Source organism: Pinus tabuliformis, chromosome 2_1, assembly GCF_031772625.1.
Source record: "Pinus tabuliformis cultivar Carrire ecotype Pingquan chromosome 2_1, CPIR1, whole genome shotgun sequence".
Lineage (NCBI taxonomy): Eukaryota > Viridiplantae > Streptophyta > Pinopsida > Pinales > Pinaceae > Pinus > Pinus tabuliformis.
Window position 1 is genome coordinate 579192355 of NC_142299.1, and position 72089 is coordinate 579264443.

General features: G+C 35.2%; 1 protein-coding gene across 1 annotated transcript; it reads left to right on the forward strand.

The window, feature by feature from the left end:
• The first annotated feature begins 36242 nt into the window (after positions 1-36242).
• LOC149201771 (GDSL esterase/lipase At5g03810-like) lies at positions 36243-38970 on the forward strand. The gene is made up of 5 exons (XM_089399817.1): positions 36243-36529; positions 36811-36941; positions 37167-37400; positions 38280-38535; positions 38642-38970. Exons 1-5 carry the CDS (start codon positions 36262-36264, stop codon positions 38833-38835), a joined length of 1083 nt encoding a protein of 360 aa, XP_089255943.1. The 5' UTR covers positions 36243-36261; the 3' UTR covers positions 38836-38970.
• Positions 38971-72089: the final 33119 nt, after the last annotated feature.

Here is a 72089-nt window from a genome sequence, read left to right on the forward strand (position 1 = left end):
ATTTTTATCTTCAATTGGTTTCTCATCATCAGTGAAGAAAGTATTTTTAGCAAGGGCACTATTATACTTGTCTTCTTTTCTCCACTGGACCCCTAGGGGAAGTGTTTTCACCCTACTAATTAGCTCAGGATTAATGGTAATGGATAATCCCCTCACCACAGTGGTAGCACTAGCTCTTGCCTAAGGGTTTAGCTCCATGAGAAAATCATAAGTGATATCATCATCATATAGTTTTAGAAGCTCAAAGAAACCTAACCACTCATGCCTCTGGAAAATGCCTACTACAGGGGGATGAAGGTTAAGTCTCTTAGTATCTATAGGCTCTCTCCTATTGAATCCCCCTCACATCTTCTTCTTTATTTTCAACTAGGTGTAGGAGTGTTTCTTCCTATGATAAATCCAATATGAATTCAAAGGGAACAGAGGGGTGGAACCTCTAGCTGATGACAATTATGTGTATCCCTTGTATTTTATAGCCAAAAAAAATATTTTAATCCACTTTTGGAGTCTTTTCCTCCAACGTTGATGAAGGTGATCTATTGACCAGGTAACATGCTGTCTCCACCACCTCTACTCAGAATTCCTGTCCTAACCTGGCACCACTAAGCATGCTTCTTGTCCTTTCCATCAATGTCTTGTTCATTCTTTCCTCAACTCCATTTTCTGAGGTGTATATGGAGTAGTCTTCTACCGTGCTATACCACACTTATAGAATTCTTCAAATTCCTTACTACAAAACTCTCCACCATTATCTATCCTCAACACCTTTATCTTCTTCCCTATCTAGTTTTCCACCAGAGCCTTAAATTCTTTAAACCTGTTAAAGACTTTAGATTTATTCTTAAGGAAATATATGCATGTATTCCTTGAGAAGTCATCTATAAATGATACATAGTACATAGACTTACCTAGTGATGGAACTTTCATAGGTCCAAACATATTATTGTGCACAAGATCTAATATCTGTTTCGCCCTGTTACCACCAAAGGGGAAACTCACCCGATTCTACTTCCCATATACGTAATTTTCATAGAAATCAAAATCCAAAGAGATACTACTCATACCTTCTACCATACCTTTACCATGAAGTATTCGAAGGCCCTTCTCTCCAATATGTCCAAACCTTTGATGCCACAAGATAGTCTTCTCTCTAGAGACCACTAGATTTTCTGCTCCACTATCAGGAACCATAGAATTGTTGCACCCATTAACAACAGTGCTACTTTACAGCTTGTATGGAGTTCCAATCCGAACTCCCCACATCAATACCAGTGCTCCCCAAACCATCTTGCAGGTATCCTTCTCGAACACTGCTTTTACACCTGCATCATCCATCTTGCTTACAAAAATCAGATTGCTAGCCAATGCAGGAATATGCAGAACACCCTGAAGTGTTCTAACCCTTCCACCTTGCAACTTCAACTTTACATTTCCAAAACCAACGATTCCAGCCTTCCTATCATCCCCCAAGAAGACATCATCACCATCATATTTCTCATATTCACAGAACCACTCTCTATGGGGAGTGAAGTGAAAGGATGTGCCTAAGTCAATCAACCATGCCTCATGATCTACATGTGTAATTGAAAAAGCCAAGTACACATTCCAACCTTTATATGAGGTGGTTTTCGCCTCTGTAGAAGGAGCATCATCAGATCCCTCTCCTTTATCAGGAGCTTTAGATTTACAATCCCTTTGTAGTGCCCTTCCTTTCCGCATTTCCAGCACACCACCTTTATAGGTTTTCCTTGAGATTTCGATCTCCCTCTAGATTTAGATCTCCCACTTGATGACTTATTTTTGTTTATGTTCTGGGACTGTCCTCATACAGACAAGGCATCACCATTTTGGCTCTCCATATTCTTCCATCTCATCTCCTCCATTAGCAGGGAAGATACTATTTCATCAAACTGCAAGGCAGCTGCATTGCTACCTATTGCAATAACCAGACTATCCCATGAATCTGGTAGAGAACAAAACAAATTAATGCACTTATCTTCATCTGAAATTTTAATATCAATAGATAACAACTGACTTACCACAGTATTAAATACATTTAGATGCTCTATCACCGAATCTCCATCTTTCATCCTCAGGTTATACAGCAGGAATAGTTTATTCACTAGAGACATACATTAGTACAAAGTCACTAACTTGTCCCACAATGCCTTAGCCATAACTTCCCCTGATACATTCAACAATACTGAATCTGAGACACACAATCGTATTGTTCTCTTTACCTTCCGATCCAACTTCTTCCATTCTTCATCAGACACTCCCATTGGTTTAGTACTTGGATCTACCATGATCCACTAATCTTTATCCACCAATACATCCTCCATCTTGAGTATCCACAACTCAAAACTCTGACCATTAAATTTCTCGATCTCTATATTTACACTTCTCGCCATCTTCTTTCACCACCAAAATTGATCTCGCAGATCTCCCACTGAACAAGGTCTACCACAGGCCCGAGCGAAACCCCTCAGCAACAAAAGTGTCCCATTGAAGCCAAAACAACTCTAATACCAAATGTAGGTTTTAACCCCGTACAAAAATTACCTGCATACGAATTCTAAAACATAGAAAATAAAAAATGTGAGAGCATAACACATAAAACACATATACACATAGATTTTCCCCTAGATCCCAAAACTGGGACTACCAACCTGATTTTTCAACATGTTCCTTTCAATGTTACAATACATATTTATACATGATGAAGAATCCAATACCATGGATCGAAAACTGTCATGTCCAAAACCATGGACCAAAAACCATTGCGTCCAAAACCATGTGTGAAAATCATGCCCAAAACCATAAGTAGGTCTACCCAACCTAACACAGGGTTCAAAACCAAAATTTTCTGGGGTGCTTCCCCAGACCCCATAATGTGGGGTTACCTACACCCCTCAAACCCCTTGTGACTCCTCCCGCTACGCAATCGGTACAATGAAGGGGGGGGGGATCCGCCCCCCTTCTAACTCCCCGGTTAACTATGTGGGCTAGTAGTGGAAAGAATATAACACAACCCAACAATCTCTTGGTTGTCTACTCCAATTTCCTACACTCAAATCAACTCAAAAATTCTCCATTTCCTGAATTTAACACACATTAGGGCACATGACATAGTAACACACCTTTACTCCTCACACTAAGCATAATATAACAAAATTTGTAGATAAATGTGAGAAAAAGATAATTTAATAAGTTGGAGGATGGCATTGTGACCCATATAATATACCTATTGATGAGCCCCATCGTCACCCCCTACTGATATTGTTTCTCATCCACTGAGAAACCTAGTCATCTATGTCCATGTCCTTCATGGCCCTGGTGGCCTCTCTGACATCCCAATCTTCTGTAGATGGTGTGTCTTCCTGAGGATAGAAGCCTACATTTTTTCTATGTCTTCCCACTGCTTCATTTCCTCCTCTTCCTTCCTTCTCTCCTATAAACCCAACAAAAAAGGTGGACTAAGCTTAAGTCTAATCTAGTTGATATTCAATCTTTTCATGTCCTTTTTGTATATAGGTGTTCTATCCAATGCATTCCTCAATCTCCGAGGAGAGTGATACTCCCTAATCTGGATACTCTGTGGTAGGGTATTCCATCTTCTCTAACATTCTTTTTGGCTCTTTGTGCCCAACAGCCTGAGAGTATCCTCAAAGTGGGAGATCAACTGCATTTGGGTGGAAAGGTATCTAGGTGCAAGCTTAGCATAATTGGAAATGATGTTGTGATTACTGATTATAGCCATGGAACTTATTTGCTATTCCTTGATGTAGAGGGATTCTTTTTCTTATTTTACCAATACTCTCTTCACATCCTTAGACCTGGCCTCCTCATGACTCATCCAAGATGCAAGGGTCATCAACTACAAGTCTCCCAACTTTTCATTGGGATCCAAAACATTCCTATCAGTTGAGATGAGGTTGTGCAGGTAGAATTAAGCTAATTTGGTTTTCGCTTCAATGCAACACTTGTCGCACATCTTAATGAATTACCTTTAGTCCTGGAATGGCATTTACTCATGTTGTGCTAATGTCTTAATCTGGAACTACATTCAATGGTCTTTGAGGAAAAATGCATAGGATTTGGATGGCAGTCTACATTCAAGTGCCTCCATGAAGAGACTTGCCATTGTGGCGAATTAGGTATCCTTCTCTTGCAATTTCTTCCTCGACCATGTGTTTTCTATCTACATTTGTGTTCTCATTGTGTACTCTATATCCATTAACTCACTCAAATCCTTGCCCATTTCTACAGTATTTTCTTCCATAAGGCCAACATCTTCCACTTTCTTAGATTTGTAAATTTGCATCCATCTATGTATCCTTCCTCTTTCTGCTTCAAGTTGAAAGAAGAGAGGGACTGAAATTTCTGTGGGTTCACTCTGCCTCCTTCAATGAACTTATAATAGGAGCTCAAATTGGGTTGTGGACTAGGCTCCTGTAGCTCTGGAAAATCTCCCTCAAATGTTCTTGGAGAAGTGGCGCCCTCCTGTAACTATTTTGTTTCCTATTTGCCTTCTTTCTACCCCTTCTCCTCTTCCTATATCATTTCCTGCTCTTCTTGTAGCATTGTCTATGTTTCTTATAACAGGCTCTATGTTTCTTGTAGCAGACCTTTCGCTTTTTGTTGGAGTGTGATAGGTGCCTTGGGTTGCTTAGTGGAGGTTGACCTAATACAAGCTTTCTTACTTAGGTTATGGGAGTCTTTGATATGGCTCCAAGATATGTGACTTTCTCAATATTCCTTTCAATGGGTTCTAGCTCCTCTATTTTACTTCGTGATTCCTCAATTAGAATAGGGATCCTTGTGGGAGTTTGAGGCTTCTCTGTTTAATCCTAGTGATTTTCCTTGTTTTGAAGTAGAGGGGTGTTTTCCTCTGCATTTTCTTCTTAGGTTTGATTAGTGTGCTCAAGGAAGCTAGGATAATAGCTTCCTACTTTTCAAGGTGTTCAGGAGACAAAATTTTGTGCTCTAGTGATACCTCCTCTTCTCTAGGTGCAATGGTTTTCTGAGGGCTTGGTTCTTCTTGCTACTCCTCCTCTTCTTCTTCATTTTTTTCTTCCTCCACCTCCTCCATTTTTTGTGGTTCTTCCTCTATCTTCTCTACCTATGCCTCTTCCTCCTCTTATGCTTCTACCTCTTCCTCTTCTACTTCTTCCTTTGCTTCTTCTTCTGCTTCTACTTCCATCTCTACCTCTTCTACTTCTACATCTTCCTCTTCTTATGCTTCTTCATGTACTTCCTCTTATTCTTCTGCTTCTTCTCCTTCAGCACTAGAGGTTGGGGTCTCACCAAGTGCAAGGAATTGAGTGTCAAGGAAGGCTTCTCTGTCCATATCTCTCATTGTGGAAAAGAGGACAAGAACTCTTAATTTATTCAAAACATATTCCACTATTAGTTTGATGAGGTCATAGTGTCCTAAGTGTTTTTTCTTTCCCTCTTTCACCCTCTAGCTCATGTCCATGATGAAATGTAGGAGGAAATAAGAAACACTAAGTCTTTGGTCTATGGGCAATCTTTCTCAAAATATTAGTTCATGGAGCAGTCTCAATTGGTATTCATAGACTACAATTAGTTTTCCTTCACAAGAGATGAACTTAATGGTATTGTAGGTAACCTCATCCTAGGGATAGGGGAGGCTCTTGCCTCTAACTCCATTTTTATCTTCAATTGGTTTCTCATCATCAGTGAAGAAATTATTTTTAGCAAGGGCACTGTTATACTTGTCTTTTTTTCTCCACTGGACCCCTAGGGGAAGTGTTTTCACCCTACTAATTAGCTCAAGATTGATGGTAATGGATAATCCCCTCACCACAGTGGTAGCACTAGCTCTTTCCTGAGGGTTTAGGTCCATGACAAAATCATAATTGATATCATCATCATATCATTTTAGAAGCTCAAAGAAACCTAACCACTCTTGCCTCTGGAAAATGCCTACTACAGGGGGATGAAGGTGAAGTCTATTAGTATCTGTAGGCTCTCTCCTACTAAATCCCCCTCCCATCTTCTTCTTTCTTTTCAACTAGGTGTAGGAGTGTTTCTTCCTATGATAAGTCAAATATGATTTCAAAGGGAACAGAGGGGTGGAACCTCTAGTTGATGACAATTATGTGTATCCCTTGTATTTTATAGCCAAAAAAACTATTTTAATCCACAAGATTTCTATAATTAGTAAGAGAGTTAAAGTTTCATCAACAAGTAAATCATGGACAGAAGAATGAGAGGGGCCTCCTACTTTTCACCATAAGTCCTAGTATAATGATAACTAAAGACCAAATTGACTCTAGGCACTATTCTTGCACCCTTCGAGGCTTCTTGTAGCAATTTTTGTGCTTCATGTATGTTCCTGCACTTCCTGTAGCTGCTTTCTAGAGCTACATCATATAGGAATGAAAAAGTAGGGCTCGAATTTGTCGATAGCTTTCCAAGCTCATTCCTACCTTAACTAATTTTGAAATGAGCGAAGATGCACAAAAGTTTTAGCTTTGGTAAGTTATATGGTATTTGTGGTTAGGTCTTAGAGCCTTGTGATGACTGCCAGTAGTATAAGTTTTCCCCATTTACACCATTGGCCCACCTCGAGTGATCATTCCCTTGTCCCTCATAATCAACACCAATTTCGTCTTAACTAATTTTGATTGATGTGACAATCCTACATTGCATCATAACTGATAGATCACTTTTCATTCACTAGTTGAGTGGGCCAAGTTAATTGGTCACCTCCAACTTATAAAAACACCTTACCTCGACATTCATACATTTTTCATTATTTTACACCTAGGGAGGAGCTTAGAGGTTACCATAACTATGCCTACCTTGTTCTCAATTGATGCATGCTAGAGTGTTGGCCCTCTATGATGTTTCTCAGGGAGTTATCTTGTTGTCTTCTTGCTCCTATGTATATTTGCCTTGCTCTGTGTATTTGACTATTGGTCATGTTCATGTGTGTAAGTGCTTTGCTGATATCCCAAGTGTTGTTGTTGTTGTTGTAGATTCCTTCATGGAATGGAAGGGTGCTTCATACTGATGGTATCATCCCCTATCCTTGATGGGCAGAAAAACTAGGCTTCAGGCTTATTGTAATAGTGGCATAGTTTGCTATAGGAAATCCTATAGAAGCCCTCTTTTCTTCTTATATAGCGGCTTTCACTTCAGGGGACTGATGAGAAAGAGTGTAGGGGTTGGAGGATGATGTTAGAGCCATGGTGGAATAGTGAAGGGTTGTAGAAATGGAGGAAATGTCCTCGTTTTTTTTTTGGATTTTTTTTTTTGAATGAGACAGAGCTTAGGGTTAGTTTTGAGGGATAGTGATTTTTTGTGAATTAATGATGCATGGAGGATGGTTAAGTGGTTGGATCAAATTGGAGAGATGTTAATTAACCTAGGACAAGCCATGCATGATGATTTCCCCAATCGAATCCATTTCCTATATAATTTCAAGACATCATGTAGTGCTACAGGATCTTCCTATAGTAACAATCCAAACAGAGCCTGTAAATGGGCTTCTAAACCCTTAGGATGGGTGGGAATGGTGAGGACATGGTTTGAATCGGTGGTTTGGAGTGGATGGAGGAAAAAATCAATGGAAATTGAGCATGTTGTCCCTGGAGCTCTGCAATTTGCCATTGTCCTCAAAACCTTTAAAATGATAAAAATTATTAATGGACGGGATATAGATCCCTGTCATGGCATTCTTCTTTTTTTTTTACTCTCTCCTTTTTTTTTTTTTTGGAGGGACACACATGCTGCCTAAAGAGAGGTTTTCAACCTACCTGCCTAACCTGGGTGCCTCAAGGGAGGTTTTCACCCAGGGATCTTTTAATTTTTACTTTTTTCTTTTTTCATTCTTAGGTTGCCTCAAGGAGGTTTTACAACCCAAGATTTGGCCTCATATACCTCATGGAGGTTTTCATCTAGGCCTCTTATTATTTTTTCCTTTTTTTTTTTCCTTTTTTTTTGAAACAAAAGACAGTATCTAGAAATGTTGTGACTTGGAAGCTAGGACACTTCCAATCAAATTCATCTCTTTGTTGATGGTGCTGATGAGCTCTTCCTTTGACAAAGGCTTTCTATAAACCTTCAATCTCTAGTCATTGATAAGCAATGGAATCCCTCCTCATCAATACTCCTGATTTGAGCAACTCTATTTTCATGGAATTTCTCTATCAGGTATCGGCCTAACCACCTTATGATCAATTTTCCTATGAAGTCCTTGAACCTAGAGTCATATAGCTTTACTTCTGAATTTAACCCTTCCTTTCCAATCATACGTGCATTAGTTACCCTGTATATCGAGGAGCTCCCGTGCCAATCACTGTAATTCCTCTCATCAAACCATCTGTAGCACTCATACCTGCAACTCTAAGCTTATGATTTCCTAATAATTGTTGTACCTCGCAAGTAACCTGAATTTCCTGTAGCCCAATCCTCTTCTTGAAAAACCTTTTCCTTGATGTTCCTATCATGTAAGACCTTCCTCTGCAATTGGATAACTTCAATGCATAAGAGGGCCTACATTCTGAATTCATCCAAGTCATTTAACTAGAGCAACCTCTCTCGTTGTGCATTTGTAACATATAAATCAAATTCTATTTCCATTCTCAAAGTATTGTACTCAAACACAATGGAGAGTAGATCCTTATTTCCATAGACCAAGTCATACAGGGTGAAACCAATAGTTGTCTTCCAAGTTGTATTATAGGCCCAAGTGGCCTCCACTAATCTGTTTGTCTAATCCTTTCTATTGCTACTCACAACCTTGGTGAGGATGCCTTCTAGTTCCCTATTAGTGACCTCTACTTGTCCATTGGCCTGAGGATGATAAGAAGTAGATTTTTTATGGTTGATATGTGGTTTCCTTAACAAATTCTTGATCACATGTGATGCGAATTGAGCTCCCTAATCGATGAATAACTATTTTGGGTACCCAAATTTGTAGAAGATAGTTTCCCTATGTTTCTACCACTTTCTCCTATGTTTCTGATCCGGATTTAAACAGGAACGCAACAAATTACAGAGATAACCATATACACAAAGATGCAGCGGAAATAATACTTCATTTCATTAATGGAAAATACTGAAATATGCTTACAAACAGAAACGGAAATAAACTAGCTAGGGCGATGGTAGCTTATCTCTGAGAAGAGATGTGATGGCTACATGCCTCTAAACTGTGTTACAATGAGGCTCGAAGGCCTATTTATTGTTGAGAAACAATGGAAAAACCCTTAACATTCCAAAACCTAATCCTAGGAGATGAAACGCCAAACTGTGGGCCCCGTTTGGGGGTAAGTTGGTACATCAACTTCCCGGGGTCGTAACTTTGGCATATGATCTCCGTTTGACGCGTACAATAGCTCATTAGAAAGATCTATCCGAGCACTATCATTGTTGGAATGGGCAACACCAGTCCATTCCATGGACTCGTGTTGCCCCGGATTCCCCAAAAAACGTCGTTTAGGGCCTCAAAACGGCTCCGGAAGTTCAGGACCCGAAAAACCGCTAAAAATAGTAAGTTGTGCTACAATTAAGGAAACTGAAAATGCTGAGAAATACAATGGTGGGGGTCCAGGTGGACTTGGCAGGTGGCCACCAATATCCACCTGGATCAGTTTCTACCTTGAAAACCTTTGTATGAGCCCACTTTGTCAAATAATCAGTGTATACAATTATGTACCTTTTCTTCCCTGATGGTGGATCAATTGGCTCAATGAAATCCATGCCACACTTTTCAAATGGCTCTAAATCCACCTGAGGTTGTAAAGGAATTTCATCCTTGGGAGCAGGTTTCCTCATCCTATAGAATTGATCACATTGATTGATGTATCTTCTTGCATCTTGGTGGAGAGTGGGCCAGTAGTATCCATCTTGTAGAACCTTGAAAGTTGTCATCTATGCAGCAAAGTGACCTCCAGAAGGCCCATCATGACAAGATGAGAGGATGTCAAAGACTTCCTCTTCCTTGATACATCTTGTCAAGATTTTATCTAGCCCCAGCTTGAAGATATTTCCCCCAATCCATGTGAAAGGGGCACTCTCCCTTACAATTCTTCTCTTCTCCCTGGATGACATATTTGGAGAGAACTCTGCAGCTACTAGGTAGTTGCTTATGTCAGCAAACCATGGGGAGAGAACTGAAATAGAATATAAGTGCTCATCTAGTAGCTAATAATCAACCATCCCTTCCTCACATGCAGGAAAAGTAAGTTTAGACAAAAAAATATGCAACTACATTTTCTTTACCTAGCTTATCAATGATAGTTAAATCAAACTACTGTAATTATAGAAGCAACCGTATAACAATTCTAGCATTCACATCAGGATTGTTCATTAAGTACTTGATAATTACATGGTCAATATGAACAAAGGTTTTATATCCAATGATGTAGTGTCCAAACTTGTTCAAGGATTGGACAACAACTAGGAGTTCCTTCTCAGTTACAGTGTAATTGAATTCATCCTTAGACATATTTTTGCTAATGAAGTAAATAGCATAAGTCACATTGTCATCTATCTAGCCTAGAGCTACTCCTACAACTTTTTCAGATGCATCGGCATGGATGTGAAAAGGAAGAGCCCAAATTGAGCCTCTAAATATGGGTGTAGTAGTTAATTTTTCCTTAAAGATCTCTAGGGTCCCATGGCAACTATCTGACTAGCAAAATTAATAGTCATTAGCAAGAAATCCAAATAACGGTGAGGCTAGTTTGCTGAAGTCTTTCATAAACCTCCTATAATATCCATCTAAGCCAAAGAATCTCCTAACATCCCTTTGCTTTTGAGGAGTAGGGACCCCTTTTATGTTGGCTATTTTGTTTGGGTCCACTTGTATTCCCTCTTGAGATTTTGAATGGTGAAGGATAGTCCCTTAATTCATCAAGAATTCACACTTCTCGAGACTAAGCGAGAGGTTAATTTTAATGCACGTATTTAGGACTTTACCCAAGTTAGAAATATCCTCGAGGAATTCACACCCATAGGGAGTGAAATCATCCATGTAGATCTCTATAGAGTCATGGAATAACTCAACAAAGATGCTTAGAACTTCCCTTTGAAAAGTGGCAGGGGCATTCCATAATCCAAAAGGAAGGACCCTATAAGTAAAGGTACCCCAAGGATAGGTGAATGTAGTCTTATCTTGGTGCTCTGGGTTGATCTGGTTTTGATTGTAACCACAAAATCCATACAAGAAAGAGAAGAATTTCTTCCTTGCAATACCATCCAAGAATTAATAAATGAAAGGTAAAGGGAAATGATCTTTTTTTGTGGCTTTGTTCAACTCCCGGTAATCCACACAGATCCTCCACTTTCTATTCTTCTTTGGGACCAAGACTAGAGGGGACACCCACTCACTATCTGAGATTGGGTAAATGAACCCCGCATCCAACATCTTCTGCAACTCTTCCTTTACTATGTATTTGAGGGTTGGGTTCATTTTCCTTTGAGTTTGGCTCATAGGTTTGCATCCTTCCTTGATGTAGATGTCATGAGTACACATTGAAGGATGCACCCCCTTCATTTATTTATAGCTCCAAGAAAAGCCATCTAAGTGTTATTTTGCATAACTTCTCTTCTTGGTTGGTTGAGAGAGAGGGGTTGTTCTTCAAGGTTTTAGATGGAACAAATTCTACCATTTTGACATGTGTAGGACTTGGGTCGAATAGGCATAGTTGATTCCAAGGATTCCCCTCAAATTCCTTCACAAGATCATCAAGAGGCATGGTGTTGGGGGGCTGGTTCTAGAGGATTTGGTCAATGATGTCATCTTCATCAGGTTGCCCCTGTCCTATAATAGCATTTAGGCTAGAGATTGGATGGGATGTGTTATGAAAAAATTCATCTTACTCCACTTGTTCCAACCATAGGGGCAAGTCATGCTCCACAGATGGTTGAGCAGGAGGGTACAATACCAACTATTTAGACAAATGCCCATTCTTATTAGTTATGTTACCATATCTACAACTTATGTAAGGATCAGCTGTGACTAGCCATGGTATTACAAGGATGATAGGATAGCGATTGAATTTGATCTTGGCCTAGAGAATAAGGAAGTGAAAAGGATACTCCCAGTAATCAATAGAGACCATTACATCCTCAACAAATCCCTTAGGAGCCATTATGGACCTATTTGCATGTTGCAACACTGTTGTGGTCTTTCTCAAAGATCCTTGGAGATTCAGTTTGAGCATGGTTTCCCTAGTCATCACATTGATGGTAGCCCCAAGGCCAGTCAAGGTGTGAGGGACAATGATGCCATCAATGTGCACATCTACCACAAGACTTCCAAGGTCTAGATACTTTGGGAAAATCAATCTCCCCAGCATTAGATCAAACAATTTCCTAATGACATTGATGGTAGGGGTGTATTTCTTTCACCTCCCAATATGTTTGAAGAATTTCTCTTTTATAATCTTATTGTAGATGGGAACATCCTTGATAGCTTGGAGGAGTGGGATTTTAACACAAGTTTTTCAATTCTCCTAGAAGTTCAATTTCTTCTATGGTGTGCTAGTTATGATGGATCAATCTTTCAGGAAAAGGAGGTGGATTTAATTTAGGGACACTCTCTTCCTTTTCCTCTTCAAGCTCCTCAGGTGGAGATGGAGGTTGGTTATATGAGAGCACTCTTCCACGCCCGAGGTTGTTTTCTTGAATCTCCACAACATAGGCAGTGTAAGATGTCTCTCCACTATAGACTTGTTATGCATGCTTATTGTTTGGGTTCAGATTTGGTTGAGAAGGCATCTGAGGTTGCTTAGGTGGAGCAGGATGAATGAGTTGTGGTTGGGATAGAAGTGGAGGAAGTGAAGCAGGAGGTTGGTTGAATTTAGGCCTCCAACCTTGTGATTAGGTATTCCACTGAGGATCTGTAGAAGCATATGGCTGAAATGGTTGATTGGAAAGGTGGGAGGGTACTGAGGTGCATAAGGCCAAGGAGAATGTGTGGACCATGTAGGATGAGTAGGAAAATACCAAGGGGGAAGGTATGCATTCTTATTGGGATGGTAATAGGAATAGGATGCACCTTACATTCTCTGCTAGTATGGTCGAGGTCCTTGAGGCCTCCTTTGATTGATGTAACAAAGTTTTTATGCCCCACCTTCTAGCCCTTGGTATACAACTTTCAATCCATACAAAGAAGGACACTTATCTGTGGAATGGTTTTCGTCATAGAACGAGCATACCTATATAACATTTAATGGACATTCATTTCTAGGGCACATTGTAGTGCATTTAGGGAAAAATATATCTAAGGCTCTCTTTGCTTCCTCTTGTTTCCTCTTGATATGCATGGTGTCCATTTCCAAAGAAAGGGTGTGCAATATTTCACTTTTAAAGTCATCCCACACGTTTCCAATTTCATTATTTATAGATGTTGCGGAGGAATAGGAAATGGCCAAAGCTTGATTAGACCTACTCTTTTTCCTAGTAGTCCTAGAATAGTTTTTGAATACAGCCTTGATGTTTTCATAGGTAGATGATAAATGTCCCCTCCAGACAACATGTTTAGGGTTTCCAATATATACTCCCTGATTCCTCTAAGAAGGACTAACTTGAGTGTTTTAGGATCAAGGTTGCATCTTACCCTTTTACAATTGATTTGGAACCTTTTCTCATAGCCTTCCAGGGATGCATCCAGTCCAAGAGTCAATCTAAAGATTTTGACCTTGGTTTATTTGGACCTATAATAGTACCTATACTTGTTTTTAAAGGATCGATGCATTTGAGCCCACATAGGGATGTTATCCTCAAGTAGACTGATGAAGTAGTGCAAGTTTGCATCCTTAAGGGTTGATGGGAACAACTTCAACTAATGGTCATTAGAGGTATAACCATAAGTTTTATATACAACAACAAACTCAAACAAAAAGGTATCATGGTCCTTTGATGTTAAGCATTGGAAGTTGGGAAGGGAAAAAGGGCTTATATTTTTCATTCTAACATCTCCATTAGTTTATCTAATGGGAAAAGCACACTCATTTTTGTTTTCATCCATGGTGTAGGTATGTCGAATGGGTTCTTCTTCTTCATGCCCAATAGGCTCTTCAAAGATCTCAGGTTCTTCACCTGAGGGGTCTGCTAAATCCCCTGTAGTCATAAGTTGATAGCCATTGAAAAAGAGTGACAGTTGATTAGTTGATGGTGTCAAGGTATTTGGAAATAATTTCCCTAAAGTATCTATACTCTTACAAGGCATGAAATAATTTTTTTATTTTTATGTTTTATTCAAAATCCACTCCAAAACGGAAAAGAAATGAAGAATAACATCTATCAACTCAATGAAAAACAAAAGTAAAAGCATAAATTGCATATACTTAGACACCTCGTCCCCACCAATGATGGAAAAAGGTGAAGAGCCTCAATATTGCAACAAGAATGTCGCAACTCCAAAAGATACCAACTTTACTTTTTCAACCCAAGGTTTCGTACAAACTTGGAGGTGATAGTGATATATACATAGTAGATGCATCATTCTACTTATGCCACCCTCAACTGGGTCACTTGATCATTAGGGTTCCAGACCATTCCTCGACTAAACCGAAAGGAGTCTAACTACTAAAAGTAGAATGTAAAGGTTAGTCCTAGTGGAGAGAAAGTAAATGCTTTTTACTTCAGGATATGAAAGCTACCAACTTGTAAAGACTATCAAATCTCACAAATCTTATGCTAATTTGAAAAAATGAAAGTATGCTAACTTTCACTCAATCATCTAAGTTTCTTGAAAACAGAAGATTATTCTACCATTTCATAATTCAAGAATGCATGCACTAACTATCTAATTCACACTTACAATGTAAATAAAGTTCTAATTGCTAAATTCGGAAATGAAAGAGCTAATTCTATTTGATCTTGCAAGAAGGAAAATGGAGTGAAATTACTAGTCTAGGTGGCACTTCTCGTCATGTAGTCCAGGTTGAGGGGTTAAACTACTCCTAAACTAGGTTATGCTATCATTGCAAGTCAAAACAGGGTCAAAACAGGCTGCTACACATGAGCTACATGATAATTGTACTGCCATAGGACATCCTCGAATGCTATAGGAAGTTGGGTGAAACGGTTGGGAGGGAAATAATTGTGTGATGAAGTGCTGCAAGGGTCTATCAAAGTTGTGGAAAGTCTGGGAAATTTGATCATCACCCTTAGCTAAGCCCAGTACTTCAAGAAGGCCAGATTTTGGTTAAGATGGCTTGCTAATGGTGACCGAAAAACAAAGGTTTAGAACATGGGTTGGCATGCATAAACATAAGGTGGAGAAGACCTAAATGGAGATGGTGATAGGGGTCCTTTCCTACAGATCAGAAACCCTGCAATAACACATGCACCTGTTTCTCTTTATTACATGGCAATGTAGAAAATATGAATTGAATTTGGAGAAGCTCATCTAACTACTGCTAAGAACTTGATCTATGAGATGAGCTACCTTGTTAGATACAAAAATCATGAGAAGCAAAATAACATATGTAAATATTTCAAAGAAATCATAAACAACTATCGAACTAATGCTAAAACTTGATCTATGCAATGAAAAAGAAATCAAACTATGTTTTTGGGCTGTGAGAGTGGGGTCCTCTAATCATGATCCCATGAGGGAGACAAAACAGGGATCACTGTCACAATATTTTTGATGTATTATACTCTATTGGACTCTAATAACTATTTTACCCTCTAAGCTAGTGGAAACATAAATAAACAATAACTTAATTGATCTCTTAAGCTAAAAGAAAGATGAATAAACTTCAACAATTAATCGACATTCTAGACTAACAATATAGATACAAAATAGGAACTTTTACTGCTAGGGTTGTGCCCTAACCCAAGAGCTTCAGCCCTCCGATTCAACACAGTGATGTATCAAAACAAAACTTATCATTAACATTCAAAAATTGTGAAATACATCATAAAAATAACAGTTAATTGCGCTTTAGCTTAATGGCCTCTTCACTACAATAAAACTTCGAATCCCAATGAGTCCCTTAGCTTGTTTATTTATACAAAAGTGGAGATACGAACATCTCACTAGAAAATAGGGATATTTTACTCAACTCGAGAATAGGTCAATCTAACTCTTCCTTGACTTGCACTGGCTCGGCTGCTAATGAAGTCGGCTTGCTTGGCTTCCAATGACACCAAGTTGATGAGATAGAGTAGGAAATATTCGATTAATTTAAATAATTAAGGAGGTGGACCATCTCCTAGAATCTCTCTTTCTTATCTTTTCCGAGTTCCTGCACTCAAATCAACTCAAAAGTTCTTCAATTCTTGCATTTAACAAACATTAGGCCACACGACATAGTAACACATCTTTGCTCCCCACACTAAGCATAATATAACAAAATTTGTAGATAAATGTGAGAAAAAACTAATTTAATAAGTTGGAGGATGACATTGTGACTGATATAATATGCCTATTGATGAGCATCATCAATTGGTGTAGTAATTTCTTATTTATGATGCCAGTAAGTTGTCAATCCTTTGCACGGTTGGAACTTTTGTGGCTTTTTAATTGGGCATGGGAGGTGAAACTTTACATTTTGATCATTATAGTGATACATCAACCAAGTATCATAACTACAGCATTGACACCCCTCTGTATTTCGGCCTATGTACACAATGAAAAATAAAAATTATCATTATTATATGGATTAATTAGCATGCATATATGTAACTTAAAAAAAGAAAATGTTGAAATCTTAAGAATAAAAAAATTCATCTCAACCTTCAGTCCATGAGGTCTATGAGGTGGAGGTGGAGGTTGAGGATACTGAGCCATGGAAACATGCACTAGAGGAGGCTTCTCTTGCTAGTCAACCACCCCCACAGATGACCTCAAAATCTCATCTGTGTAGTTGGGTTGTGTATGCATGTTATCATGAAATTATTAATATAAATTCAATTTGATACAAACCTATTAATATAAAATAATATAAAATTTGACGATAAGAGTCAAAATTTTCATATATATGTACCTGGTATATTTCACGTGGGTCGTGGACCCTCCAAGTGTCACAGATGGTATGACGACATGTACGTGCATATGATATAAGTTGGCCATTTCCCAGACTCTAGAGATATGAATCATCATGTAAAACTTGTGGGCCACGAGGCAATGAACGTGGCCTTCTCATCTCTCCATGCAATGCGACATATGCAACGGCCAATTTCCTTTGCATGTTATCTACAATGGTGTTCCTCATCTCAATGACAATATGTGACAACTTTTCTAGCTCCGTTCACAATACCATGCTCCCATATGTTTGTGGAAACAATCTCAAAGGTAGTGCTACATGCATAGGGTCCCTACAAGCCCTAACATGTTCATAAATAAGTCCCAAACTAGGTCCATAAAACTTAGATCTGGTGCTGGTGTAATTCAACTTCATATGTAGCACAAACTCTCTATATATATGCTTTTCAAAGTAAATGGGGCCTGGTCATGGTGGGGGAATTGGCCCCAAGCTCCAACGAATCGATCATAGACAAAGGGGGCCACGTAAGCATTCTTAAAATATTTTAGCAGAATCCTATGTATAGAATATAAGAGGTGGCTTTGTGGGTCCTCCCTCTAGTATGTCTCGATCAACTTGTTGATGTTATCTAGCTTTAGAGATAAACTATGCCTAGTAGGTGAACTAGAAGAGTTTTGATCCAGCTCTCGTGTGATCCATCTCTCTTGGGCCCTAACATCATCAATTGAGACACTGGCTATAGCATTACACAGACAGATTAGAACTACATTTTCATCCTCACCTTCACCCTGTTGAGGGTCTACAAATCATATATATATATATATATATATATATATATAAAGTATAATAACATATAAATTAAATTCAAACACATCAATTGAAGACGATTTAAGAAATTAAAAACAATTTCAAGACATAAACACATAAAGTTTACAGAGGATTTAAAATGAAAGATGTATACCTTTAACAGGTGAAGAAGGTTAGCCATTTGTAGCAATATCATCAACAACGAAAGAAACACTACCTCTGACACTCTGACTTGGGTCACAGCAAAGATCTATGAGAAGAATTGACATTGTAGTATGGCTACGTGATCTAGCCCGACCATGTCTAACAGAATCCCCAATGCTCTTATGGGTTGTGGTTGGGGGATGTATGGGAGATGGATCTACAAATTACTTATAATACATATAAACTAATCCAAGAAAAAAAAATTGACATAGAAAGAATGTTGACAAGAAAACTATTTATAAACTCAAGTAGAATAATCTAGGCTAATGTACTAAACTAAATAGAGTGTCTATTTTGATAAATTACCAATCAAAATATTGAGTTCCACATAAACACAATCGAAAAGTGTGATCTTAAAAATATAGCTTACATGTTTTCCCATTTATAAGTAATGCATTTTATTCATAGAGCATAAATATGTGAATATATGTAAAAAATTGAAATAAACCTATTTGCAAAACTAATAAGACTTCATGCCAACAAAATACTCCATAAGAAAATTTATTATAATGTTTGCTTTTATCACATGACATGCACTAGATGCAAGCACATGAAGACAATGTTTTTGGTACGACACGCTACATAATGAAATGATATGGTACAAATTAGAAAATTGTCAAAATGCTTATATATTTGAATTTAAATGCACTTTTCATCATTGCTCTAATGTATGTATCAATGATGCATTGTTGAAACTTATACGTATGTGTGTGTGTGTGTGTGTGTGTGTGTGTTTCGTTATTTAGTTAAATAAAAAAATAGGAAGTATAAGTTAGAGTATCATTTCTCAACTAACAAATTTAATAAGGGTGGGAACTAATAGATATATAGTTGTCATGTATCATTATATTAAATAATTTCAAAAATATAAGTAATGAAAATTTTAAGGGAAATTATAGTTTATAGATCAACTCGAGTCTTAAAAAAGTGTCTTATGTTAAACTATGAAGAGCACATTATGTTAAATAGTTATAAAACTATGTTAAATGTTATATATATATGTGTGTGTGTGTGTGTGAGAGAGAGAGAGAGAGAGAAATATTATAACTATAACTATGTCATATATCTAGTTACATAATTATGTTACATGCTATGTTATATTAAATAATTATATACTTAGTTATGTTGTATATGTATAATAGTTATAGTTATAGTATACTTTACAACTTATACATACATATATATATATATATATATATAGAGAGAGAGAGAGAGAGAGAGAGAGAGAATTATGTTTAGTGTTCTCTACTATATATATATATATATATATATATATATATATATATATATATTTATTGAAATTAAAAAAAAGAATTGTTTGGACTTTTAATTAGTTAAAATATTTTATTTAAGTAAAATTCATTTTATTCATCAAATTGCTATATTTATTATTAAAAAACCATTTATTTAAATATAAATTTATATATGTGGTTAATAAAATTTAATAAAAATATATATATATATATATATATATATATATATATATATATATATATATATATATATATATATATTTGGATATTTAATTTAGTTAAAATATTTAATTTAATTATAATTAATTTTATAAAACAAATTACTATATTTATTACTAAAAATATTTATTTAAATATACATTTATTTAGATTTAAAATAAAAAATGAAATAAAATTTCTTATTTGATTTAATAGAGGTTCACCATAAACAACCATATTCATTATGTCAAATTAAAGTTCTTATTTTATTTATTTATTGGAGTTCTATAGTTTAATTGTTTTTTGTTTTGAAATTTTTTTGCGCGTATTTTTGATCAAATTTGTTCGAAATTTAAAATGCATTTTTAATAACATTAAATAATTATTTTTTGAAAATTTATTTGACTAAAATCCTGAAGAAAAAATTAAAACATAAAATAATTAAAAATAAAATTTACTGTAGAAAATATTTATAATAAACATGTTAATATTGTAGATAATGTATACAATGAAAATTAAAAAAACAAAATTTTAGTTTTTTTTGTGCTTTTCAAGGGTTTCTTTTGTGCTTTTCTAAGTTGTTTTGGGTCTTCAAAGGTTTTATTGGTGGGTTTTAACGTTTTTTTGTAGTTTTCAAGGGTTTTCTTAATGGTTCTCATGGCGACTCTTAGGATTTTTTTTGTAGTTTTGATATGTTAAATTTTTCTTCAAATTATTCTATTTTATTTTGCAAAATGAAATTAAATAAAAGAGACAAAAATGATAGGAAACATACTTCAACTTGAGCCTTTGGGTCATTCACGGGGTTTATAGGTAGCTAGATTGAGTTCCACCACCTCGGTTGAGCTTAGAAATCTTCCGTTGAATTCCTTTTCCACTGGCAGTTTGAGAAAAATGACATGCGCAAGTCGTGGCTAGAGTATTTGAAGCATAAATAATGCTGAATCGAGCTATATATTTTGATTGAGCCAATGGCTTGATTGAAAGACATAGTCCGATCGACTATTCTCGATTGAGTCATTAACTCAGGTTAGAAAATGGATCGATCGAGCTAATTTTAAGCACCTCAATAACTCGATTGAGTGCTTGAAAATTGATCGATCGTTCTCTTAAAATTTCTCGATCGAGCATCCACTTTTCAGACAATTGCATCCTCATTTCGCAAAAAAGTGTAACCCAACTCCATGCTTTGATCCATAGGATATCAAAGATATTGATATATCTTCTCCCTAAGAATGTTATGATGGGAATTTTCAGTTAACTTAACATTTGATAGTATATAAAAGAGAATATATGTGATTAATCTTTAGATATTCTATAATATATATCATATTATGTGTTACAAGGGTGGCAATCATGAGAATTATGAATAAATGAGGGATCATATTTAAATTTATTGACACGTTGATTAACTCAATTAAACATCACCCTGATAATGAAGTGTTATGTTCGATGAGATTTATGGTTCAAACCTTCTCATGGGTTAGAAAAAAAAAAAAAAAACTAAAGTTATCAATAATATAAAATAATGACTCATTTTTGTATGTCATTAGCTTCATAGATAGTTAGAAGTATGGATTTAAGTTTGGTTGTATAAATGTTCTTCTATAAATGGTTAAAGAGAATAATCCATTCACATGAATAAAAGGGTGCATGCTCCAAGCAAGGCTAAAACTTAAGAATACAAAAGTAGGGCATAACATGACTAATCAAGGTTGAAAGGGCAGTGGAAACCTAGAAAAATATAATAATGAAAAAGGGAATTATTTGACAATTTGTAATAAGCAACACTGACCTCCAACAAGACAAAAGAATTCACTTATCCTAAATTTGAGCCTATATGTAATAAAGAAAACGAATTTGTATCTAGTAATCCTAAATGTCAGAAAAGATGCGACCAATGCAATAATGGTGCTCAAAATGCCTAACATCATCACATGGATCCAAATATAGAGATCCAACAATATCCAAAAAATTCTAAACATAAGTGAAAATGATTGAATGTGTATTTGAAATACATTAGAGTATTTGAGAATAGGTTGGCTAAAAATTCATAATCATAAACATCTCCTAAATTCTTGGAAAAGTATTATCTATCATCAAATGGAAGCTAGTAATAGTTGTTTTCCTATAAATTAAAACTATACCTATAGCATTTCTCCCAAACACGCTATATATCATACCAACCATGACATATGTTACTCATATTCAAATTTCACTCAAATTTTCATCCTTCGAATTGCTTCATGGGATTTCTATATTTTTTTATATTTAGCTCCATTTGGAACCACATTATACAAATACTTTTAAGGGTTTGAAATTTCTACTTTGTGTAAGCATTGAAATTTCTACTCTATGTAAGCATTATTTGACATGCTCTTCACAATCCATAGATTCCTTTCAAAAAAACTTATAAGAGGAGATTCTTAAACCTAATTTGTATTTATCGCAAAATTTGCATATGCCATTAGATATATAATCAAATATTCCTCAATAAGGTAAGATAATATACCATCAAGAAATGACACAAGTCATTGTAAGTACGAGAGTTAGAATATTGAAAATAGAAAATTGTAAATATTGTACCACGTTAAATATTGATTGAAATTATATAGTATACCAAATTAAAGTTCCAAAATCATCATTGTAATGCTGTTAATTTGGTGGAAATACAATCCCTTATCAAAATATATCTTCTCTACAATCCATGCAACCATAATGGAAGACCCTTAAAATAGTTGATCTTAAAACATTGCTATATTCACGTACTAAACCTAATATTTTTTTTCTTATTCTAACTTGCATGGTTCTATGAGAGGAAATAAAATATACCATTGATTTTTTTAGTGTTTTCTTATAAATCTACAAGAATTGATACAAATACTATGATCTTCTTATTCCTTTTGAGAACTTAGAAAAAAATTATCTCGGCTTAGCTCAAAAATAATATCTAATTCCACTTTTTATGATTCCCAACTTACGAAATTGAATAACAAAATAGATTTCATATATATGCTCCACGTTATCCATATAAAAAATCCCTAAAGTATGAAAACACTTCACAATTAATCATTCTATTGAAGGAATCATTCACTTGTTATAATACAAATAGTCCAACATTTCTGATACAATGATACTCATATATTTATACTTTATCATGATCCTTATTATAATATTATTTCCTCCAACTATATAGTGGGTATATTTATTACTTTTTAATAATTAAGTGGTCTTATTTTATGATTATAAACACACAAAATTAATTATACTCTTTGGTAACTCTATAACTATCTCCTTAAAAATTGCCATTGAATGGTCGAACTTGGGAAAAGGATGGCCACAGGAGCTAGGGTTTGGTCATAGGAGCCAGAGTTTGGGCCACGGCCAACAGGGCTGAGGGCCTAAGGCACTATAGACAAGGGCCTAGAGACGGTGATAGAGACGGGCATGTATGGTGAAGGATAGCGCAAGACTTCAGGGAAGCAGGTGGCAGCTCAAGGCATCTGATGGGGACATCTGGCTGGTCATAGAAGGGCCACTTTGGAATGTGGGTGCAAATGCCTTTCCCTGTTTATGGCAGCAGGAGAATGTTTCTATTTCCGGTTGTTAATGCGTTGTCGCCATCTCCGATTTACTCGAGGTCCTACCCTAAAATTGTAGGCGAGAACAGAACGTTTGTGGTTTTCTGTGATAACCTGCTACAAATTTTTAATCATGGTCAAACCTAGAGAAGCTGTTGATCTTGATCCCAAGCCAGAAGACATTCTGTCGGTATGGGGGAAGGATTTAACTGCTCAGAACATTGAATGGTTTTTTGGGTCAGCTAGTCGCCATGGGAATGAGAAATATGCTTCAGAAGGGTCGTGGAGGAACAGGTCAACAAATGGTCTGTTGGAGGAAAGTTTGGGGTTGGCCATGCTAAACAATCAGGACGATATTGGACCTCAGGAGCCGAGTTTTCAGGAGGAGGGTTTCCCTCAGGCAGAAGCACTCCACTCCTTTCACGTAAGTAATGATAAACCCCTTTCATTTGCTCGTTTCCTCCCCGGAGACCTTGAAGATGTTATTCTTAATTATGGGTCGAAACATGGGATCTGGAATAGTCCGGGAGGAGGTCTCAAAACTAACTTAGGGGTGGCTGAAGTAGAAAGGTCATCGGCTATTACCAGATCCATCCTTACCAGAGGTCTGGTAAACCCCAGTCTAGATGTTGGGTTGGTTGGCATTGGATCTAGTGTGGTTTTGGGCCTAAGCAAGGAAGCCTCTGGAACTGAATTTGGAAGGAAGACAATGGATTTGGGTCTCGCAGAAGGACTAGAAAAAGGATCTGGAAGCAGGGTTTTAGCAGACATCACAGTTACAGGAAACCCTACCTTGGACAAGGATGTGCTCGAGTAGCAAGAAGAAGCGGCCAATGCTGCTACGAATTCCCAAGTTAGGGAGGACGTCTCTGGCAAGAGGCAGACTGGGGAGAAAAGAAAGAAGCAGAAATTCATTAAGAAAAAAGAGTTTGAAGCAAACCTAGTTCTTGGAATGGATGTTCAAATAGAGGAGGCTATTGAGGTGGCTGAATGTACTCTGGTGGGGCGAGCGAGGGGTAAGAAATATTCAGCCCAATTCATCCAAACTTGGATGACTTAGCAGTGGCAGTCGGCCCTAGACAAAAGTTTCAAGGTTTTAGTCTTGGCAAAAGGGTGGTTTATGGTGAAATTTGAGAAAAAAGGAAGTGGTGGACTGGGTAATGGGGAAAAATTGGGCTTTCAGCAACAACCCTGTACTATTCAAGTGATGGACTCCTTTATTCGATGCGCAGTGAGAAAAGGTTGAAGTTTTTCCTGTCTAGGTGCGTTTACCTGGGTTGCCCCCTTTCCTCTGGCTGGACTCAGTGTTCAGATCTATAGGGAACCTCCTCGGTTCTTATCTAGAAATGGATATGTCCTTCCTTCAAACTCAGAATAAGGCCATGGCTCAGATTTTGGTCAGCTTAAACCCCAGAGAAGGCCTTGCGGAAAACATAAAAATTCAATATAAAGACTTCGTTTTTTAGCAGCCTTTGGATTATGAACATCTTCCCTTCAGATGTCATAGATGTCACGTTTATGGCCATCTAGCTAGGGACTGTCCGCTGGGCACTCACTACAGAAGGAAGCAGAAGAAAGTAGAGGCGGAGGTGCTGGCAGCAGAAATGGAAAGGGCCTCTAGGCCAGATGTGGTTCAAGAGGAGGAAGCCATGGATGTGGATAGAAATAAGGAGGATAAGTCTATGGAGTAGGCTTTATAGGAGAATCCAGGCTGGGAGGCCGCGATTAAAAAACTTCTTGGGACCAGGAGCTTGGTCCAAGAGCCCATCGAAGAATCGAAAGCAAACCTCATTGAAGACTCAAAGGGTATGCGCCTGGACTCAAGTAATTCATCTGTGTCTCCATCCTGTGAAATTAAAGATGCTTGCTTGATTTCTAGTTCTCATAACAGTAATTGCCTTTTACCTGCTGAAAAAGTTCAAGTTGATAACATCACCTCTACTATTCCCAACTTAGATATGAACTGTGAGGGGGTTCCAAATGAAATCTGTGATAATAAAATCGTTCCTCCCTTGTCTGCATGTCATTATAATCTCCGCTCCCTGGATAAAAAAACCTGTTACCCTAGAGACGGTTGGTGGTTTAGGTATGGACTTAGCTCAGAGCTCAAAGAGGAAATCTTGGGGCAGGAAGTCTTACCTGTCAAAAGCTCAGGTGAAAGCAAAGTTTGATGTGGCGAATGGCAAACAAATGTCTATTCTTGGGGTGCTTAGAGCAGTGAATCCATGTGAGAAAGTGATAAAATGATCTTCCTATCTTGGAATTGCAGGGGTTTAGCTAGTAAACCCAAAAAACTGGCTCTTAAGGAGATGGTTCAACGTTCTAACCCTGATGTCCTCTTATTGCAAGAGACTTTAGGTATGAGTCTGGAAGTTGTGATTGCTCTAAGTTCTCTTCTCCCAGGTTGGCACTTTCAAGCTTTGGATTCTGTTGGCCACTTGGGGGGCTTGCCGAGAGGCTTTAGGGAAGGAAGATTGAAAATTGTAAATCAGTGGGGGATGGTACATGCGTTGGGGATGGAAGTTCAATCCCATGATTTTGGCTTCCCTCTGGTGATTTTAAACATATATGGGCCGTGTCAGGGGAGAGTCTCCTTTTGGAATGACCTCCGGTCAAAATCATTGTTGAGAAGCCAAAACGTGGTGTTAGGTGGAGATCTAAATTTTTTTATGGGGAATGCCAAGACTTGGGGGGCTTCTACCAAAGAAGACCCATTATCAGATTTTTTCATTAACTCCCTCATCTCTCATAATCTGATAGATGTTAACCTAATTAAATTAAAGCCCACTTGGAGGAACTGTCGAATAGGTGAAGCTAGAATCACAAAAAGGTTGGATCACTTTCTCCTCTGTGAAGATTTGACTTCCAGAATTCCAGTTTTTTGGCAATGGGTGGGATAAGGAGGAAATTTGGACCACTTTCCAATTTTTCTTAAGCTCTCCAAGCCTCCCCTTAAGCTGGTAGCTCCATTCAAATTCAATGCATCTTGGTTGCAGGAGGAATCCTTTAATAAGCTATTTCGAGAGACTTGGAGAACTCTGTGTAGGAGCTCTATGGAGGACAAGAGCTTCTTCTTCATGGAAAATATAACAAGACTAAAGAAAGAAACTATGGAATGGGTGAAGATTAGGAAGCAGAAACAGAATGAGGATCTAAACCAAATAGACATAGAACTTTGGGAGTTTGAAAGTCCTAAGTCGGATGGTTATGCATCTCAAGAGTCAAAGGATAGAATTTTGCTGCTAGAAAGACATAGAAATCAAATACTATTGACTAGAGAGGAGGAATGGAGGTTGAAGAGTAGGGCGATTTGGCTAAAGGCCGAAGACAAAAACATAAGATTCTTCCATAATTATGCAAAAGGGAGAAAGAACTTGAATACCATATGGAGGCTAAAGAACGAAGAGGGCAGAGAGGCCAATACCTTTGAATCTCTCTCGAGCTTGGGGAGAAGCCACTTTCAGAAACTGTTCACTGATCAAGGGGAGATAACATTAGAAGAAGTTATCAGAACAGCCCAATGTTTTCCCTGGTATGTGGAGGAGGAAGAAGTGGAGAATTGATGGGAGAAGTCACAAAGGAGGAAGTCGAAAGTATTATAAAATATATGGCGAAAGATAAAAGCCCAGGCCCGGATGGGTGGACTATAGAACACTTTCAACACTTCTTTGACCAGAATAGAATAGAATTAACAGAGGTGGTTGAAGAATCCAAGAGGAAAGGTGCGGTATATCCCCCTTTCAATTCAACTTTTATAGCCCTTCTTCCTAAATAGGAAGATCTGGGATCCTTTGAAGATTTCAAGCCTATATCTCTATGTAACAATATCTATAAAATCATTGCTAAAGTGATAGTTGTCCAATTAAAGTTGATTCTGTCAAGATGCATTTCAAATGAAAGTTTGGATTTTTGGATGGTCGCTAGATTCATGAAGCCATAGGGGTGGCTCAAGAGACAATCAACAACGTTAAGAAAATGAAAAGGACAGGAGCAGTGGTAAAAATTGAACTATCAAAGGCCTATGACAGAATCAACCGGACCTATATTAGGATGTTGCTAACTCACCTAGGCTTCAAAATTGACTTCACCAACTGGATCATGGGATGCATCACCAGTGTCAGTTTTGCGGTTCTTATTAATGGAGCAGCCTCTCCTTTTTTCAAAGGGAAAAGAGGGTTAAGACAAGGATGCCCTTTGTCTCCTTTGCTTTTTCTTCTAGTTGCAGAAGGGTTGAACCAACTAATATTGAAGGCCAAAAGGGAAGGCACTGTGAAAGGTTTAGAAGTTGCAGTTAATATGTTCATTTCTCACCTTCTCTTTGTTGATGACATCTTACTTTTCAGCAATGGGAATATGACTGAAATCAAGGAACTCAAGAAGATTCTTGAGCTTTTCATGAAAGCTACAGGGATGCAAGTGAATTATAGGAAATCTCAGCTAATCCTGGAAGGCTTTAACAGGCAGGAGAAAACCAAAATTACTTCAATTCTTCCTTTTGATGTGTATAAACTAGAGGATCCTTTCAAGTATTTGGGATTCTCGCTGAAACTGAATGCTTATAAGAAGCATGACTGGAATTGGCTGCTAGGTAAAACAGAAGCTAGAATAATGCATTGGAGCTTCAAGTGGCTCTCCAGAGCAGGTAGATTGACTTTAATCAAATCAGTGCTCTTAGAAATACCGGTTTTCTGGGCTGCTTTGACATGGGTACCTAAAGGAATTCTGGAGAAGATAAGAAGGATCTGCAGCAGATTTCTCTGGGCAGGATCAAAGGAGGATTCAATGCTTCCTTGGGTCGCCTGGGAGAAAGTGGCAAGACCTAAAGAATGGGGAGGGTGGGGAATAAAAGACCTCACTGCTTTCGACCCCTCTCTAGCAGCCAAATCAGGGTGGAGAATCATTAAAATGGAAAATCTTTGGACGAAAGTGGTGAAACGAAAATACATAGACCCTATCCCATTAGAAGAATGGATAAGGAATCCCAACAAGAAAGGAGGGAATGTTTCGGTGGTTTGGAAGGCTACTATAGAGGCATTCAAGGTTATCGAACAAGGTTTGGTATGGCAGATTGGAAACGGGGAAAACCTTCAGATAGGAAAGGATCCCTGGGTGGGGTGCAATGAAAACTTTGCTCTATCCCCAGGTCTTATCAGGCACCTAGAATCCAAAGGAATTCTCTTCCTTAGTCAGGTAGAGAAAATTGGTCATTCAACAATTTGGGGACAAGCATGGAAATCGGGAGAGGAGTTGGATCTCCGACCCCACTGGTGGAATGATTGGAAGGCCTACACTCAAGAACTATCTAGATCAAACGTGAGGCCAAAAGATAAGCCAGATCTATTGGTGTGGGCCCACGCTGAGTCTAGATCTTATTCTCCAAAATTCAGGTATAATTTCCTAATGTCGAAGAAAGGTTGGGGAGATCCGGAATGGTGGGCCGAGCCCTTATGGAAGCTAAAATGCCTGGAAAAAGCCAAACTTTTCTTCTAGTGCATTCCCAAGAGAAAAGTCCCTACATGGGACATTCTTAAATCCAGATATAAGCAAGGGCCGAGGAGATGTTCTTTATGTAAAAACTGATTCTGAAATAATAAGGCATCTATTTATAGATTGTCCTATTGTCAAAAAAGTGTGGGTGGAGGTTGGGAAGCTCATCCAAAAACAGGTAGTCTGGGAAGGGGAAAACATCACTGATGTTTGGGATAAATGGTGGCGGCTATATCCAGAGGGGAATCTGCGGAACTTACCTCCCATTATTTCATGGGGCATCTGGATTGCCAAGAATAGGTGCATTTTCTTGGATAAGGAAACCCCTGTTGAGACAATTGCTTTACAGTGTACCTCTATTTACTCAACCATCCCCAAATTAGAGGAGGAAAGGATCCCCAGACAGATTAGAGAAGAACAAATCAAGGAAGGATTTCCATGGGCTTATTTTGATGGGGCCTCTCAGAACAATAAAGCAGGAGCAGGATTGATCATTCACCTAAATGAAAACTAGATTCTAAAAGCATCAGTGGGATTAGGCACTGGATCAAATAACTTCGCAAAATTGTCTGCCTTAAAGTTGCTTTTATGCTGGCTCATCCACAGGAACATCTTCACAATTCAGATTTTTGGGAATTCATTAAATATTATAAAATGGGTTAATGGTCAAAGTAGATGTCAAAATTATATTTTGAGACCTTTATTAGAAGAGATTCAGAATTTAAAGCTTACTTTTAATGCTTTCTCCCTATGCCATATATACAAGGAACGCAATGATACAAGAGACAGGGTTTCTAAAGAGGGTTTGCAACAAGATTTGGGCAGTTGGAGAATAGCAGAGGAGGACCATGGACATATCCATGTGTTGGATCAGTCTCCTCACACATGGTCTTGTTATATCTTTTTGAGTCTCCATAGGTTGTTCATAGCCATTTTTCCGGGTTTGCTTACAGTTGTTATGGTCTTATGGTAAAACTGTTTTCTAGTTTTTTGTATGACTTTTGTATCTATTTTTTGTCTGGGTTGTTTTCTTCGATGAGGAGACCCGAGAAATAGATGCATGGCCTGGACCTCTTCCTGGATAATCAATACATGGAATGTATTTTTCACTGTTTCTGGAGATGGGAGTTGTTTTCCTTTTCATGAGGAGGCTCACCGTCTCAGGGATTACTATTTCTCATAGTTTTGGATAGGAAAGGCAGCCCATTTTTGTAGAACTCTATGATACTCAATCATATAGCAAACTGAATGCTCCAACATATACTATGTAACTTTTTATCTTGTTTATAAAAAGTTTGAATTTTTCTTTGGGAAAAAAAAAACTCTATAACTATCTCACATTATCTTCTCTGAATATATTCTAATTACGCATTTATAATCAAAATCAATTTAATACTAAATATATCATAAAAATGTAAATGAAACAATATATTATATTTATAATTGTACACAAGTGCTCTTTCATTATTATTACACACCAATGCATTTAAATAATTTACACATCAATACAATATACATGCATTAATTCACATATACTAATAATGGTGATAAAAACCTCAATTAGTCCAACTATATAAACAACACACCTTTTTCTATAAATGATTTTCATAAATATTATTATAATAATTATTATTATAAATACCTCATGATGCACGAAAATATAACGCCAACATTAATGAACTAGTAATAGGCACTAATACCACGAATATATATATTACTGAATTAGTCATAAGCATTAATACCATAAAAATAATATGTTATAGTAATTTATTATAAAAGTATGCATTAGTGCTTTTAAAATATATAATAAAAATTGGGCCACTTTTTAAAATATGTATTATGTATCGTTTTGTTTTAAATAATCATATTGTGATTTGCACTATGAAAAATAAACTTCAATTGGAATCTTCAAGTGCCCTAACTTCTTTGTTTTTTTATATATAATGAGAGTCTATTCCAACCTTGATTATTAATAAGAAAGATTTTAGCTAAATTAATTTTTCATCATTTTTGTCAACCTTATATCACCAAAGAGCTCCACTAATTAGTGTTTCCCTTGTATTATATCTACACAATCAAGACATCATGAATACAATATGTGTAGAATCCAGTAATACAATACGTGTAGAATGCATATCAATGTGTATTAAAGGATAGCCTCAAAGTCACTATTTTATAAACCTATTATCTTTGGGTGTCGAGGGATTTTATGTAAGTTACTTAAGCTTAAAACACTTCAAATTTTAGCCATATATATATATTTCAAAGCACGAAACAACGACATGTTTTAGTTAAACATGGTAGGATAAAAATATTTAAAAATGCAATAGAGATAGGTTAACTCATTATGATTATTCACAATAAGACACTTAAAAACTTATGAATTTCTTGCAATTCTTCACAACATTGTTGAATTCCATATGTAGGGAATATTCTTATTAGTAGTACAACTTATATTTTTTTTTAAATACTAATTTTTATTATGAATTAAAAACATGTTTTGCACTTATTGTGTCATTCAAACTCATTGCTGACATAAATCTCTTGCCTTAAAATACTTAACCCGGTACCCTTCCCATCCTCCCCCAAACCCCGAGCCACCACCCCACAGATATGATTATGTGATATGAACACTAGAACTCATCAATTGTGATTGCGATCTCAAATAGAGGATACACAATGTATTAATATAACTCATCCATATTATAAAAATATTTAGTTCACATTATTGTGTATCTCAATATCCACTGAGGGTAATCACAATCTATCCATTTTGGATGCATGGATGTAGCTGACCAAGACAATAAGAAACCCATCCATAACATATAACACAAGTCAATATTATTGAGCATATATTCTACATCCGTTTAAGACTGACTTAGAGAATAAATAAGAAATGTTTGAAAATAAAAAATCATAAAATCACCTCCAATCACTAAGTAGTTGGGGCACAATTAACAAAATAAATATTGTACCTCAATATAACGTAAGGTTCTTATTCTCATTGCCTTTTAATTTAGGTTAACTAAATATAAATATATATTCATAATCTAAAGAAATCAACTACAATCACGCAAACTAATGTGACTTAGTATGATTTTATACAATATATCACACAACACTAATGTGACTTTAAACTAAGGTGACTTAGTATGATTTTATACAATATATCACACAACACTAATTTATATTCATAATCTAAAGAAATCAACTACAATCACGCAAACTAATGTGACTTAGTATGATTTTATACAATATATCACACAACACTAATGTGACTTTAAACTAAGGTGACTTAGTATGATTTTATACAATATATCACACAACACTAATTTATATTCATAATCTAAAGAAATCAACTACAATCACGCAAACTAATGTGACTTAGTATGATTTTATACAATATATCACACAACACTAATGTGACTTTAAACTAAGGTGACTTAGTATGATTTTATACAATATATCACACAACACTAATGTGACTTTAGTATGATTTTATACAATATATCATACAATTTTTAAGAAAACACAAAACACAATATAATTTTAAAATAAAATATAAGAATTTCCAATTTACATATGTTTAATTAAATTAAATTATAATCATGTAAATTAATTTAATACATTTTTCAAAATCTTGTAATTATTGAAAATTAAAATATATTATCTTGTAATATATACTATTTATTTCATTATAGATAGGTTTTAATTTTTATGAGGTCTTAGCCAAAGGCTATGAGGGAACTTTGAGGTAGTGTTCAAATGCGTGATTTCCTTTGGAGATATTATATGAAATTTCCTCATGACTTGTGTGCACATAAGTGGACCAAATCTCACTCTCATGTCATCCCTTAAAATAGGGACCAAAGGGATTCGATACAATGGTGGAAAGTGAGGAGTTTTTCACCCACTGTAACTATTCAATTATATTGAGGGCCTAACCCTAGAGCCATGGGGGAACCTTGAGGTAGTGTTTTAATGTATGGTTGCACCTCAAGAGCCTATATTAAAATGGTTTTGGGACTTGTGCACACATATGTAGCTAAAATCTCACCTACATGTATTTCCTTTCAAAATGGGTGGTAGTTGCGAGCGGTTAGTGTTTGTCCTCATAAGACAAATGGGATTATGTTTTCCATTGATCCTAGGCATTGTTTCTAATAATTGAGCAGAAATGTATGCACTCCTTCAAAGAATAAGCTTGGCCAAGGATCTTCCCAATAGCTCAATAATCATAGTGTGAAGTTCCAACAACAGAATTAGACATATCAACCTTGGAACTAGCCCCAAACATCTCAAAAAAATCTCTTTTTGCAAAAGAATTATGGAATTCCTCTCCTCTTTCCTAAAAAATTAGGTTAAGAATGTGCTAAGAGAATTAAACATGTTGACAAACTCAATGGTCAATGAAGCAGTCACATTTCCTTCTAGCATAACAAAGGTCAGTGGATTAATGTGGGCAACACCAATTCCATAACCTCAACAACATGCAAACTAAAGATTCTCTCAATGCTAAAGTTAGTAACACATGCGTGAAGTTAGATAAGAGAATGTCATGTGAGGGGAATCATGGGTTGTGTTTTCCCTTAAAGGTGAGAAGTTAATCCTTTAAGAGGATGGAAGGTTGGGAAAGTAAGAAGGACAATATGAACGAAACTCAAAACAGGGTTCCAGAAATGGAAAATGAGATATGTGTGTGAGAAAGGTGGTGTAGTAATTTCTAATTTATGATGATCGTAAGTTGTCAATCCTTCGCACGGTTGGAACTTTTGTGGCTTTTGAATTAGGCATGGGCGGTGAAAAATAACATTTTGATCATTATAGTAATACGCCAACCAAGTATCATAAGAACCAAGGATGATGCTATCAGCATGGGAAGAAAAAATGGGTAATAAATCTAACAACTTTCAATTTTTGGTTACTCAAGATAATTTTCCAACCTACTAGAGCTTACAATGTTATTTAGGGCATCGGGTTGAATTGTAATTATGGATAAGTAGGTAAATGCACCCTGATTCTAACAACATCATGAGAGAATTTCAATCTGAATGAAATCACATTTGTGGGTGGAATCTAGAGAAAGTGAGGCACTATGGAAACAAAGGATGAAATGGAAATCATCACCCTTAGCATGTGAATATATAGACTCTTAGCTTAGTTTTATATGTTGTAACCAAACTCAAGAGCTCAAAGTGGAATTAAATGGACTGACGGGGAATATTCAAGTAGCACAGTAAGGAGGATTTTGAGACATCATGGCCATAGTTTCTTCTACTAATTCTCCACCTTCTTCTCTAGTTGGTCTTCCTAATCTAAATTGAGTGACTTTTTAAGGAAAACATAATAATTTAAGATGAATAATTTTAATGTATGTTGTTTGTAATTTTGTTAGGCTAGCTAAATCTCATAAAATCCTAATCATTCTTTATAAGCAATACACTAAAATTTCTTGGATGTATATAATAGGCCTATGGTATAGGGTCAATCAATTTTAAACTTTTATTAGAAAACACTCGTAAAAACATGCTACTTAAGTATTAGATGTAACTTTGTTATGTTTTAGACACACAAACAATAAACATAAAATAACTCATTACAATTTTATTTTTTACACTGAAAGTTATCTTATATTAATCTTATCCATAAATATTGAATATAATTTTTCATTTTAATTTCACATATTATTGTTTTATATATACACATAAAAAAACTTAACCTATGACAATTTTAACTTTCACACTAAAATTTTCTAAAACTAAAATTAACTATAGACATTTTTTCAATATAAATAACATCAGAAATATTTCTAATAAAATTTATATATATATATATATATATATATATATATATATATATATATATATATTTAAAAACATATATATATATATATATATATATATATAGATATATATATTTAAAAACATATATAATTATATATAAGATCAAACATAAGAATTGATAAATGCATTGTTGTAAATATCATTCTTTCACATTATATAATTTACACAATATTAATTTATATGCTTAAATATTCATACCTTTGTTAAGAAGTAGATTAACCTTTGTGCGAAAAAATGTGCTTATTCATTTATCTATAGATTTATATTTAAATTTTGTTTTATTTATATATTTATCTAAAAAAATAGATTTTATTATTTAAAATGTATTTTTAATATATAAATTAATTTAATAATTAAAGAAACAACCTAATTTAAATTTAATAATTAAATGAATGAGTGTCGAATACCGAGAGGGTGAGGTCGGATGCCCCGGCCCTTTCATCTAAAGAGGCCCTGTCCTGAGATTACTGTCTTTTGTTTTTGGAAGCATATAACTTTTCATTAATTTTGTGATCTTTATTAATTTTAGATTCTAGTGAGTTGCGAACTCTTCAGACTCCCCTTCTACATATAACTTGCGTGCGTCCCACATTATGTTATTGCGTTTGGCAAACAAACAAACAAACGCTTTCAAAATTAACTCGGCGTTGACGAAGTAGAGGGTTATTTATTTAAGTTAGTGCACTGTCCCCTTCAAATACAAACTCATCATTTATAAAAGCTTTAATTCGGCAAAACTTATATATGATTTAGAAATGAATTAGAGTTATGAATGATTTAGAGTGGTAAAAATAATTTCCATGTTCTTGAATTTATTTATATATTAAAAAAAAAAAATCTAATTCGAACTAAAATCCTTTACCATCTAGAATACTATATAAAATTACCAATAAGAAAAATCCATATTAAACTCAGCACTACGCTAATCTTCTAAAAATAATCCCATGTTTTTTTCCAATAAAAATGAGATTTTAGAAGTCATATCTAATTTCACAATTCCAAAATGTGCAAACTGTTCACTTCTATCGAGTTACATGATGGACGGTTATATTTACTCTATTAACTTTATTCTAAATTTGGAAAAAAGAGTAAATACATATTATTTTTAAATGAAATTATTTATTTATTTATTTTACTTAAAATATTTAATTCCTCATAGTTTAACTGAAGAGTTGCTCTGAAAGTTATGGAAATTCTTGTTATATTTAGAGAAAATCCCGCAAGGATTTTTGTAAATCCAATTTATAGTTAAATTTCAAAATTTTAAGTGTTCTAGACGTTTTTGATGGTTTTGAATCCATTTCCACCATCAAAAACACAATCCAAAGACTGCCCTTACAAGATTTTTTGAAATTTTTTTGCCCAGATTCCGACTACTTTCAGCAATCTGAACAAAATATTTGTGCAATTTTATATTATAAATTTATATAAACTACTACCTTTTAAAAGACGCATTTTTAATTATAATGTACCTACAAATAATATCTAAGTATATAATATGAAAAAATTTATAAAATTGCAAAATTTCTGTCATCAAAATTATCACAGAATTGTATAATATAATGCAACTTTACGACCTATAACTACTCATCTTTATGGGCATAAACGCAATGTATCTAAGGGATCGTTGTGAAGACGACATTCCAGCTGACATGTGTCATCATGAACAGGTGTTTAATAGATGAAAGGGGCCATCGAGTTGTTGGTGGCCACGTCCAGCTGAATTGAAGACAAGAATCTTCCGTCACCTTAACTGACCCAGCCTGGATGATGTCGACTGATAATGAGACGAAGTCATGAGCCATCGCTATCATCAACGACATGATGTAAACCATTCCCATCAGGCTGTTATATAACGTGGGTGTGTCAGTGTACTTCTTTGAGCAATTCAGAAATAGTATTTGCAATGGAGGGGCGTGTTAATGTTTGTATTGTCGCATGCCTGAGTATTTTCCTCGCACTGCGTGAACCACATTTAACGTACGCAGATTCAAAGGCCACAAGGCCTTTGGTGCCGGCCGTGTACATATTTGGAGATTCTACCGTAGACCCTGGCAATAACAATGGACTTGCAACGATTGTGAAGGCCAACTTTCCTCCATATGGGAACGATTTCGTGGATCATAAACCCACTGGTCGATTTACCAACGGAAAATTAGTAACTGATATTCTTTGTACTTACAAACGCTCTACTCTTTTCACTTTTCCCTCTATATGTAGAAATAAAATATCTCGGGCTGGGTTTGCATAGCTCGATTTAGGAACTGATGGTGAACTCCTTTGATAAGTGCTGCTAATTGATCCAGTATAGTTTTCTGTAAAATAAACACATTTCTAGGATTGTTATCATTTGGCAAAACGTTTAGGTCTTTCAAATTTAAGTACGCTTAGCATTCTTATTATCTTTCCAATTCTAGTAATAATGTTTATATTTAACTTTTCCAACTGTATACAGCTCGATTAGCAGGCCTTCCGGATATAGTGCCCGCATATTTGGATCCTGAATTCCATGGACAACGAATTCTGACAGGCGCCAGCTTTGCTTCTTCTGCTGCTGGATACGATGACGCAACCTCACTCACCGTTGTTAGTACATGTTTTATAAGTGATGTTATAGCCCTATACGATGTGATGTTATAGTGATAACGATTTAGATATCGACTCAGAATTTGGAATAATATGATTTTCAAATATTTTTAAAATTTACCATTTGCAAATGACCATTTAGATATATATAAAAGAATTTCTGCCATTTAGATCTATATAAAAAAATTCCATAACTGAAATACAATCTGTCTTGAATTCATGCAGAATGTTCTAACTCTGGGGCAGCAGCTGGAGAATTTCAAGCTTTATCGAGAGGAGCTTGTGAGTATTGTAGGCGGGCAGAATGCGAGCGAGATAATATCGAGAGCCTTGTTTGCGATAAGCATGGGAACCGATGACTTTGCCAATAACTATTATATCAATCCCATCACTCGTGCACACTATACTGTTACAGAGTTCCGGGATCTGCTCCTCAACTCTCTCTCAGAATTTATACAGGTTATCATATTGTCTTCACATTAACGATGAGGCATTATGAAAATTGATAAACTATTTGCTGACTTGTTTTCGCTAAAAGTGCTAAGGATTGGGTTCAATCGTTTTTTTGGGGGAAAATTGATACGGACGTGTTTGAATCGTTTGTAAAAGAATTGATAAAGATTCACTTGATTTGTTTTTGGGAAAGTTGACTATGATATAATTGAGTAATTAACAAAATCTACATGAAAATAATTGAATTTTTTTTTTTTTTTGTTAATATTGAAATAAATGTATAGATATATGTATGTTTGTATATAGTTTTGAGCTATTGGGTTAGAATTTGGTTAAATAGTATTTGGGTTGGTTTTGAATTTTTGTTTTGTAAAATATATTTTTGAATGTATAAATAAGTTTCATATTCTAAAATACTTAAACACATTTTGATTGTGGAGAGTTTATAATTTAATTTGTGATTTCTAATAAATCTGGCAAATTCTACATAAAAATATGCCCCAAACACTTCAAAACATAGAACAAGTAAACTACAAAATTTGAAATATATATTAATACTACATTATTTTAAAGATCTAATTTACTTGTTCTGTATTTTAGAATGTTTTGTAACATATTTTCTATTGGAATTTTATCCAAAATCTGAAAAAAAATTGTCAAAATCAAATATTTAAGTTTTGAACTCTATGCAATCTTATTATTAAGAATTATTTAAGAATTTTTCATAGTATAGAATCATTGATAACATTTATACATGAAAACAGACATTTTAAATAGTAAACAATTATGAATGACTTATTAATAATAAAATATTGTTATCGTATAATAATAAATGAGTAATTATTGATGAGAACTGTCTTCTGATACCATATGATATTGTGACAGAATATTTACCAGGAAGGTGCCACTCTATTTGCCGTCATCGGGCTTCCTCCATTCGGATGTTTGCCTTCACAAATTACTCTCCACAACTTGGTCGGTAACGCATGCGTTGACGAGTTTAATGATGTTGCGATCTCATTTAATGAAAGAGCCGCGTCTTTGTTAGAGAGCTTGAAGCCCACACTTCCCGGTCTTAAAATGGCTTATATTAACATATATGATAAACTGCTTGACGTTATAAAGAATCCCAGTAAATATGGTAATATTCTCTCTCTTTCTGATACCTTTATGCATGATCCCAGTAATAAGTTTCAGGTCATCTGTGTTCAGAGCTTGCTCACTGTTTATCAATGAATGTGTGGTAGGGTTCGAAGAAGTGAGGAAAGGTTGCTGCGGAACGGGTTTGCTGGAGACGGCTATATTTTGCAACCCCACGACCCCACTCTGCCCCGATCCATCGAAATACGTGTTCTGGGATTCTTTTCATCCAACAGAGCAAGCCTACAGTATCCTCGCCCAAGTCATATTCTCACAGGGTGTTTCGATTCTGCATCTTTGAATATTTCATGCATAAGGAGACTTTGTTGTACGTACGGAAATACTAAATAAGATGTCCATGGATAATGGGAAACTGTATCCAATAAAACCACGCATGGATGTATTTCAAGGAAGCAAGAATAATTGAGACTTGCTTCTTTAAAGTTTAATAAAAAATATGTTTGAAATAGAAAAATAATATTGGCTATAATAAAATACTTAGAAAAATAATGTCAATTTTGTCTAGTTGGGACTTGTTTTTTTAAAATAATTAAAAATAAATAAATTGAATTGCATATCTTATTGTACAATAAATTATTTTGCTAAATAAAATTTGATTATATATAAATAAATATTATAAATAATAATGAAGAACATATAATGGAATTATTTCTATTATCCTCATTCCATAATAGTAATAGTAATATTCCATTTTAAGCATTAAGATAATAATAATAATTCCATTATAGTAATAATTATAAGCATTAAGACTAAGCATATGTTGAACATATTCTCTTCATAATCAATCTAGACCCTCAATTAAAACTAGGACAATGACATTAATAAATGCGAATAGGCCCATATCAAGCACACATCAATTCTCAATAATATGAAGAGTTAATGTTATTAATGTTATTGTCAATAATATTAATATAGCTATTAATTGCCCCAAAAAGTGCAAAAAGAGGCCAAAAGGATTGTTAAATTGGAATTGTTGAATTGCAAAAGTTGTACTTTTATTTAAAATAATAATTGTTTTATTAGATTTTGGTTGTTTAGCTGTGTTTGTGTTAGGCTACTAATACACAAATAAAAGAATAATTGAAGTATTGAGATGATGAAAGTTGACTGAGATATAATTTACCACTAATTTTACCAATGAGAGATTAAAACCATTGTGAGGAAATATTGATTTTCTAGAATGAGCAATTTCCATTAAGAGGAAACAACAAGTACAAAATATTTTTTCCTCATTTTAAGCATTCTATGCCATTTGATGAAGGACATTTTATAATTATTTTTTCCCTATGTTTGATATGGTGGCATTAAAAATATAAGTTGAATTCTTATTCTCATTTGTATTCCTTATTATTGATGATTATCTCATTTAAGAAATTATCTATAATTGTTGTAAATCAAGACAATGTATTATTACCTGGGCATGAAGTTGAACTTGACCCAAAGGATAACAAATTAGAAGAATCCTACTATTGTTGTATATTGGTTGCTTCAATAGTAGGTTTTGGATGATATTGTTTCATTAAAGAGATCTTTGCTTAATGTACCACAACTACCACAACCAGTTGTCATAGGTTCTTTCATAGTGCATATCATTCTACGTACGCATTTGTGGAGTAACTCAGAAACAATACATTTTGGCATCTCCATGGAGTCTCATAGTTTCTCTACACATATCAAAAGTGCCCTCATGCTATATGCACACTTTTCGTAGTAAGGAGAAATGAGATCTTCTTGTCACCTACAATATACAATGTGGTAGCTATTCAAAGGATGGTTCTTATATTGCCAACAATGGAAACTTTTATAATTCTACATTATCTAATGGACCAACAATGCATGCATAGAGCTTTTATATGAACTCTCTAGTACTACCAAAAAAATAATTTGTCATTTCAAAGGTAAGTGGAAAATATTTTCACTCATTAGAAAATATACCTTTATTGTTTACAATTATGCATGGGCAACACTAATGGGTGTCTTTTAGAAATCATTTACCTAAGTTTTATATTTTGATCATTCTTTAATAGTAAACCAAAAACATAGGGCGTAACCCAAAAACACACACAAAAAAAATTAAATATTCTAAGTATTCAACAAACAAACAAAAATGTAGCCCATAACCCAATTTTTATTTTTATTTTTTTTAATCCAAATTAAATGTTTTTGAAAGATCATCAAAAAGAATTTTTTATTGGAGTTCGGAATTGAAAAACATTTAATTCATTAGAAATATAATCAATCTTATAATAATAAGGTTTACAATTTAATTAAAAACAAATGTGAAAACAAAGTATCTCATTACAAACATTTTCCCTTTCAATTTTTACACAATACAATAAAATATTAAGGGATCCAAAAAAAATTATTCCGCCATAAAAATATGTGAGTAAACCCCTATTGTTCAATCTGAATTGCAAGGTTTCACCAATGTTAGTACCATCCCTATTAAACAAACAACACGAGTACTTTGATGGTGGTTTGTCCTTCACCTTGGCTTCTCCACTCTGACATCAAGCCATGGCTAAAGGTCTTCTTGTGGCTTGTCCTTCACATTAACTTTCCCACTCTATAAATTTCAAAATAAGCTATTAGTTGTATTTTTTAATCCTTATAAATTCTCCAATAGAAATAATCATTATATCTATTTATTTTTCTTTTATCATTTTACCAAAATTAAATATATTTATTAAATCGTATTTTTAGAATTTATTTGAAAAATGGTATATAAATTAATATATATTAATATTGATTATTTATTTATTTGAATATTAAATATTAATAATTTGAAAAATAAAGATAGAATTGTAAATTATATATCATGACATAAATTAAATTTTATGTAACTTTACGATTAACTTGATAATTTTTATTATTTTTCCTAAATTCAAAAGTAAATACTTACTAAGTACCTCTCGGACAAGGGTCATTCACTCACGTTCTGCCGCAACCTAATATGTGCACCTCTATGAATTCACGATGTGGCTCAAACGCAAAGCATCGAGGCTACTGAGCAAAAGAGACCTATCTGGTCCACCTTGTCACCGAAAAGGCTTCTCTCCTTGCATATATGTCGACTTGGTTGTAGTTTGATTGTGTTCTCTAAATTAGGTGTGTCTGCACAAAGCGTTGGCCAAAATATACTGTTGAATCAGAAACATTATTTACCGTCAGAAATGAACTAATGAGCCCTAAAAATACACATCCCAATGGTTTACAACTATAGTACAAGGAAGAAATTGAATATATTAACCTATTTTGAAAACCAAAAAATTACAGCTAGTTATATGCTAATAAACTGATATCTTTAGGTAATCAATGACCCGATTTCGCTGCAAGATACATGAACCCGTGCACTAAGGATATTTAAGGTTATATGAAAGCCACTCTGTGCGATTTTTATCTAATGGACACTTCTAGTAAACACATGCAAGCAGAACCATCCTATGTAAATATTACAATGAAGCAGATATGTCAGAGAGATGAAGGTGAGTGAAAGTCCAATGCAATTTGAGAGGAATATCGCTCAGACCTATCACGTACTCTGACTCAAGTTTGCCCCGTGCAGTGGAGCGCCTCGTGGTGCGTTTATCAAGGCACTTCAACCTGTGTCGTTGCAACTTAATCTTTCTGGAATTGGGTCGATATAATTTACTTCAGATATAAGTCTCCCTCAAGAGGCAGCAAGATGAATAGCAAAATAATTATTATAATTTCAATTAATAACCTAACATATCGTTTAGGTTATTTAAATTTATTAATGTTATCGTTTTGTTTGTGTCATTAATGTTATTATTTGACCAAAAGTTCTGCAATAATCGCGAAGTCGTTGGTGAGGATTACTCGTACCCTTTACGTTTGGTTCAACGAGTCAACTCAGGGGCTTTTGTGTGTAAACAATAATAACAAGGTAATTTTTTCCGAGGTCGTTCGTTCAATTGAATGATTTGAACAATGATTTGAACAGTAGCAGAGTAAAAATAATAATAAATAGTTAAAATTCAACCCCCACCGTGACACCCTGTATAAGGAACTATTAGCGTACTTATGAGGAATCAGGATGGATAGAGCTCGGCTGCAATTTTGATATGCCGATTAAAAATTGTAAAAGGACGTAGGACCCCTAGAGTTTCTGATGGCTGAGAAGAGTTTAAAATTTTTAAAACCATATTGAGAACATTTCAAAAGTTGGATTAGAAAAAATAAACACAGACAAAGCACTACAAACAACCTAGAGAGAATCCCAAATTCCTGGCAAAAATAATATACAGCGGTATTTTTATTCTTAAACTGGGCTGGATGGGGAAATCGATTGGCCCTAGGTAGAGCACTTCCCGCACAGCCTACAAGCCTGAAATGACTGAGAAGATCAAGTAGCCATATGTTGCCACCAGAGGGATACATGGTGTGGGATATGTCATCTGGGAGAAGATATGACAAACTGCAATTAGCGGGAATGATGTGTTGAAAGGACACGTGGTTAACTGTGATTCGAAAGACGGTGGGAAAAGGTTGATTGTGCCATGGAGTCACATTCCTTGGTAATCACAATTCAGATGCGATTTGGAATCGCTTCAATACAGTGTAACCAGTTTCCGACGCGGTCTTGTACATAACTTCAAGCAGGTGGCAACTGTCCATTCAATGGGGACAGATGGCGAAACCCTTCCGAAAACGCCTTCCTGTAATTACATGGACAAATAATTGTGGAACCACTTTATAAAGAAAGGAAATTGTGGTGCACGGTTTAGGATCATAAATGTGGTCATATAGTATACACATGTTACAGGTACATATAGTATACACATGTTACAGGTAGAAGACAAAGATAGATAAAACTATGAAGTGGACTGATTAAAAAGAAAAACTTATTAAAAATTTAATTTTATATTTTTATTTCATCTATTTTACTTATAATCAGTTTATAATATAATCCATTTTAAAATTTTAAAAATAAAAATACATTTCAAAATATCAATCATAATTTCTAAATTTCATAATTTATTAATTATGAAACTTATTAATATAAACAATCCACTTCATAAATAAAATATTTTAATGCTATATTAAGTATTTCAATGTTAACTAATATGTAAAATGAAAAGAAATAAATTTTCATTGTTAAAACATTTTTAAGCATTTCTAGTAATGTTAGTATTTTATATTTGGGCTATATATTTTTTGTCAATTTTATCTTTGAGATGCAAACATTTTTTTTCAAATTTTGCATTTAAAAAAAAATTACAATAGAAAAAATTATATCACTCTAAACACTTCTTAGATTTGTGATTAAAATAAATCAATACTAATCTTTAAAGAAAAAATTAATAAGATCAACTTTCAATTAAAAAAATTGTTATTGAATGATTGCTAATTAATTTTAAAGCACAAATTCATTCATGTTACTTCACCTAATTCTACAGTAACTCCTTCAAATCATTAACATTTAAACTACACTAAGTTACTAAATTTATAGTGGAAACATAATTGATCTCATGGAGATTCATGGCATACTCTGGTCAAATCTTGTACTCCTCATTTGCGACACACTTTCCTCTCGAGAGTCAAGGTCTTGTAAGTCGGCCTCGTGATCCAATATCAAATGCCCAAACTTCTCATAGAGGTTGTCCACTTTAAATTTACCAATATTAGACACTTGTGGCAGCCTACAAATATATGTATGTTGACATATTGGTAAAACAAATATATGTATGTTGGCATATTCCTAAAACAAATATATGTATGTTGACATATTGGTAAAACAAATATATGTATGTTGGCATATTCCTAAAACAAACAAGGACTTTCCTCTCCAGAGTGAAGGTCTCGTAGATCGGTCTCGTGATCCAATATCAAATGCCTAAACTTCTCATAGAGTTTGTCTACGTTAAATTTTCCAATATCAGATAAGTGTGGCAGCTTACAAATATATGCATGTTAAACAGGGAATTAAGTTGTATCCACGATTATAGGAAAATACCTTGTTATATATGGTATGGAAAATTTTGTTATTAATCGAAAACATAGCATTCACAACTTGTATTCCACATTCTTCTAGCTTGAGGAGAAGATTGGAGTAGACAATATGATCTTCAACATGATTGATGGAATTTATTTCTGCCATAGTGAAGATGTAGGGAAATAACTTGTTATATATTTTCTTATATATAAATGAATGTTACAAATAATAATGAGTAAATTATCATGGAGGGAATTATTAGAATTGAGATAATCTCAAATCCCTAGGAAATTGGGGACAATATGATCTTTGAACATGTTGAGGGACATCTTACGGCTAGAACCAAATTTATAGACATAGGAAAATACCTTGTTATATATTTTCTTATATATAAATGAATGTTAAAATAATAATGAGAAACTTATCATGGATGAACTTATTAGAATTGGAATAATATCAAATCCCTAGGAAATTGGTGGGTGGGGAGCAAGGCTCACGAATACATTTCTATAAATTTATTAAAAGTAATGGACCATTTTGCTAAATAAAATTTGCTTTTAGAAATGAATGTTATAGATATTAATGAGGAACTTATTAAAATTGGAATAATCTAAACATGAAATTGGTTCATGGGAGCCACGTGGCACAAATCAATTTTTTTTAAATGTATTAAAAGTAATGGACTAGTCTGGAAATGGAATGATCTCAACATGGAGGAACTTATTAGAATTGAAATAGTCTCAAATCCCTAGGAAATTGGTGGGTGGGGAGCCATGTGGAATGAACATAATTTTCTAAATTTATTGAATGCAATGGACCATTTTGCTAAATAAAATTTGCTTATATATAAATGAATGTTATAAATAATAATGAGGAACTTATTGGAATTGGAATAATTTCAACATGGTGGAACTTATTAGAATTGGAATAATCTCAAATCACTAGGAAATTGGTTGGTGGGGAGCCACTTGGCACGAATCTAATTTTTTGAATTTATTAAAATTAATGGACCATTTTACTAAATAAAATTTTCTTAAATATAAATGAACGTTATAAATAATAATGAGGGACTTATTAGAATTGAAATAATCGTATAATGGAGGAACTTATTAGCATTGGGATAATCTCAAATCCCTAGGAAATTGGTGGGTGGGAACCACATGGCACGAATATAATTTTTTTAAATTATTAAAAGTAATGGACCATTTTTCTAAATAAAATTTGCTTATATAAATGAATGTTGTACATAATAATGAGGAACTTAATAGAATTGGAATAATCTCAAGATGGAGGAACTTATTAGATTTGGAATAATGTGGGGAGCAACCTGACATGATTATAATTTTTTTAATTTATTAAAAGTCAATGAAATCTAACAAAATATGTAATACACTACTCTGGTTGATAAACATTAAGAAGAGGCATATGTTGAGCATATTCCCTTGAGAATCAATCTAGACCCTCAATTAAGAAAAAAAGGCGACAAACCTCCTTCCATCTAAAGTTCATATATATATATATATATATATATATATATATATATATATATATATATATATATATATATATATATATCTCCTTCCATCTAAAGTTCATATATATATATATATATATATATATATGCGAAAAATAAAAACTAAAAAATAAAAAGTCATCAAATCCTCATCCACCTTAAGTTAAAATAAGAAGCTTTCAAAAAGAAATGAATATGTTGTATATATCATGAAAACACATTTATTTGGTCCGATATATTCTCTATATAGCATTCAAAAATACAATTTAAATAATGAAAAATTACACATTATATTTTACACTCTAAAAAAATTTGCAAGTGAAAAAATTTGATCATTCTAAACTCATATTAAATCTCTACTTAAAATAGATCTATATTAATATTATTTGGAATCTCTAATACAATTTCATATATGTTTTCAATAAAATAATTAAAAATTCAATATATATTTTTTCGCAAAATAACTTCTAAATATTTTTAATTAAATTCTCCTCTTTAAAATATGTTAAGACATCAATAATTAATTAATTAATTTATTATCATTAATTTCTAAAAACAGAGCAAAACCATGTTTTTGGACACCGATAGTAATAGCAATAACAATGTCAACAGTGCCTCAACAGCCCACGTGATGTGAAGGCGACGTGTTTGGTATGTTTATTAATGAGATTTGTACATTTAGTAGTGAGAGTGAACGCTTTTGGAAAGAAGTTGATCAAAATTGATCCCTCTGAGATTCGGTGAACATGATAACGAAACGATTATTTATTTTAACATGATAACGAAACGATTATTTATTTTTATTTTTTAGAGATTTTGTTGGTATTTTAGTAAATAAATTTTTATCCTGTGTTTCTCGAAATGTCATTTTATTTTCATATGAAAACCAGCCACAAGGTGATTTCAACGCATTATTATCAAACTTATGATTTTAACACTTTATTACCCAATTATGAACAAATTCAAACGGACAGAACTCCAAAAGTTATAACAAATTAACTATGGCCATGAATAATATATTTTTGGAACAACTTTCTAAACGGGTCATTAGTATTCTTAAAATGGTAATTACAGATTCTATAGAGGTGTGATAATTTTTGGTGATTTTTTTAATGTTTTTTAGAGGTGTGGTGATTCCTCCAACATTCCTCTCAAACACAATTTTGGAGAGATTTGCTATTACATCAAAACCTGTAGGTATTGATAAACTTTCCAAACTCGTAACTAAGATCCTCTATAGTAGTAACTAAGATCCCCAAGGTGGAAATTATGGATACCATAGAAGTGTGGTGATTCCTCCAATAAAACATAGCTAACCATGAAAAAATTTACCCAAATTTATCATTGTCTAGACTATAATACCATGAATTTTTTTTCCAAGATTTACCATTATACCAAGATCCACAAATATTAATAAACTTTCTAATCCAATAACTAAAATATCCAAAATAACAATTAAAAATTCCATAAAACAAAGATGCAGTAATTCTTCCAACAATTTAAATCTTTGGAATGATTGCCATTTACACAATATACTTTTAAGGACCATGAATGAATATCTTTTATCAGTAACACCATTAATTATCAACACTACCAAGAAGATCATCATTATGGAGACTAACATGAAGCAATCACTCCGGTTACGAAAAGTCGGTTTGTCGACGGTCTTATTTAAAGTTAAAAGTTGGATTTAGTCATATCAGGAAAACGATATTTTACATAGACGGAGTTTTATAAAATAATCACAAAGAGCATAGTTTAAAAAAGAAGAAGTAAACTGAGTTTAAAAAATAAATTAAAATGAGCAAACTCGAAAGTGTTTTTGGTAGGGACACTTTTTCCATTTATAGTGATAGCTAAAAGAATTATGAAGAATGTAGAAAATAAATCTGTATGGTTGGAAAATTTGTTACAGAGATGGGTTTTCCAGTTTTCAATTTATTTTGTCTTTAGTGCGATTTTTTGAAGATTCCGGTGACGGAATCCGACGGAAAAAATTGAGGTTAAATCTTGATTTGTATTAATTAAAATGGTTTTTTAACTACATATTTGGATTCAGCACCCTGAAATACCCCTAGGAAGCTTTGATTGTGCAGAAATTACCTATCAAACTTGGGATTTCAATAAATTGCTGCCGGAATTTAGAGAAATTTGACCGGAAAAACCCACCGGAAAAGCCTCCAAAAAGTCGCACTAAAGACTACACCATTAAATTTAAGTATAGGATATAAAAGTAATAATAATTTAATTTAATTATATATTTTTAATTAAAAATATATAAAATATTGTGTTGAGATATATTTTATATTTCAGAATAAAAGAGATATTGTTTTTGATGTTACATTTAAAAGTTAATAAAATAATATTTATATTAATAAATTTAAAAGTAATAATAATAAAAAAATAATGTAATTATAAATAAAATTTTCAATATTTCATCATAATTAAAATTTCAATTTCTATTTTAATTTTACATCAATTTTATATAAAGAAATAAAATAATTGAAAGTAAAATAAATAGATAAATAAAAATTATTTTTTATTATAAGGTAGTTATGTAATTTTTTCATTATTTAATATTGAGTTCACATATAACATATAAAAATAATATTTATTGATATTACATGATGTTCTGTTAGCAAAACTATAGTGATCTAGGAGGGCCTTTTCCCATTTTTTTTATCATAGAAATAAATATTAAAAAATTCTCAATTAATCTCTTTCTTTCTTAAGTTTCGATAGACCTCATTGATCTTTGTGGTGGATGTTCATCAATTTATTCTATGTTTAATTGACATGTAATATTTAAAACAAAATTATATTAATAACAAAAAAATCTTAGTGTTAGTAATAAATAAAATCAAATTCCATTAAATAACCTAATTTTATATGAACTTTGTATAGAGTAAAAAAATATAATAATAATTTAAATTAAAAAATCTCTTATATTTTGACTTTCTATTGTGAAGTAGTCTTATATTTTCACTTTTGCATTATAGGAGAGATGTGGAATTTTATTCCACTCTTAATATGGAATTGATATACAACATTTGAAAGATATTGATAACCAAAAAAATATTTAATTTAACATTTTAAAAAATGTTAACAACAAAAATAATTCTATGTATATATATAGAGAGATATTATCTTATGGATATATGTTTTCTACTTCTACGTATTATGAGACATGTATTAACATTTTAATGTGGAGAATATGAAACATAAATCATAACTATTTCAATGTTAATTATGTATATATTATATAAAAAAAGTGAAAACACTATTTTAATAGTTAAAACATTTTATTAGTGTGTTTCTCAAAAATAAACATAATTCTATATTTACTCTAGATTTAAGAAGACTCAACCTTTCCTCAATTTTTGCACCTAAAAAGAATTTTTTGATCCATCTCAATATTTGGTAGATAAAAAAATTAGCAGTCAAGATGAATCTATGATGATTTAATTCCAAATGTATGTTCTCGTCAACATGATGTGCATTTATTTAAGGGGGACATGTCAAGCCCTTGCATGAAACTACAATCACTTTCTAGTTGGAAATTTCCATTAAATACATGTCTTACGAGGCGTTTGGAATATGATGGTTGTGGTTTAGCGGAAGTGATAGATGGTCCACAGCCTCTCATTGCATGCATTATATTCTGGCTATGATAGTGGGGAGCTCTGTGTTAAGGCTTGAGTCAGCAATTGAGGCGGTGAAATGTGAACTTGCTGGCCTACAAGGGTGTCGGAGGATGCAACGAAGTTCCCTTGGCACAAAGGTTTGTATATGGTCACATGGAACATGTATTTTTCGTGGGTTGGTGAGGGCATCAATAGTTTCTCACAGTGTGAAAATTCATATCGATTTCTGTCTTCATCTAAATATTTTTTTTATCCATAGCTTTGTGTCACGGTCTGAGGTGCTAGGGTTAGTATTTTTGTGTCTTCAACTCCAGTCTCAATATGTGGATAGGGGTTGGGGAGGCTTGGTAGCCTACATGCTTGTTTTGTTTCAGGGCTTCTTTGAATTGTTAATGTTTGGGTAAGCGAGTATTATCCGAGTTAAGGAATTTTGATGTTGTTGCATGAATTTCATAGATAGGTCAAGAGAGCTCTTAGGTATCGATTATCGTGACTATCTACAAGCTTAGGAATCCAGGGTTTTCTATTCTATCTTTATATGTTCTTTTGTTTAATGGTGTTGGGGCATGGGTTGTCTGTGGAAGTTTTTGTGAACTTCGTTCTCCATGCAATTGCCTCTAATGAGTCAGAGGATTATCTATAGAGTTTTAGGGATGATTTAATGGGTTGAAGTCATATTCCTCCAATGGTTGTGTAAGGTATTTTATCTTGTTTCTTTGCAGGAAGATGAATTTATGGTGTGTGCTCCAAGTGTGCCCCCAAGTCTAAGCTTTATCAATGAATCTATTATAGATGGGAAGGAGGTGGAAGTGCTCCATACGGGTAGAGAGAAGAGAGACTCTTCACTCATGACTCAGCTACTTCCTACTTCAATGATGTTCCGTCGAATAGAAGGACATAAATTCATAAGATGGAGACTCAAACAAGGGTTGATAATACCATTCCAATTCAGAAATCATGGAGGACATGTTGTCGTGGGGTCATTACCCAAGGCACACTAGGGGAAGGAAGAAGAAAAATCTAAATTCTATGACTTTGCATTCGAAAATGAAGACTTTGTTGGGTTTGGTCCTAAACGATTGCCAACTGGAGTAGTAAAATGCCTTTCCCACCTTTGAAGACATTAAAAGGATGCTAGAAATCAATGATTCTACCTAGACAAGATTCATTCCAACCTGGCATGTTAAGTTTTCATCAATTATTCTATGTTGCAACTATTACTTCAATAATATCCAATATCATCCAATTTGACAATTTCCAGTTCTTCAATTTAACCCACGACAATGGAGCAATAAAAGATAGAACAATTATCTGAATGCACAATGAAAGACAACCAAGAGACAAGAGACACAATATTTGGTCAATGACCAAGGAGAAATCCCATTAGGCGAAAACCCTTGCAAGCTTTATTTTATTAGATTGTATTCAAATGTTCAGCAGAGAGATTTCATCATCAAGAGTCAAAGTCAAACTTTTACTAGCGTATATCCAATATTCAAGTATGCCAACCAGGAATCAAAATATCATTCAATAGTCAAATTCGGTCACAATAAACTCTAGTCAAAGGCAAAAAAAACAACAACAGTCAATGGTAAATGGTCAAATATCCTCCAATTGAGCTCAGTCAATAGTCAAAATATACGGTTTGATGGGCTCCTCAAAATGCCTTGAAAATGGTCCCAAAATTCCTCAATTTTGATCAATGTCAATGTCAAAGGTTGCTTCAACACCTTAGTTGTAGGTCTGAAGTCAACAAAGTAAAAATCAACATATTTCCTTTGTTTTTGTGCCAAGAGACTTTGCCTGCCCAAATAGAAATTCTAACCAGAAAATCAAACTCAAAAACTTCCCAAAACATCAAAGTCAATGTAGGTCAACACTTAGTAAAAGTGCAGATTTCGGGCTTTTGAAATTTGCCCCCCTTTTAGCGCACACATGTGAATAAAACACTACAATTTTGAGTTGTACAAACCAATCAAAAGTAGAGAGAGAATGATATGTGATGAGTTGTGAGGTGCCAAATGAGGACTTAACTTGTACTTATATGCAACTTGAGGGGTGCCATCTTATCCTTGAGATGTGTCATTTGACCCAAGGCTGACCTTAACAATTTTGCACTTGTGAGGTTGACCTCAAAAATGAACGTTTCCTTATCTCAATTGAGTGATTCAAAAGTAAATTTTTGTCCCCTTGAAAAGAAGAATTCAATGGAATGACTATCTCCATCGAATGAGTTGTAAAAAGTGGAATTTGAACCTAGTTGCACAATTTAACACTCCCTCTCAACTAGGGATAATTCCACTTGCCAATATATGACCATCAATCATCGCCATCATGTACCATATTTTCTTTTCTCTACTCATATCATGTTAAACATTATTGAATCTATAGAAGAAGAAATTTTGTAGGGGAGCTACAATTACCACCTTTACTCTATCACCATCAAGGAGACTCTTCTACCACCCAAAATCATGATCATCATTAAAGAGCCATAGCTACCACCAAAAAATAAACACAATGGGTGGGATCAACCTACTCCACTGCATAGGGATCACACTCTATCCCAAAGTCCCTAAAAATAGATGAGATCAACTTATTTGAGGTAAGGATCACACTCTATCCCAAAGTCCTTGACAATAGGTGAGATCAACTTATCTGAGGTAAGGATCACACTTTACTCTATTGTCCTTGATCATCCATCTTAACCCTAAAGTGTAAGATGGTAGAACACTTGCATCCACCAACTTGGGTGATATCCACCTACTCCAATAGGCAAAGATCACACTTTATCCCAATTCACTCAACCCATTGGCCAAATGGGAGAGGTTATCCCACAGAGTGGATAGGATGCTAACTGGGGCATACTCTCACTAGGGGAGATCCCAAGTCTCAACATCCTATCTTTTAGAGGTATCTCATCTGCAGGAGCCCTATAGCTCCATTCCTCACCCTGGGAGCTCCACAAGGGGATAAGAACATTTCTGAATGTTCTTGATCATCCCAGACCCTTATTTGAAAGGGTCATCTCGACCATTCCAAGCTTCTCCCTGAAGACTAAGAACTTCCCTTTTGGAAAAACCTTTGTGAGGATATTGGCTATCTGCTTATCTATTAAAATGTTGAGGAGTCTCATAACTCTCGACACCATGTCACAAATGTAATTATATCTAAACTCGTTATGCCTGGAATTGTTGTGAAACAAAAGATTCCATGATAAATGAATCCCACTCTTGTTGTCACAATATATGACTGTCATCTCCAAAACGTGATTAAATAACTATCCAAAGAGCTTCCCCAACCAAACTGCTTCACAACTCGTCAAGATGGATACAATATACTCGGCCTCAATAGTTCTAAGGGTTATGTATTTCTACTTCCTGATCATCCATGATATCATGGTGGATCTCAAACTAAAACTTCATCATACAAAAGTACTCTTCCTGTCGACAACATTTCCAACCCAATATGCATTTATATGTCCATGTAGTCTAACATCTCAAGTGGAATATCTCAATCCAAGGTTAATATCCCATGTAGATATCTCAATACATGGTTGGCAATGACCCAATATACATGGCAAGGCTTTTTCACAAACTGGCTCAAAGTGTTAGCTGTGAAGCATATGCTAAGGTGAGTGTTTACAAAAAGCATCAAAGCACCAAATAATTGTCTATACTCAAAGGGGTTTGTTGTGTCCGATCTAACAACTTCTCCACAAAAATTCTTGAAATTCATATCCATATGTGTAGCCAAGGATTTGCACTCAACCATGCCAAATCTTTCCAACAATTTTACAACATATTTTCCTTACGAAAGGAAAATATCGCAAGCCTTTTCCATACTTCTGTTCCCAAGAAATAATGCATAAAACCAAGGCCGTTCATCTTAAGTTCGAAAGCCAACTCCCTCTTAGATTTAAGAATGAGATGGTTTGCCCCTGCCATGAATAAGTCATCAAAATAAAATACCAAAATGAGAGGCATAACTTGGATCGTTTTGAGGTACAATTTTGGATAAACATTACTCCTTGTCAACCCCAACTTCATCAAGTAATTTTCAATGCTAGCATACCAAACATGAGCAAATTGATTTAATCCATATAGATATTTCTTCGATCATCATACACGGGTCTTCCTGTCATGAACTTCAAATCCTAAAGGTTGTTCAACATATACTTCTTCTTCTAGAAAACCATGTAAGAAAGTAGTCTTCACATACATTTGATGAAGAGTCCATCCCTGACTTGTAGTAAGGGATACTATCGAATGAACGGTTGTATATTAGGCCATTAGAGAAAAGATATCATCGTAATATTTTCCCTTGTTTTGGAAGAGTTCATGGGCTTTGAACTTTGCTTTGTATTTTTTAATGCATCCATCAGCCCCATGTTTGATCTTATAGAGCCATTTATAGCAGGGAAAATTTTAAGAACGATCCTAAATTTATATTTATAATAAATGGGCGAATCCCCATGATACATAGGAAAAATGGGAGGTGATTTTATCAATAATATAAAATTTTTATATAGTTTTTTTGGCGAATCTCTCACTAGATTATATTATCTTGTAAAGTCATGGAAAATCTTTCACTGAATTATAAAATCTTGTAAGATCTTGGCAAATATTTCACTGAATAATAAAGCATTGTGAAGACTTGGTATATGTTTTGTTAAAGTATGAAACCATATATGATAATAGGAAAACACATTCATTAAACTGTAATATTCTAATATACATGTTTGGAAAAAAGAAACATAATTTTCTCTTCCTACAAACAATGTTGCAAATTTCAATGCCCATGTTTGACAAGGTTATTACTATACACTATTTCATATCTTTCTATTAGTTTTGATAATATTCCACAACAAAGTTCTTCTAGGTGTTGTTCTTGACCACCAGTTCTGTCAAGGTAGGAAAGATTAATCTTTTCTCTACTACTTTTGTCAAGTTGTGAAATTTGTTTCTTATTCCATAGACTCTAACTGTCAGATAAAAAAAACACATCAAATTTGTTTACCCCAACACGCCAACAAGTAGCAATCCCTAACCATATAATATAAGAAAATAGTAGGTATCCCAAAGGCCTGAAGGGGATCTAATGGAAAGAAGTGGTCGTTGTCAGAAGCCTTCCAATCAATATATAAATATATAAATGTATATTTATTATTATTTAATTGGAAATATTCAATTAAATAATAAATTTTAATTACATCTCTCCCAATCTAAATTGCTTATTAGCATAATTCACTACCTTCATACATCTTGAAATTTTTAACAGCAACATTTTTTAACAGTATCATTTTTTAACATGTCGATTAATTTCCTTTTTGGTGCACATCTCCGCCTTTTAGTACAATATGATGCAGTGGCCCAACCCCTATGGATCATTACGACAAACTAAGAATAACAGAGAAGATGAAAGGTTGTACAAAGCAGCATATTTTTCAAACAACTAATCCAATATCATTACGACAAACTAAGAATAATAGAGAAGATGAAAGGTTGTACAGAGCAGCATGTTTTTCAAACAACTAATCTAAAATTAGTACCTTAACCTTTTCTTGAAGATATCATATTGAGAATGTTTTAAAAATGGTGGGAAATCTCGGCAGCGACTATCTCTGTTCTGCGAGGGTGATGCGGAAAGGATGATAAGGTTTCACTGTTTTGATTTTTTTTTTGTTAAATCAAAAAAACCAATATTAATGGAGATATTGGTATTTTTTACTAAATTTTTTGAAGTTCCTAAATGTAGCTTTAACCATTCACCTTAAGATGTTTTTTACAATATAATTTCCTAAGTCTATTTAATATCTTCATTATCATAAAAACCAACCTATATCCATCTTAACTCCACATCTACCACTCTTAGAGGGATGAAACCAACCTGTTTCCATCTTAACTCCACATCTACCACCATTAGAGGGATGAAATCTATTTATCCCTCTCAGCACTTGGTAGACCTAGAATTAAGATGGATCTAAGTTGATATAATTTCCCCTTTAAATAGTCTATGCTCACATGAATACCATGGTATTACCATGGGTTATCATAAACGTGGAGCTTAAAAACTACTATTAGTAATTTATAAAAATTGATAAAATTAATAATTGATTTTTTATTCTTTTTTTGACCAAGCTAAAATGTTTAAGTGACATTAAATTACAAGATCCATTTTTACTCTTGATCTACCAAGCCCCGAGAGTGATCAAATATTTTTTCACTCTATGCTAGTTTGCATATCACTACATTTGATCCCTTCTACGGGCTTATTAGATCCAAAGTAAAGATGGATCTGTAAAGATGGATCTATGCTGGTTTAATTGCCCCCCTTTCAATAGGCTACATTCCACATGAATACCATGGGTCAATACCATGTGCCATGTTTATTTTTATTAATACTAATATTAGGGTTAATAATGTTTTTTTGCATGGTATTGATAATAATTTGGCCCATGGTATTTGGCCCATAGGCTTCACCTAAATATAATGCATTTTTTGAATGTTAAATATAAGTTTACTTATGAAGAAAATATAAAAAAATGTTTTATTTATTTACCATACCTCTTTTATAAATATGGTATTTGGCCCATAAGATTCACTTACATAAAACCTCTTTTCTGAGCCTTCTTAAATAGAAAGAGAGTTATGGACTAAATATAAAAAGAGATTTTATGTATTTACCATACCTCTAGTTTATTTATATTTTTATTTATTTACCATACCTTTGGAAGTAAGTATAAAAAGAGGTTTTATTTATTTATCACACCTCCACTTCATTTATATTTCTATTTACTTACACCCTTGCATGTTCATAAATATAAGGTGACTTATGGAGTAAATAAAAAAATGCTTTATTTAGTTACCATACCTCTCGGTATTTATATTTTTATTAATTGACAATAGCTCTTTTATAAATATGGTATTTGGCCCATAGGATTCACTTAAATAAAACCTCTTTTTTGAGCCTTCTTAGATAGAAAGAGGGTTATGGACTAAATATAAAAAGAGGTTTTATTTATTTACCATACCTCTAATTTATTTATATCTTTATTTATTTACCATACCTTTGGAGTAAGTATAAAAAATGGTTTTATTTATTTACCATGCCTCCACTTTATTTATATTTTTATTTATTGGGACCAAATAAAACCTCTCAAACCACCTCCCAAACCACAAAATGGGCGATTGCAAATAAATTTAATATTACAAAGCAGAAAATCGGGCAATTGTAATGCAATATAACCTCCCAAATGAGGCGAATCGGGTCAAATGAGTCTTTTCATAGCTTATCCGCCCCTTTTTTTGGGCTAAAATAAAAAAAATAATTATTTTTTAAATAAAAGTTGGGTTAAATATATGAAATGGGTGTTTCATCAAAATTTCACCCCTCTAAAATGAAAAACTCCTTAAATTTCACCCTTAGGCTAAAATTCGCCCCTAAAATTTACCATACTTAATAGGCTACCATATATATTCGCTTCAATCACATGACATCCCATACATCAATTTTCATAATTTACTCATATTCTTTAGCCATTCCATCCTTCCAGACTTGTTCCTTTAGGACTTATTCAAAGGTACTAGTTTTATTGAATCATATTTCTCATAGCAATAACATATGCTTGGTACTTGCATGGATTGTTGCTTTCCCTCATAGTTCCATGAGCACTAGCATTTTTCTCGACATCTTGTAGTGTGTCCTTGAGCCAAAGTGGTATTTTCCTCATAGGGGGATCACATGGAGGAGGATCCAAAGTCTCTAAAGGCTCCATGGAATAATCAACAATTTCCTTCTTAGGCACAAAAGGACCTTCTAGAATATCCATATCATCGCTCTTGTCTTTAGGAGGAGGAGGCAAAGGGAGGTCCCTTTATTTTCTAAGGGAAACATCTTCATCGAATTTTACATCCTTGTTAATTTCAACCTTATTTTGATGAGAAATATATATTCTAAATGCTTTAAAATATTCGCTATCTCCAACAAACGTACCTTTTCTTCGTGTGGCTTCTAGTTTGTTTAGTTTTTCCTTCGACACATGAAAGTATAAGGGGTAGAAAAAAATATGGACTAATATCAGCCCTGAAACCTATCAATACTTCCTCGAGGGTCTTGTTGTCCAAAGCTTGATGAGACAAATTGTTTTGAACATATACCATTGTGTGTGTTGCTTCAACCCAAAGGAGATTTGGTAGCTTTTGACCATGGCGCATGGCTCAAGCTACTTACATAATTGGCTTGTTCTTTCTCTTAGCCACTCCATTTGTTTTGGAGAATAGGGCACAATACTCTCCTTCTGGATTCCTTCCTTCTTGCAAAAGCCTATAAATTCATTTGAGATGTAATCCACATCATTGTCGAACCTGAATATCTTTATTTTCTTCCTTGTATGATATTCAACCAAAGCCTTGAACTCCTTGAATGTTTCAATTGTCTCATCCTTGTGCTTCAAATAACATATCCATGTCTTCCTTGAGAAATCATCGATGAAGATGATGTAATAGAGATGACCCCTAAGTGAATGCATGTGGATTAGACTACATATATCAAAATGAATGAGATGAGGGATGTATTTCACCTTCTTTTTGCTAGAGAGGAACAATTCCCTTGTCTTATTTATACTCATACACCCAAGGCATACTCCATCATGTTGATCTTGAACATCGAGGATCCCAAAGACTAGCTTCTTTAATTTTGGAAGAGAATCATAGTGTATATGGGCCATCCTTTGGTTCCACAACTCGCTTTGTTGATTTTTATTATGAACATATCTATAAGGGGTCTTCCAATGACTCTATAGAGTCCTTCAAACCTAGAACCCAATGTGAAGCCATTTCTCATATAGGATCCAACAAGCCATGTAAGTACTTTTACTTTGATGAATGAAACCCTCATTCGTTTATCCTCCAAGGTGGATATCGATACCAATTTCTTCTTCAATTCCAGCACATACATCACATCATGTAGCAAAACAGATTCCCCAGAGTCCAAATGAAATTTGATAGAACCAAATCCCTTTATAGGATGAGTTGAGTTGTCACCAAGAATAATCTTCAAATCGACCTCCTTTTCTACCAAATTGGAGAGAACTTCCTAATATCCAGAGAAGTGATGAGAGGCCCCACTATCAACCAGCCAATTATCCCAAGTATCTGGAAGAGATGAACTTGATAATATAGAAATAAGAATATATTTAGATTGATTAGTAACATTATTTTCATACATGGAGTTCCTTTACCTCTTTAGTGGACAATAGATATCTTCATGATCATAGAGAGAATCATTTCTTCTACTTTCATTTCTCCTGCAATCCCCTCTATCATCTCTTCTTTCGCATGACCCGTTGTTGTTGAAGCCATGGTTATTGTTATAGGACCTTGAAGAGTTTCTTCTTCGAGCATCTCTCTTTTTGGGAAAATAGTGACCCTTTCCATGATAATTGTAGAATTCAACATCTTTATCTCACCTTCTTGAATCATTTGAATCTCGATTGGACTGAGGATGTCTTCTTGTTTTAGATGTATTTCTTTTCTCTTTCTTCAAATTCTTCTTCTTCCCTTGAGAAATGAAGGCAATGGTATCTCCTTCATTTGGCCTTTGAATTCTTCCTCTATATATCATTAGTGTTTCCTCTTAATTTCATGGAGAAAATAACTCATCAAAATAAGGGATCATTTCCCTGTTGTTGATAGAAGTAATGAACGTGTCCCATGAAGAAGGAAGGCCACTAAGTGTAGTCATCACCAATTCCTTGTCAGGTATAATTTCTTGAGAAGTCCAAATTTGGCCCCAAATCTCATTGATTCTTATGAATAAGGATTGCATATTTTCTCCCTTATGCAAATTAGACTCCTTGAGTTTAGTTTTCAATTCAGTTATATGCCTCAAATTCTTTACCTCATACATGCCAGCAATATTATCATACATTTCTTTGGAAGTGATCTGATAATCACTTGTGTGTGACCTCAGTTAAAGAATTATTAATAAATGAAGGTATTACAGACTCATGTGTTGGTGTGTGTCTATGTTATTTTAGGCAACGGATCGATTAGATTGCAAAATACATAGACACTAGAAAATGGAAAACAGTAAGGAAAACACAATAAGAAAATGCAAGAACACAACAATTAATAAGGAGTTCACCCTATTCTCCATGGCTACATCTCTGGTCCAACTTTTAGTGGTCGCCTTATTTTATTGTGTCGTTAAAGTAGAGAATTACAATGATGAGCTCAATTTGAGTCTCTTGAAACAGAGAATGTTTGGTAGGGTGGTTCTTGGATTCGCCAAGCCATTAGAGTGCATAGACTCTTTTCCTTGCCAAAATATTGACCTCTCTGGTCTTTAATGGGAGGAGCCCAATGTGGTGCTCAATTCCCGACAGATCCTCTCAGGGATTACTTGTCTGTTCAATCCTGCCTTACACTGCAGGTCAGATTGGCTCTCTATTTTCCGCTTCTTGCTTCAATGTTCTTTTGCCTCCTCTCTCTGTCCTCCGTCCTCGATGTTGTGTCTGTTCATGGCTTAAAGCCAGTCTGTGTGATGACTGCTCGCTTCCTCTTCTACCCCTTCGGTTCGTCTACTACTGTTTGCTTGGAGTTCCCTGCCTTTGTGTTTTTGCCAACATCTCACAGGGAGTGGCCACTTGTCTTCTCACGAACTGTGCCAGCTCTTCCTCAACGGTTCAGTAGTTTCAGCTACACTGTGGAATGAGTCATCTGCCATCTCAGCATTCAAATTGGATGTCAAATTCTTATGTGTCATGGCTTACTCCCCTGTCAAATCTAGTTCCTCCATCCGACGCAACCTCCACTGTCAGATCTAGATCCCCCAGATCCTACAACATTTGCTCATTCTGCATGGTTGACTTGCTTGACCATTAGCACGTGATGGGCAGCGGTTTTCTCTCTAATCCGCCAGACACGTGTCAGGCACTAAATGGAATCGCTCATTCTTCTCCAAATCCGCTGACCACCCAAGAATGCCTCCGATATATATTTCCGGTTTTGGAGCGCGGGTCCCGCCTTTTGCCTTAGTGCCTTCCCCATGGTTTCCCAGTTTCCATGCAACCGAGAACTTTGGGGCTTTTCCCTTCTCAAGGGGTTTGGCCCAGCATGCTAATTGCGCATCAGAAATGCCCTCTGTTTCCCAATCCGGGCTTCCCAAGTGCTAGTTTTACTTCATGTGCAGTCTCCATGGGCCTCGATCAGCGCACTTTGGCCAAGGTCCTCGTCATTCCTTGTTGGCTGCAAACTGCCACCGTCCATAGGTTTTCCTGATCACTCTTTATCCATAAATTTGAAGTCTGTCCTGATTTGATACAGTCATGGCACTTTGATTATTTTTCATGGATCCAATTCGGATCACGACCTTCCCACTAGAAAAGCTTTTGGACCACCAAAAGTTGGTTTTCAAGCATCGACTAAGTGAGGGTACAATTGTCTCACTTGTCTAATCTCTATCCATTTTGCACTGCTCGGCTTTGAACCCTTTATCCCATCTAAGATACTCAACATCTCCCCTGCGCGTCATCCTCACCTTCCTGTCCAGCACTGTGTCTTCCTGCAACTCATTAAGATATTCAGGTAATAGGTCATCAATAGAAGGCAATTGACTATGCTCTCGGGATCTTCAATTAATGAAGGTTCAAACAATCTCAAGCAATCCGCATTTGCGACTGAGAAGATGTGCATGTAAGCTGGTAGATCAAGGTGAAAAGCATTTTCACCAATCTTCTCAAGCATCCTGAAGGGTCCATACCTAATAGGATTTAGCTTTTTACCTTCACCTTGCATCTTGTCCTTGCTGATATACACCCAGACTTGGTCACCAACTTGGAAACTATGCTCCATCCGAAGCTTGTCAAGGCTTGCCTTGTATCTGGCTTGGCTCTTTTCGAGCTGCTCCTGTACTACCTGGTGGATCTCCTGGATCTGTTCAATGAACCTAGTTGCCCTATCCACATCACTGTATCCCTCAACTGTGGTGTCTTTACCAATTAAAAAATCCAAAGGAGACCTTGGTGTGAAACCAAAATAGGTCTCAAAAGGAGATCTCTGTGTAGAAGAATGCTTTGCTCTGTTGTAAGCATGTTGCACATAACACAAGTGTTCATCCCAAAGCTTAGGACATTTGTTGTAGTATCTACTGAATAACTGGATCAATGTCCTGTTAACTACTTCGGTCTGGCCATCAGTTTGTGGATGAAAAGCTGTGCTTTTCTTCAGTTTGGTGTCCATCAATTCCCACAGACTTGACCAAAACTTCCCCACAAATTAGGTGTCTCGATCGAATACAATGGAAGTGACTAGTCCAAAATGAACCCATACATGTTCAAAAAATAGTTTTGCAGTTTGTTCAGGTGTAATCTGTTTATTACAAGGTATCAAAATACACATTTTGCTGAACCTATCCACAACAACATCTAGGTAATCATGACCTTTCCTAGATTTATGTAGTCCTCCAACAAAATCCACGGAAACACTTTCCCAAGGGTGAGAAGGAACTGGTAATGGAGTGTACAAGCCTAGTTTTCTGTTACTGGGCTTTCTTTTAGCACACATAGTACACGCTCTCACATATCTAGAAACTGTGTCATTCATTTTTTGCCAATAACAAAATCTTTGCAACTGTGCAACTGTTTTACTTACCCCAAAGTGACCTGATATTAGAGAAATGTGTGCTTCTCGAATTATCTTTACTCTCTTAGTTTGTGGAATGCATAACTTCCCACAATGGTATAAGAGTCAGTCCTTTACATCATAGTCCAATTCTTCTACTATTTTGCCTTGACTTAAAGTTGCATATACATCTTTGAAATCTATATCTTGAGAATATTGTTCAATGTAACTCTCATGTAACAATGAATTATGCTTAATTATAGTAGATGCTTTTATAATGGGTCTAGATAACATGTCTGCAACTTTATTGTGTATGCCCTTTTTATCTCTAATGACTAAATGAAACTACTGTAGAAAACCCATCCATCTATAGTGTCTTGATTGCTGCAATTTAGTTTGGGAGTGTAGATATTGAAGTGGTTGATGATCAGCATGTATTACTGTCTCTTTTCCCATTAAGTAATGTTTTCACTTTTTCACATTCTGTACTAATGCATACAATTATTTATCATATGTAGGAAAGTTAACTACTACAGAATTACATGTCTCAGAATGATAACATATGGGTTTACCATGATGTGTCAACACTGCTCCCATGGCATAGTCACTCACATCTGTTTGGATCTCAAATGGTCTCTGAAGATCAAGCAGTGTTAGTACAGGTGCTATACTAATCTTTTCTTTCAAGGTGTCGAAGGCTTTCTGCTATTTGCCTCCCCACTGAAACACCTTGTTTAATCCTGTTAAAGCATGTAATGGAGCTGCAATTAGGGAAAAGTTAGAAATGAACTTTCTCCAATATTGTGCTGCTCCTAAGAAGCTTCTAACTTCTATAGCAGATTTGAGTTTAAGCCAGTTTACAATGACTGCCACCTTAGAGGGATATATCTTCAATTCACCACCCCCTACTATATGTCCCAAATAAGTCAAAGATGTTTTGCCAAATTCAAATTTTGAGAGTTTAACATAAAGTTTTTCTCTTTTCAAAACATCTAGTGTCTGCTTAACATGCTTTAAGTGTTCTTCCCAAGTTTTTCTAAAAATCAGAATGTCATCCACATACACAATAACAAAATCATCAAGAAAAGGTTTGAGTACATCATTCATTAATCTCATGAAAGTAGCAGGAGCATTAGTTAAGCCAAAAGGTATAACCAACTGCTCATACAATCCTTGCTTTGTTTTGAAAGCAGTCTTCCATGCATCTTATTCTGCAACTCTGACCTGATGGTATGCATTGTGCAAGTCCAACTTGGAAAAATAAACAGCTTCCTTCAATTGATCTAAAAGATCATCTATGCAAGGAAGGGGATAACGATTTTTTATTGTTATCTTATTCAGTGCTCGGTAATCGATGCACATTCTCCACAAGCCATCTTTCTTTCTCACCAAAATGATTGGTGACCCACATGGTGATGTGCTAGGTCTGATGAACCCTTTCTCGAGCAACTTCTGCACCTGCTTCTTGATTTCAGCATTCTCTAAAGCAGACAACCTATACATTCCAATGTTACGTAATGGAGCATCTTGCTGCAAAATAATATCATGTACTATTTCCTTTTTGGGTGGTAGACCTTTAGGTTCTTGAAACAAGATATCATACTCTGAAACAACCTTTTCTAAATCAACTTGCTGTTCAACATTACAACCTTCAAATACATGGGTTTTATCAAGTTTCTTTTCCTTTACAACCATCAGTAAGAATTGTTTACATGAATTTATCATTCATTTCATCTGCCTTGAGTTTATGAGAGTATAATTATTCTTGAGCTTATGAGCTCTTACAAAGTATTCAATTCCATCTTTAACAAGTAGATACTTGTTCTCAGCTCTATAGAAAATATCTTTTGCTATCATACAAGTAAGGACTCCCTAAAACAATTCCACATATATCCAAAGGAATTATGTCTAACTCAACCTTATCTACAAATGTTGACCCAAAAGAAATCTTGAGTTTGCACTGTCTAGTTACTTGTAGTTGTGCTTTATCATTCAACCATCCTAATGGGTATGGTTTCTTGTGAGGTGTAGTTACTAATCCTAACTTCTTTACAATTGCTTTAGAAATTAAATTTACTTGTGAGACACTATCAAACAAAGTATCAATATTTTGATGTTTGGAAATAACTCGAATATGGAAAAGCTCATGTCCTTTTCTCTCATTTTCTTCATCAATAGTAGATTGTGCAGAATTATTAGTAGAAGCTTCAAAATTATTAACTTTTGTACCTGTGGCTGCAATAGTTGTTTCATCTCCTGAGTCTGACCCCAAATCTTTCTGAATAGTTGCAGTAGTCTTCTTATTCTTGCCCTCGAACTTCTTAGGTCTTATCTCTGGATATAAAATCCAACAGTGCTCATCATTATGCTCATCCTTTTTACAGTGAGTGCATGAAGCCTTTCTCTTCTATGCAGTGTTAACCTTCCTTGCTTTCCATTTCTGCTTTCTTTTCTCCTTATTCTTGCTTGCAGTGGGTTGGGATGATCCCCCAACTTCTGGACTTCCATTCTTTCCTCTAGCTTCTAGATGAGTAGCTTGTACAGATACCTCATCTATACTAGTGGGATTAAACATGAGGATAGTGTGCCTCATGTAGCTGTGTAGACCACCAATATACTTCAACAGAGTCTCAGGTGAGTCTAATGAGATTACTAAAATCAATTCTCTCTTTCTAAATTCTTGAGTATACCCTTGCACACTTTTCCCTTTCAACTATCGAAGAGTTTACCAACTCATCATGCCTTGCTGCATGTAGACCAATGGATAGAACTGTTTTTTTATTGCAGAAACAAATTCACTCCAGACAGAGATAGTCTTACCATGCCTCTTTAGGTTAGCTTGGGTCCTTCCTTCCCACCAAACTAAGGCAGTGCCTCCAAGGCGAAGGCTTGCCAGCTGAATCTTACTCTTGTCTGATTCAATACTCTGCACTTTGCAATAAACATCAATTTGTCTAATCCAATTGTCCAGCTTTTCTGCATTCAACTCTCCATCATATATAGGCAAATAAAATTTAACATCTAGTTTGATCCAAGATGCTTTTCTTTTATGTTCAAGGCTATTAGGAGGCGTGAGAAAGTGTTTTTCTTTCCCTTTGCCTTTTGAGTGGTCATGGAAGTGAGACTCATCTTCTCCTTTGTCTTGTTTGGAGCCTGATGCATCTTCATCCTTGCGTTTTCTAAAGTCCTTATACATTTCTTCTACCATGGACCTTATGGCTAGGAAACTATCTATGAATTGAGGGTCTGGACCTATAGAGCCTTCTTTTGCCATTGTCTTCTGATAATAGACTCTCCCAATTTCAGGATTAGCTTCGACCAACTCTCCTTCTCCTAATTTGAGCTTTGATCTAGTTAGCATTCAATAGCTAAACCAACAAAAGCTTGTCTAACCTTAATAGCCTAGAGATCTGATACTACTTGATCTGATAATCACTCGTGTGTGACCTCAGTTAAAGAATTATTAATAAATGAAGGTATTACAGACTCATGTGCTAGTGTGTGTCTATGTTATTTTAGGCAACAGATCAATCAGATTGCAAAATACACAAACACTAGAAAATGGAAAATAGTAAGGAAAACACAGTAAGCAAATGCAAGAACACAACAATTAATAAGGAGTTCACCCTATTCTCTAGGGCTACATCTTCGGTCCAGCTTTTAGTGGTGGCCTACTTTTATTGTGTCTTTAAAGCAAAGAATTACAATGAGGAGCTCAGTTTGAGTCTCTTGAAACAGAGAATGTTTGATATGGTGGTTCTTGATTCCCCAAGCCACTAGAGTGCACAGACTCTTTTCCTTGCCAAAATCTTGACCTCTCTAGTATTTAATGGGAGGAGCCCAATGTGGTGCTCAATTCTCGACAGATCCTCTTAGGGATTACTTGTCTGCTCGATGCTGCCTTACACTGCAAGTAAGCTCGGCTCTCTGTTTTTCCGCTTCTTGCTTCACTGTTCTTTCACCTCCTCTCTCTATCCTCCATCCTCTGTGTTGTGTTTGTTCATGGCTTAAAGCCAGTCTATCTTATGACTACTCGCTTCCTCTTCCGCCCCTTCGGTTCGCATGCTGTTGTTCGCTTGGACTTCCCTGCCTCTACGTTTACGCCAATGTCTTACAAGGAGTGGCAACTTGTCCTCTCAAGAATTGTGCCATCTCTTCCTCAATGGTTCGGTAGTTTTGGTTACACTATGGAATGAGTCATCCACCATCTCAGCAGTCAAATTGGACGTCAAATTATTATGTGTCGTGGCTTAATCCCTTGTCAAATTTGGTTCCTCCATCGGGGGCAACCTCTACCATCAGATCTGGAGCCCCCAGATCCTACGACATTCACTCATTTCATGCGGTTGACTTACTCGACCGTTAACACGTGATGAGCAGCAGTCTTCTCTCTCATCTGCCGAACACGCGTCGGGCACTGAATGGAATCGCTCATTTTTTTCCAAATCCGCTTACCGCCCAAGGATGCCTCCGATATATATCGCCGATTTTGGAGCGTGTGTCCAGCCTTTCACCTTAGTGCCTTCCCCATGGTTTCCCGGTTTCCATGTGACTGAGAGTTTTGGGGCTTTTTCCTTCTTGAGGGGTTTTGCCCAGTGCGCTAATCGCGCATTAGAAATGCCCTCCGTTTCTCGATCTGGGCTTCCCAAGTGCCAGTTTTGCCTCCTGTGCAGTCTCCATGGGCCTCAGCCAGCACGCTTTGACCAAGGTCCTCGTCATTCCTTGTTGGCTACAAACTACCACCGTCTAGAAGTTTTCCTGATCACTCTTTATCCATAAATTTGAAGTCTATCCCGATTTGATACAGTCATGGCACTTTGATAATTTTTCATGGATCTAATTCGGATCAGGAAGTGTTCAAGGATGAAATATAAACAAGAAAATGATCTCTTAAAGAATCAATAATGATATTATTAGCTTTAATATCACCTTTCTTATACATGGATTTGATAGCTTGAGAAGCATTTTTTAGTGGTAGTGAAATATTTCATTCCATGTACTCCAAGACATCGTACTCATCTAAGGTGACATTGATCTTGGTCTTCCATGTTCCAATGCGAAATGAGTCAATAAGTTTTTCATTATCCTTGAAATAAGAGGTATATTTTTACCAAATATTTTTCCCCTTTTAATCATATGCTTAGAAGATGGATGCTCTTGCTCTACGTCTCTTGGAATTTTATTCACCTTAACTCTGATCCCATGTTAATTTTTCATCAAATTTTCTATGTTGCAACTATTACTTCAACAGTATCCAATAGCATCCAATTTAACAATTTCCACTTCTTCAATTTAACCAATCACATTAGAGAAATAGTAGATAGAACAATTATTCAAAAGAAAAATGAAAGACAACCAAGAGACAAATGACACAATATTTCGTCAACGACGAGGGAAAAACTCCTCTAGGGGGAAACCTTTACACATATTCTTCTATTATATTGTATTCAAACGTTTAGTAGAGAATGACAAACATTAACTAGCCAATATCCAAAAACATTATCCAATATTCAAGTATGCTAACGAAAAATCAAAACATCATCCAATAGTCAAATATGGTTACTGTTAACTCTAGTCAAAGAAAATAATAGCAACAACAGTCAATGGTGAATGGTCAAATGTCCTCCAATTGAGATAAGTTAATATCCAAAAGATGTGGCCTGATGAGTTGGTCAAGGTTCCTTGAAAATAGTCCCAAAATTCCTCTAAAAAAAACAGATTTTATTATTTAAATTGTATTTTTAATAATTTAAAAAACAACCTAATTTAAATTTAATAATTGTATTATAATTTTTTTTAATTAATTTAAAAAAATCTTAATTAAGAAATCTTTTAGAATAAAGCAAAAAATTACATGTGTATATAATCAATGAGTGTCGAATGCCGAGAGGGTGAGGTCAGATGGCCCGGCGCTTTCATCTAAAGATGCCCTGTCCTGAGTTTACTGTCTTTTGTTTTTGGAAGCATATAACTTTTCATTAATTTTGTGATCTTTACTAATTTTAGATTCTAGTGAGTTGCGAACTCTTCAGACTCCCCTTTTACATATAAGTTGCATGCGTCCCCCGTTATGTTATTGCGTTTGGCAAACAAAGAAACGCTTTCAAACTTAACTCGGCGTTGACGAAGTAGAGGGTTATTTATTTAAGTTAGTGCACTGTCCCCTTCAAATACAAACTCATCATGTATAAAAGCTTTAAGTGGGCAAAACTATATATATGATTTAGAAATGAATTAGAGTTATGAATGATTCGGAGTGGTAAAAATAATTTCCGCATTCTTGAATTCATTTATGTATTAAAAAAACTTAGAATCTAAAAAAGGTCTAATTCGAACTAAAATCTAAAAAAATAACAACCCTCTACCATCTAAATACTGTATAAAATTAACAACACGAAAAACCCATATTAAACTTAGCACTATGCTAATCTTCTAAAAAAAATCTCGTGTTTTTTCCCAATAAAAATGAGATTTTAGAAATCATATCTAATTTCACAATTCCAAAATGTGCAGACTGTTCACTTCTATCGAGTTACATGATGGACAATTATGTTTACTCTATTAACTTTATTCTAAGTTTGGAAAAAAAATAGTAAATACATATTATTTTTAAATTAAATTATTTATTCCCTCGGGGTGATGGAGGCTGTAATGCGCCATAATGGCGATCTCAGACGGATGAAGGAGAAAGGACAGGCCGGAGCAGCTTGCATGAGAGCTAACAGGTACGTGGACAGGGACATGTACCACCGTTCAGGTAGGAAAGGTGGCAGAAGGTATGGTCGGCCGAAGAGAGGTGGGTATGACAGTGAGGATGGATCGACGAGACAACAGGGTGGTGGCATGCAGGAGTATAGAAGGAGTAAGGCAAAGGGGAAGGATAGAAGGCGAGGGAGGCGAAGTCGGAGCGGGACGAGGGAGCCAAACATTACACTAGCGAGCAAGGAACATGTCACCAGGTATGTAAATTGTCGTCTCCTTGTTATTGATTTAGCCTTTGGTAGTATGCTGGGGGGGTTAGAACCAGAGGCAGGGGGAGGAAAATGGGCCTGCCAAGGGAGCTAGCAAGAATGTCTAGTCTGTGCCCCAGGATATGGCAGAGTCTGAGAGCTGGGCTTTGAACCAGGAGAGGGATAAGGGCATAAGCAATGTCAAAGTGGGGAAGGAGGAGCCTATAGCCTGTAAAATGAGGAGAGACAGTGAGAGAGACAGAGAGGAGATGAGGATGGCAAGTCAGGGAAGAGGTACCAGGCAGAGTAGTAGGATACGGGAAGCTAACAAGGAGTGAATAAGAAAGCAGGACTGGGAGGGCGACCCAAAAGGGAACCCAGGCAAGAAGATAACTCCACCCCAGGAGGAGCCCTCTGACGAGACAACGAGGGTACCCAATTTACATAAGAGGAGGGGAGAGAGTGCTGGGATTATGGCTAATGGCTTTACCATGATGAGGAATACTCGGGAAGGGGATAGTCGAACCATAGTGGGGGAGCGGACAGGCACAGGAGATGCAGACACCAAAAATCTGTGTGAGGAAAAAACAGCAAGGAAAAGAGGGAGGGGAGGGGATCACCCACCAGGAGACTTGGGTATAAGCAAATGCAATCACAAACAAAGAAACCCGTCATGGATGGGTATTTGGACTGAAGAAGATTTTATTCTAACCCAATACTGTTCATCCTGTGAACAGATAGAGGGTAGCAGGGAGATGGCTCGGGCAAGATGCGGACGGGGTCGAGGGCGTGGTCGCAGGCGCCAAGGACAGCCAAATACTTGCTTGGGGCCGCAAAATAGTAATACCCCGGGCAAATGGAGAGGCCGACGCCCGATGGACGAGGCCATACAGGAAGCGGCCAAGGCTTATATGAGAGATACAGATGAAGGTATCCGAGAAATAATTGAAGATATGGAAGCGGAAGTGAAGGAGGAGGAGTCCGAGGGGGAAATGGAAGAATGGAGGGGTATGGTTTCAGACCCGGGTAACACCAGGGGCAGAATGTCTCAATACAAACAGACACTACACCTTTATTGGCTTATGAAGAAACTGCTCTGTAAGGCAGTTGAACAAGTCTCAATGGGCATGGCTCTAATAACTAGAGACATGCCAGACTACAAAAAAGATTTGTAGACATACAATTCCAACTCTGCAAACAAGATATGAGATTGGATTGAATAGAGAGATACATCCCAGGGGCAGCAAACAAGAGACCAGTGCATGGGGGATCAGCAACGGACCCAGCAATGGTGGAACCAGACTAGGAAGATCAGGATGAGTAGACTGAGTTTCTTCTGTTCTCAGATTAGAACTGTGCTCCTTTTTTGTGGAAAGTTTCTTTATATTTCTGCATGCTCATAGGAACAGTAGATAAAAACTCTATTTTTAATTTCTTGGTTTACATAGCATGGCTAGAAAGACTACAGACATACCAATTTTGGATGGCCTATGTTATATTTAGGTGGCCAAAAAGCTTGGTTTCCCATTGGGCAAGCTGAGGCCACCTATGTCTAGTATGTGTTCTCAGTTTTGCGTTTTATAAATAGAAAAGGACCTACCTAAACTTACAAAAAAAAAATATATTTATTTATTTATTTTATTTAAAATATTTAATTCCTCATAGTCTAACGAGGCGGAGGAGTTGCCTTGAAAGTTATGGAAATTCCTGTTATATTTAGAGAAAATCCGGCAAGGATTTTTGTAAATCCAAGTTATAGTTAAACTTCAAAATTTTACGTGTTCTAGACATTTTTGATGGTTCTGAATCCATTTCCACCATCAAAAACACGATTCAAAGACTGCCTTTACAAGATTTTCTGAATTTTTTTTTTGCACGGATTCCGACTACTTTTAACTGTCCAAGAGACATGTTTGGGCAATTTTATATTGTTAAATTTATATAAACTATTACCTTTTAAAAAACGCTAGTTATAATGTACATACAAATAATATCTAAATCTATAATATGAAAAATTTATAAAATTGCAAAATTTCTGTTATCAAAATTATCACAGAATTGTATAATATCATTACAACGTTCGCTACATGCAACTTTATGAACTATAACTACTCATCTTTATTGGCATAAACGCAATGTATCTAAGGGATCATTGTGAAGACGACATTCCAACTAACATGTGTTATCATGGATAGGTGTTTAATAGATGAAAGGGGCCATCGAATTATTGGTGGCCATGTCCAGCTGAATTGAAGACGAGAATCTTCCGTCACCTTAGCTGACCCAACCTGGATGATGTCGATTGATAACGAAACTAAGTCATGAGTGATCGCTATCATCAACGACATGATGTAAACCATTCCCATCAGGCTGTTATATAACGTGGGTGTGTTAGTGTACTTCTAAATTCAGACATAGTATTAGCAATGGGCGATGCCTATTTCCAACACTATAGAAAATTTATTACGCCCTGACATGCGCTGGAGATAGGCAGATATAACACGCGCCCGGATGACTATAAGAAAAAAAAAACGGCTTGTTGTGTTAGGTGCAATATAGAAAAAAGACGGCATGTTATGTCAGGCGCAATAAATTTTCTAATAGTGTTGGAAATAGGCATCGCCCATTAGCAATGGAGGGGCGTGTTAATGTTTGTATTGTCGCATGCCTGAGTATTTTTGTCACGCCCCTACACCTGCGGTAATCTTCCAACCGCTTGTAGCGAGGTGCGGCACCACCGAACGCTTTCTTTTTAACAATACTAACATTCGTGGACTACGCCTACTTCAACATGAACATACTTAGTTTATGTTTTGCAACCAAGTAAAAGCATTATCCTTTATACTTTAAT

Coding starts and splice junctions, on each gene's coding strand:
- LOC149201771 (XM_089399817.1), top strand. CDS start 36,262: ATGGAGGGGCGTGTTAATGTTTGTATTGTCGCATGCCTGAGTATTTTC. Junction 37,401..38,279: donor CTCTCTCAGAATTTATACAG/GTTATCATATTG, acceptor ATATTGTGACAG/AATATTTACCAGGAAGGTGC. Junction 38,536..38,641: donor AAAGAATCCCAGTAAATATG/GTAATATTCTCT, acceptor AATGTGTGGTAG/GGTTCGAAGAAGTGAGGAAA.